The sequence below is a fragment of the Sabethes cyaneus genome, chromosome 1, assembly GCF_943734655.1.
Source record: "Sabethes cyaneus chromosome 1, idSabCyanKW18_F2, whole genome shotgun sequence".
Lineage (NCBI taxonomy): Eukaryota > Metazoa > Arthropoda > Insecta > Diptera > Culicidae > Sabethes > Sabethes cyaneus.
Genome location: NC_071353.1, coordinates 39,844,610 through 39,905,557, shown reverse-complemented (window position 1 = coordinate 39,905,557; position 60,948 = coordinate 39,844,610). Strand labels below are relative to the sequence as shown.

The window sequence follows — 60,948 nt, the reverse complement described above, 5'->3', positions numbered from 1 at the left end:
ATGATAACCTTGAGACCACTTTGTAAGCCACACCCCTTTTCCAATCCAATCGGCAACATCGATGGCTATTGACGGCAACACCGGTCCCAAAGACAAGCGTCGGATAATCATTCGAGCAGCAGCAGCAATTGATCTGGTTTCCCCCACCACCTCACTAGCTTACAAGCAGCAGCGGCAGTGCCAGTGACTATAAAATGGTACTCTTGGTTCGCCGTCTGTTCATTCATCGCACAATCGCACTGACGGACGGTCAGTATTTACCATCGACGGCTATTGGTGGCGAAAGCAACGACATTTGGCGGCAAATACCAGCGATCGGAGCCAACAACGATAGCAATCGGGAGGTAACGATAGCATTTTTGGCGGCTATTGGAGGCAAATCCAAGGACCTTTGCGGCATCTAATGTCATTTTCGATGACAATTCGAGGCACCCAATGGCATTTTGGCGGTTATTTTCGCAAACCAACAGCAAATGGAAGCAAATCGACTGACGGGCAGCAGCAAATTCAGCAGTAGGCCGTTGTGGTCTTAAACAGTTCTTATAAGAACTAGAGTAATTGAAGAAAGAAAAGAATTTTCTTCACTTTTCTAAATGGTTAACGTTTCAACGTTCCATGGAAAATGCTTGCTCATTCAGCGTCGGATAATCATTCGAGCAGCAGCAGCAATTGATCTGGTTTCCCCCACCACCTCACTAGCTTACAAGCAGCAGCGGCAGTGCCAGTGACTATAAAATGGTACTCTTGGTTCGCCGTCTGCTCATTCATCGCACAATCGCACTGACGGACGGTCAGCATTTACCATCGACAGCTATTGGTGGCGAAACCAACGGCATTTAGCGGCAAGACCGGTTATTGGTGGCAACACCGATTGTTGACTGCACTGAAGAGGTTGATGTTACTTGTAACCAATGGCCCTTTTAAGGGCCGCAAACTAATTAAATGAAGCATAATCAGAATTTATCTCAAATGTGCAAAATGGTTTTGATTATTATTTGTAACCAACGGCCAGAAACTATTTGAAGGAAGTTGGTTCAAATATCAAACTACGCATAACATATTTATTACAATGATCTGTGGGCTGGCCATTCATTGCTATTTCAACCTTTGTGAAATACAGTAGTGATTTGTTAAAGAATTCGCTATGTCTAAATGGTTGCAGGCGTTATATTTACGTAACCACCGTAAACGTATTCGTGAACAAGTGGCTGGTGTAGTAACTGAACCAAGGATATCCTTAACAGGAGCAGAGCGTACTAGATTATCACGCAAACGAAAGCGTGAGAGTGCTTCTAGTTCGGCAGGTGAAGTTGCAAGTTTGTCGCACGAAGAGGCATCACCCGCAGATATCAATCCATCGCATACCGTTATAATTCCGTCACATGAAATGACAGGTAAGCATATTTATAGAAAATTATCGCATGCTATTTGAGCTGTTTAGAAAGAAGTTCATAATAAATTTCGTAGCGAAATTACAAAAATACACTACAACTCAGTGCATTGATGGCAACAAATGTTTGTTTATTCGTGAATCTAAAATTGAATCTAAAATTTCAACTTAAATTAGTTGTGAAAATCTGGTGAATACTTAAATTACATAGTGGATCGTGAAACAATGTTCAAACTATCTCTGCTCTCTTTACTCTATTTACTGCTAAATTGCTAGGGAATAGTAGGGAAGTGAACTGCTTGTATCCTCATGACTCAAGAAATGCACCGATTTTATTGTCCAGTCCCAGATATACCTGGCTGAGCTTCTATCAAGCAGTTATTAATAATTGTGTAAGACAGATTATCTAGTTTGGCATATTATTTAGTATCAATGGCAATTTCATTCTTACTATTTATTATTTGTGAAGATATCTTATATCACATTATACTAAGTTTGAAACGGTTGAGTGCTTTAAAGAAAGGGATGAAATTGATTCAAATGTAAATTGGGTAACATGATCATCTAAAAGCGGTATTTTTGTTTTCGGTTCGCTCAGTACATGCTAAATCATTGTCAGTATTATATACCTTCGGGAATCTCTCATCATCGCGTTGCCCCAATGTGAAATATCAAACGCCTAATGAAAATTGCCATAATTTGCATTCCATATCCCACGCAACCACAGAATTGGATATAAATAACCTAAAGGTTAAAGAATTTAAATAACCTTTAACATTTTAGACTCAGTACACTGATCCATCTGTAACAAACTAGTAATAGTATTATTAAATGCGCTGACTTTGACATATTCCTGTATATTCAATCGTCACAGTCTACTTCGTATCAATATTTTGATTTGACATGTATTCTAATTATTCATTTACTTGATGGCGTTTGATGAATTCGACAAGTTTCTACATCGAATTTTGAACGTGCTGACCAGGAATTTGCTAAACGTTTCATACAAAATGAGTTCGGTGCTGTATGCAGTGTCTGTGACAGATTATGGTTTGTTAACGATTTCAAACCTATAACACAAGATTTTGCAACAGTATTGCAAGAGAGTGGATCGTTTGAATCAGTTAATGGATTTCAAGTATGCCAAACTTGTCGCAGCAATCTGAAACAACGAAAAATTCCAACATTATCTAAAACTAATGGGTTTGCCTATCCGCAAGTACCGACGGGTTTACCGCCGCTCGATCCTATTGCAGAAAGGTTAGTGTCACCTCGCTTACCTTTCATGCAAATACGTCGTTTGCGCTTTGCTGCAGGTAAGCTGCAATGCTTTAATAGTTTCATTATTATTCGTCTACACAATCTTTAATCACAGGTAGTTACTCGATTGTTGGTCAAGTAATCAATTGCCCCGTAGATGTAGGTGAGATGTTGCGCTCCCTTCCTCGTCAACTTGACGACGATCAAGCGTTTAATGTATTCATCAAAAAACATGTGATACACAAGTCTTCCTACCTGTCCGGATTCGTTAAGAAATCGGTAGTTAAAGCTTGGCTTACGTATTTAGTTAAAACGCCATTGTACCGCAGATACGGTATCGTTATGGACGGTAATAGAATAGAAGATCTAGATAACAGTGCTCCGGATGATCGGATTGCATTGGAAACCATTGATTTCGATAATGAAACAGAGTTGCTACTGGGTCAACAAGAAACGCTTTTATGGAATGAAGACAAATGCCTAGAAATCGCCCCCGCTCAAAACAAGATCCCCTTGTCTATAATCTATGATGAGCATGGCGAAGAGCTGTCATATCCTGCCATTTATTTCGGCTGTCCGCGTGAATTTAGACCAGGCGTACGCGTGACGTACTTTATGATTGCTTCCAGCGAAACTCGTCGTTGTGATAGACGAGGAGCAAAGCCACAGCACGTATTATACATGGCGATGAAAGTTCTTCGTTTACGAGTTTCGGAAGGATTGCAATGCACCTTTAAGTGTATGGGCACCGCGAATGTTACTCGCGGCGATCTTCAGAATAGGGAATTTATGGAGCAATGCATTAACCGGAATCTATCGTTCCTGAAAACCATTCCGAACTCAGTCCAGTACTGGCAGCAAAGGAAAAGGGATCTTTTTGCCATGATGCGCCAACTTGGTAAGCCTACGATGTTCCTAACACTTAGTGCGAACGAAACAAAGTGGCCTCACCTGCTCAAAACTCTATACCGGTTATCCGAAAGAGAAAATAACACCGAGTTAACAAATCCAATGCAGGAATTGACTGCCTTACAGAGAGCAACATTGGTCAACAATGATCCGGTTACGTGCTGCGCATACTTCAATAAGCTTGTGGACACGATTATGATTCTGTTAACGTCGCCAAAGTACAACATATTTGGAAAATATCAAGTAGTTGATTATTTCAAGCGGATCGAATTCCAACATCGGGGTAGTCCACACGCGCATATCTTGCTATGGTTGAAAAATGACCCACGTGAAGCAGTCGGAGAGAATATGACCGATACCGTGCGGTTGATTGATGAACTCTGTTCCGTCAAGGCCGAGGATTTACCGGATACCTATGGTTATCAGGTAAATCTACTGTCCATGTGTTGTACTTCGGCATATTCAATTTGTTTATTCTAGGTTCATAAACATACATTCACTTGCTATAAGAAGAATGAAAACCGCTGTCGGTTCAACATTCCTTATTGGCCCATGGACCAAACCAGGATACTCGTTCCTATTGCTTCGGATGATAGCCGCCGCGATCAGTTGGTTAGAAAGGCCAAGAAAATGCGCGAAGTACTAGATACAAATGCATTCGACACACTGGAATCGTTTCTTCTTGAATGTAATTGTACAATGGATAAATACCTCGATGTTATCCGTGCAACCATTCGCCGTCCCACTGTTTTGCTCAAACGATCCATGTCTGAACTTTGGACAAACTCGTTTAATCCGTGGATAGCTCGAAATCTGCTCTCGAATATGGACTTGCAGTTTATATTGGATGAATATTCGTGTGCTGCGTATGTTGTCGAATATGTGAACAAAACCAATCGAGGAATAAGTTGCCTTCAACGAGACCTTATCGCACTACAAGAACAATTTCCTGATCAAGACTATACTGAACTTCTGAAGAAACTGAGCATCAAAATGCTCAACTCCGTGGAGATGTCGGCCCAGGAGGCGGCATGGTATCTTTTGCGTCAACCGATGTCAGAAGCAAGTCGAGCGATACAATTCATACCAACGATGTGGCCGCATGAGCGTACGAAATCAAGAAAGCGAAATGCACGAATGGATGAAGAGGGAATCGACGACAGTTCAACTGATGTCTGGACATTAAATATCGTGCAAAAGTATGAAGCGCGGCTCGGTCTAGATGATGTATGTCTAGCCGATTTTGCAGCAAATTACACAAAAGAACGAAATGGTACTAATTCATATAAGATCCGCCGTTTTTCCCGTATACTGCAGTGGTGTGGCTACGAGATGGCAAAGCTCTTTGAGTATAAGCGAGAGATGGTGGTGTTGTTTATACCATTTCGGAATGAAATGTGCGATGTTCTCGACAATAACAAGTTTCTTCAACTCTACGACCAAAACGAAGCAGCAATTCTAGCGAAGCGCAAGCAATATGATTGTGAGCTCAATCTTGAACATATCGTTGACGAGTATTTGCGGTTGTGTATTGAGGATGAATCAGGTGTACAGGAAACGGATGCTAATGTTAAGCGTGCTGAGTGCACGAGAACCATTGCAATGGAACCAAATGACGATGATATTGTACTGCTACCCACTAACGCCTTATCGGCGGTCATTAAACAACGCACCTCGGTAATGACCAGTCAAGAATATTGCAGTTTAATGCGGAAGACAAATCCGGAACAGCGCGCTCTGATTCTTCACGTTATCGACAGCCTCCATTGTTTCGATGAAACCAGAAAACCGCTGCAATTGTTTTTCACCGGGCCGGCCGGGTGCGGCAAAACTTTCACGCTTCGTATTGTGATGGAGACATATAACCGCTTCAGTCAAGCTCATAACTCTCTAAACAACGCCTATGTTGCTTGCGCATCTACCGGAAAGGCAGCGGTAGCTATTGGTGGTACGACGGTGCATTCCGCTTTCCATATAACAATGGATCGGCGGCATCATGGAAAGCTAGGTTTCGAGATGCTCCAATTGTATCGCAATTCATTTGCCAATATTAAGCTAATTATAATCGAAGAGATCAGCATGATTGGTGCAAACATTTTGAACACTGTTCATACGCGACTGCAAAATATTAGTGGCAACTATGATGATGCTTTTGGCGGAAAAGACATTTTACTATGTGGAGATTTTCGTCAGTTACCGCCAGTAAATGCTAGAGCCCCGTTTAAACCTGTGAACAATTCCTTAGGAGGTGCTTCACTCTGGCAGTCTTTGAAATTCTTCCCACTGCGTCAAGTTATGCGACAGAGTGACACTGAATTCTCATCCATACTCACAAAAATCGGAAACGGCGAACAATTATCGGATGACGAGACTAAAGTCATTGAGGGGAGATTCCGTACAGCTGAATGGTGCCAGGAAAATGTACCGAACGCAATTCGCTTATTCCATAGGAACACCGATGTAGAAGCATTCAATCAGAAAACATTGAGTCTTCGGCAAGGATTAGATCATACTGCTGAGGATGTAATAACTGGACATAGAGATGCTACCCAGCTGACGAGTGCCCGCACCAAACTATATCGCATGAGCGTCGCTGAAACCGGATGCCTTCCGTACATGTTACGATTGGTTGTGGGAATGTCGTATATGATAACTACGAACGTGGAAGTAGCAGACGGCATTGTAAATGGTGCGATTGGCGAGCTTATGTTCATTGAGTTCGCAGAAACTGAAGAGCAATCCGCCTGTCGATTGTGGTTCAAGTTTCAGAATGACACAGTTGGCGCTCAACTTCGAATCAAGTCAAGGCCGATAGTGTTTTCGAAGCCCGGTGTACTCAGACAAGACTGGACACCTATCAGTAAGCGATCCGCCAATATCAAACTTAGCAGCGCTATTAAATGTAAACGAGCTCAATTCCCCGTCGTTAGTGCTTGTGCACTCACCATACATAAATCGCAAGGTGGAACATTCTCAGAAGTCGTTGTCGACTACGACAGAAGTCAGGAGCAGCAGTTAGTATATGTTGCGATGTCGAGAGTAAGTTCATTGCAAGGTTTGTACCTAACAAACTCAACGAACTCGTTCAAATTTCACCATGCGAAGGGCAGTAATACTCCCAAAATGAAAGAATTGCGTACAGAGATGAGTCGACTAGAGAACCACAGATTGGTAACAATTCGGGATGAACTGATTGAATTCGTAACCAGCGGCAACCATTCTTTCGTGCTAGTTAGTCTAAATATTCAGAGCTTCAATGCTCATTCTGAAGATGTATCAACTGATCCCGTTCTTAGACTGGCAGATGTCTTTGCGTTCAGCGAAACATGGGCAAACAATAACGCATCGTTAGCAATGGAAGGTTCGTTATATTCATTCTATTTCTTTCAATAATTGTTACGCATTATTTTATCTATTTTTGCAGGGTATACCTGTATCACGCATTTTAAACGAGAAAACCAACGTGCTGGTGGAGTTGCCATTTTCGTGAAAAGTGAATTTGCAACTATGTCATCCCAACACGAAATTATAAAAGCGAGTGAGGTACATGACGCTATGCTTCTAGACGCGGAAAATTTTGGAGATATCTGCGCTGCAGAATTGTTTATTGACGGAAGCAAAACAATCTTATTCGCCGTTTATATCTCACCGAATACGTCACTGAAACTGATACAACTGTTTTTAACTCGACATCTGTTTTACTCGAATTATGAAACCCCAACAATAGTGACAGGTGACTTCAATGTGGATATCTCTAAAGAGGAGAATAGCGATTTGGTAAATTTCATGACGGAATGGATGAAATTTGATCTCGTGACTGATCCCAGACAGGCAACAACCCTGGGAGGTTCATGCATCGATCTTACTTTTTCGAGGAATATTCCGGTATTGTCTACGAAAAGGTACGTGTCGTACTTTTCGTATCATCGTCCTCAGTTCACGTTGCTATCAAGTTAAAATTGATAAAGCCGAGACGATCGTTTTCTACCACAGCCCTAGAGTAAGTAAGGTTTAACAGTATCGACTTACATTGAATTGATTGATTGAATTGATTTGTTCTGTTAACAAATACTAAAACTTAGAAAGTTTTGTAAGTTTCACATCCTACTATTTATTTAAGTCATATATTTCAACAGTGGTCATTCGCCTTTACAGATGCCAACAATCGCTCCCGATGAACCCTTTTCGATTGGCAGCTAAATTTATTTTATCACGATTTACTGTTTCTTGATAACCGAGCCACGGTGCCTGATTTTGAACTCGCGATTTTGGGGCCATTTGTGATGGCATTGAATACTTTAAATTAATCTTTTGTAAGTATCAAATCTGTTAGCAATCATCAAATGTTAATCATAGTCACATAATGCTATGTTCCACATAGTTGACGCTTATATTGAAATCGATTTTCTATCGATTCATCCCTTTGCTGGCATTCTTTAACAGTTTACTCCTACAATCGGTCCCCGAACAACTCATAAATTGCTTATCTTAAATTTAAGCAATAAATAAGTATTGTATTTTTATATTTCTTATTTCTTATATTTTTTGATAAAACTAATTCATTTCTACTTTACAGTGATTTGGTATTTCCTATCACTCCTCTATTAGCGGGCAACCATCATCCTAGAGTCTAAAGGACCGAATAGCGACATCCATCTATTTATTGGCAACAGTAATTATAGTACTGATTTTTAAGATGTGCTATCAGCTCAAACATAGTTCTTTTCAGGGCCACCAAACAATTTCAAACGGTTTTTTTCAAAACCACCATTGATTCAATGAAGAATAAAATCAGAATATTTCGCTCTTCTTTTACAAATAAACACTCAAACAATGATACTCACAAATACTCAAATAGGCATATGCCAGAAATGCAGTTTACATTAGTCTTTGATTTAATGATCAGACATAGTTATACTTCATCGATTAAAACATGTTAACAATATAATGAGTATTATATGACACAGTCCTACGTCACCCTTTCGTACAACCCTTAGGGCTGTATACCTTGTAGTTTTTTGTTTTCTTTAACGGTGTACTATTAGGACATCAAGTTCGTGTAGATTCGTGTAGTTCGTGTAGACTAGTGTATAGTGAAGTGGTGTGAGTAGACGTGATGTTTAAACATCAAATTTAAACACCGATTCTTATAAGAAATAAAGTGCTATTAAAATTTAGTGAAGTGCCTGCGGATAAATTGTCTTCCCAGCGATTAACTGAGCTAAGTATAATTTAGTAATTTATAATATATGTGTATTTAAGATTGAAAATAAAGTGTAATATTGTGGATTATTTCATAGCCTTTATGCCGCGGCGGCTGCGTACTAAGCCAAAGCGAATAAAATGCATGAGTGTACAGAGTGCGAACAGAAAATTGCGAGAGGAAATGAGTATGTGAAGTGCGCGGGAGAATGCAAAAGAGTTTGGCATGTCTCCTGCGCGGGACTAACTAAAAGCGGCATTCATGCCATGAGCGAGAATAGCGTGCTGCTGTATGTATGTTTTAACTGCCGAAAAAACTTTCGGGAAAGCAAACAGAGCAAAGTACCCAAAGCGAGCAATAATGATACGAATGAGAGTGTGACTGGTATACGTATGAGTGATGCGTGCATGTAACAGATGACTGATGCGTGGAAGCAGATCATATGTGAGGAACTTACAGTGATGACCAAAAGTTTTATGACAACAATGGAAAATAAAATGACAGAAATTGTACAACGTGAAATTTCAAGCATGAAAGATAAAATTTGTACTGATGCATGTAATACCCCAATTGTTCAAAGTAGCTGGTCCCAAGTTGTTCGTTCTGGAACAGCTGATAAAATATATAGAAATCAAACACCGAATATGAATAAAAGAATTTCTGAAGATGATGGGGGACTTCTTAGAAGTGGAAAACGTAGGAGAATAGCGAATAGCGGCCAGGATGAAAATCAGCAGATGTCTGCCAAAATGATTGATAACCAAAATAATATTTGTATGACCAAAATTTCTGAAACAGTTTGCTTTAAACCTATAACTAGCCAGTCTGTTGACATGACTAAAAAAGATATTCGTCATTCATTAAACGCGGTTACTTCAGGAGTAAAAACGGTTCGTTATTCTGAATCAACAGGTGAAGCGTTTGTCAAATGCATTACAAAACAAAAATCAATGGAACTACAAACGAATGCACAAGAATTATTAGGAAATAAATATAAAATAGAAATTCGGGAGCCAACTAGACCAAAAATTCGTATTGTAGGATATGAGAAAGATGAAAACGATATTGATGGTAGTAAATTCATTAGAAGCCTAATTGAACAAAACGATATTCATGATAAAGCAGACATCAAAATTGTAAAAACATTCAAGAATGAAAAATGGAAAAATAGTTCAATGATATCGATTTTGGAAGTAGATGCCGTTACGTTTGAAACTATTATAAAGAAAAAGAAGGTAAATATTGGATGGGACAGATGCAAAGTGTTTGAAGAGATTAGCGTAATGCGTTGTTATAAGTGTTGGAATTATGGCCATAAAATAGCAGATTGTAAAGAAAATGTTTGCTGTCCCAAATGTGCAGAAAATCATGATATAAAGGAATGTAAAGTTAGCTTGGAAAAATGCATAAATTGCGACAAATACAACAAAAAAATGAAATTAGAGCCAGATAACCAGTTGGATACTTGCCATCCAGCATGGAGTTATGAATGTGATATGTTCAAAAAAAGACAAAGTAAGGCTAAACGATTTATTGATTACACAAAATAGCAAAGAAAGTTCATAATAATGTATCTCAATTCTGCCGGATTGACTTCAAATTTTGATGAAATTTGTTTAGTTGTAAATGAGAGTAAACCATCTATTATAGTGCTAACAGAGACTCATTTGACTGACGAAGCAAGTGCCGCAATATTTTCAATTCAAGGGTATACTATGTTTAACTGCTGGTCACACTCTAGACATACAGGTGGCGTAACAATATATGTTAAGCGTAAATTGACTACTACAGTAGTATTGAATGTCAAAGATAATGAAAACTGGTTTCTAGGGTTGAAGGTTAAAATTGGTACCCAATATGTTATTGTTGGAGGATTATATCATTCCCCAAATTCAAGTGACTTGGCCTTTCTAAGAAAACTTGAAGATGAGTGGTTGTTGGAAGCACTTGATGATACTATTGATAGCATTATCTGTGGTGATTTTAATATCGACTACAACTTAAGTAATGATAGTAGAGAATTAAGAAGAGTGATGGATGTATATGGACTTAAACAAATTGTGAAAGAAGATACACGTGTTACGCAACAAAGCAGCACAAGGATAGATTTAGTTTTTGTTAATTATGTTAATGAAGCGGAAGCTAGTATTGAGCCAAACTTACGTGTTACTGACCATGAAACGATATGTGTTACAATCGACAATACATCGGCATTAGATGATGAATTCACGAAAGTGAAATGTTGGAGAAGGTACAATCAAACTGATTTATGTTGTCTGCTAAGGCAGAGTCGACTTGACACACAAGCTTCTTCCTGTTGCTTGCAAAGGCGAGACAGGCAAGATAGAGATGAGATATTTGCCATAGATCAGTGCTTGAATTGTAGTACACATAAAACGTTTGAAAATTGTGTCCAAAATTATGACCTAATGCTTAAAAACAATGTAGCCAGATTACCAGACATCAGAATTTTAAACACAAATCGGTGTGATGGTTGGTATACTAATGAATTAGCCCAGATGAAGCGAGAGTGTATTCAGTTAAATAGAGAACACAGAAGACACAAAACACAATATCATTGGAACAAGTATATTATGGCCAGGAACAAATACTCTAGGGCAATTCGAGATGCTAAAAATAAATCTATTCAAGATGAGCTAAACAGAAATAAGCATGATGGTAAAAAGATGTGGAAAACTATAAAAAGACTCACAAATCCGAAAATTGAACATGCGAGTACAATAATATTCGATGGGATAGAGGAATCAGATGAACTCTCAGTTGCTAACAAATTTAATGACTACTTCATAGATAGTATATACGAGATACGAAACAATATTCCAAACACAAACAGTAGTCAACCAGCTATGTCACAGATAACATGCAACCGGTGTATGTATAGATTTGAGGTTATCTCAATGACGAATTTGCGTAATATTGTGAACGAACTGAAACAAACGGCAGGAATTGACAATGTGTCTACCAGAGTGTTCAAGGATGCATTTTTGGAAACCAATGACATACTATTGCGATTTATTAACACTAGTCTATCAACGGGTTTGGTGCCAAGTGCATGGAAGGAATCAACTATAGTCCCAATTCCGAAAGTGAGTAATACAAAGAATGCAACGCAGTATAGACCAATTAATATGTTGGAGCTCCAAGAGAAAACACTGGAAATCGTTGTCAAAGGACAATTAATGAGTTTTATCAATTCTCAGGATATTATAATACCTGAGCAGTCAGGATTTAGAAAAAGTCATTCCTCAGAAACGGCTATAAATCTGATTTTGCATAATTGGAAGACTAATATTGAAAAAGGAAAATTCACTGTAGCTGTTTTTTTGGATTTCAAAAGAGCATTTGAAACAATTGATAGATCGCAGTTGTTAGATCTTTTACATAACGTAGGGATACGGGGAACTGTTTGGAAATGGTTTAACAGTTATCTTTCTAATAGAAGTCAAAGGACTAAATACGGAAACGCTGTTTCGAATTCGCGTAGGAATGATTTGGGAGTACCACAGGGAAGCGTATTAGGACCCTTACTTTTTATTTTATACATCAACGACCTAAAAACTTGCTTGAGACATGGAAACCTGAAACTCTTTGCAGATGATGCCACAATTTATTGGGCCAGTGACAACTTAGACACGGCAATTCGAGAAGCTGAAATTGACCTCAAGCAGATCGCAGAGTATTTGAAACGGAAAAAACTAAGCTTGAATGTATCGAAAACAAAGTGGATGATTATAGGAAATAAAAAATTTGCTCAGAATGTTGAACTCAAAATAGACGAAGAGGTAATAGAAAGAGTGACTGTTTCTAAGTATCTAGGAGTACAAGTGGACGAAAAGCTTAATTTCTCTGAACACGTGGATTACGTTATAAAAAAGATTGCCATAAAGTATGGAGTACTGTGTCGGATAAATAGATATCTAACGTTTTGGTCCAAGCTAACATATGTAAGATCAGTTATATTGCCGCATTTTGATTACTGCGCAACGGTGCTGTTGCTGGCGTCAGATACGCAAGTGCAAAGGCTTCAAAGGTTGCAAAATAAGATAATGAGACTATTGCTCAGATGTGGACGGTTAACATCAACGAATCTTATGTTAGATATGCTCCAATGGATGTCAGTGAAACAAAGAATAATATATAACAGCTTGATGTTTATACATAAAATGAAAATTGGTATATTGCCTGAATATCTTACACAAGAAATACAGTTTGGTAGAGATATACACAGACACAACACTAGAGGTGCTTCTGACTTTAGACTGCCCCGTTTTTTGAAACAGACGACTCAGAGATCGCTTTTCTATAAAGGACTTCAAATATACAATAGTTTGCCACAGGAAGCCAAATGTTCAACGAATTTGACCCAGTTCAAACGCATGGCAATTGAAACAGTGAAAAGCCAATTTTAAATCAACGATTATTGTGAACTTGTCGAGTCATTCACTCTATAGTCTGCTAAGGCAGAACCGTTTTTTACTAGGGAATATCCTGTTGCTTGCGAAGGCGAGACAGGTGAAATTGTAATGGTCCTGTTGCTTGCGAAGGTGAGACAGGTGAAAAGTAATGGTAGCCCAATCTATATGAAATCATAGAAAATACGATTATCAGACTTTAATAGTATTGTGATGGACATACGCGGGAGAGTGATGCAACAAGTAGTATGGCTGATAAATAGATAAGCAACAATATGTGAAATAACTATATTTAAATATCCAAGAGATAAACGTCCCTCCCACTCCAAAGATGCGTATGGGGTGGAGGCAAAGACCATATAGGGTCTAGGGCCATCACAAAAAAAAAAAAAAAAAAAAAAAAAGATTCAATCTTATATATAAAAATGAATTTCTGTCTGTTCGTCGGTATGTTCCTCATAGAATCGAAAACTACTGAACCGATAGGCGTGAAACTTTGCATGTAAGTATTTTTGGGGCAAGGGAAGCTTCTTATGATGGTTAGAGACCCCTCCCCCCACTAAGAAGGGGTCTCCCATACAAATGAAATACAAATTTCTGCATAACTCGAGAACTAATCAAGCAAATGGAACCATATTTGGCATGTGGGTGTTTTTGGAGGCAAGAATTTTTTCTATGATGTATTAGGACCCCTTACATTTTTAGGAGGGGGGGGGGCTGCCATAAAAATGAAATACGAATTTCTCCATAAGGAGCCATATACCACGTACCAATTTCTATGTTGAATTGAGACTCCTCCTCTCTTTAACCGTTATGTGTACGGGAAATTTAACACCCATAAGTGTTCGGATGGGTACCCGGGTACCCACCGAAATGAAATGCTTCTAACTTTATCAATTCTTGACCGATTTTGGATCTTGAACCGTCAAAAGATTGGAAAATTTGTCTATTTTTAGAGCATGAGACTTACCAAGCCTGGGACCACGTCTGGTTCCCGTAAATCCGGATCTCCGGGACCATGTTCCGGATCCAAAACAAATGTGTACAATTGTCAATAAAACCACACAATATTGGTATCAAAATTCATGAAATCACTCCAGGAGTTGATGTTTATCCATTTTGAGTCCATTTAACGAGTTGTCTTCGGAATGGCCATTCCGGAGCAGGTTCCTGTGGGGCCTTATGAGACCATTAACCTGTTTGGACTGAAACCCTAGCAATATGTATATCAAATTTCACCAAATCACTCTAGGAGTTGAGTTTTATCCATTTTGAGTCCATCTGATGATTTGTCCCCGGAATGGCCACTCCAGAGCTTCCTGTGGGGCTCTATGAGACCAGTAACATGTTTGGATAGAAACCCTAGCAATATGTATATCAAAATTCGTGAAATCACTCTAGGAATTGAAATTTATCCTTTTTGAGTTCAGTTGATGACATGTCCTCGGAATGGCCATTCCGCAACAGGTTCATGTGGAGCCTTATGAGACCAGTAACATGTTTGGTTAGAACCCCCAGCAATATGTATGTCAAACTTCATGAAATCACTCCAGGAGTTGATTTTTATTCACTTTGAGTCCATTTGATGAGTGGTTCCCGGAATGGCCACTTCGTAGCAGATTCCCATGGGGCCCTGAGGCCACTAACATGTTTGGGTAGAAACCCTAGCAATATGTATGTCAAAATTCATGAAATCCCTCCAGGAATTGATTTTTGTCCATTTAAGTCGATTTGACGAGTTGTTCTCGGAATGGCAACTCCGGGGACAACTTGTCAGATGGACTCAAAATGGATAAAAATGAACTCCTGGCGTGATTTCACGAATTTTGATATACATATTGCTAGGGTTTCATTCAAACATGTTACTGGTCTCATAGAGCCCCACAGGAACCTACTCCGGAGTGGCCATTCCAGGGACAGCTTATCAAATGAACTTAAAATGGATAAAACTCAACTCCTGGAGTGATTTCGTGAATTTTGATATACATATTGCTAGGGTTTTCTATCCAAATATGTTAGCGGTCTCGTATGGCCCCACAGGAACCTGCTCCGGAGTGGCCATTCCGAAGACTATAAGTTGAATGGACTCAAAATGGATAAACATCAACTCCTGGAGTGATTTCATGAATTTTGATACCAATATTGTGTGGTTTTATTGACAATTGTACACATTTGTTTTGGATCCGGAACATGGTCCCGGAGATCCGGATTTACGGGAACCAGACGTGGTCCCAGGCTTGGTAAGTCTCATGCTCTAAAAATAGACAAATTTTCCAATCTTTTGACGGTTCAAGATTCAAAATCGGTCAAGAATTGATAAAGTTAGAAGCATTTCATTTCGGTGGGTACCCGGGTACCCATCCGAACACTTATGGGGTAAAAAAATTCGAAGGCCCCCCCTTCAACCCCCCCTGCTGCTACAGGCAATCTGTTGATGACAAATGGTTTATTCCCACTAGTTAGGAGCATTCTACGAGTTTTAGCTGGCTGAGTTGTCGTAAACCTTGTTTTTCGAGGCTATAAAGTCTCAAAAGGTACCCGGGTACCCAGCCGAACACATAACGGTTAAAAAGGGAATTATGACCCCTCTCCCCTTTAAGAGGGGGGAGTCCCGAGCAAAGCTTTAGTGCAGAATGAAAACAAAACTTGATATCTTGATGTAACGGATTTTGAATACTCGGTATGATTTCATTTTGGTCGGCTTAGCGGTTAAAATATCAAAATTGATTGCAAAAATTCCACGCCGTGAAATTAGACTAAGTACTACTTTTGCTATCAAAAATATCAAACGGAGTACCAATCTTGCTGTTACACAGTATTAATAGGAAAGCAGAATAAGTTGTAATTTTACTATCACATCATCATCACTTTGCTATCATTATAATTTGAACCAACCATTTTACTAGAAAAAAAAAATTATGTGAAAATAGATTAATTTAAATATTGAATAAATAGAATCTGTCAACAATTTTCTTTCAATAAAAATGAAAACAAAATGATAGCAAAGTCTGATACTTCATAAGTGCAATTTTGAGTTAATAACAAAACATGTTTTCTAGTTGATATCAACAGTAAAATATGTAATAATTTTGATATACTTTTGTTGCCAATCCTTGCTCGAGCTTCCAGACAAATGAAATACAAATTTCCTCATAACTCGAGAACTAATCAAGCAAATGGGACCAAATTTGGCATGTGGAGCTTTTTGGAGGTGAAAATTTTTTCTATGGTGAATTAGGATCCCTCCCCACTTTAGGAGGGGGGACTCCTATACAAAAGAAAAAGGAATTTCCACAGAACTCGAGAACTAATCAAGCAAATGGAACACAATTTGGCATGTGGGTGTTTTTTAAGGCAAGAATATTTTCTATGGTGAATTGAGACCCCTCCCCTCTTTAGAAGAGGAATTATGGCCCTTCTCCCTTTTAGGGGGGGCTTCCATACAAATGAAATACAAATTTCCTCATAACTCGAGAACTAATCAAGCAAATGGAACCAAATTTGGCATGTGAAGGTTTTTGGAGGCAAGAATTTTTTCTATGATGAATTAGGACCCATTATCTTCCTAGGAGGGGGGGCTCCTATACAAATGAAATACGAATTTACTCATAACTCGAGAACTAATCAAGCAAATGGAACCAAATTTGGCATGTGGGTGTTTTTGAAGACAAGAATTTTTTTATGATGAAATGAGACCCCGCCCCTCCTTAGAAGGGGAATTATAACCCTTCTCCCCTTTAAGGGGAAATACAAATTTCCTCATAACTCGAGAACTAATTTGGTATGTGAAGGTTTTTGGAGGCAAGAATTTTTTCTATGGTGAATTAGGACCCCTCCCCGCTTTAGGAGGGGGGGCTCCTATACAAATGAAATACAAATTTCCTCATAACTCGACAACTAATCAATCAAATAGAACCATATATGGCATGTGGGTGTTTTGGAGGCATGAATTTTTACTATGATGAATTAGGACCCCTTACCTTTTCAGGAGGGGGGGGGGCTTCCATTCAAATGAAATACAAATTTCCTCATAACTCCAGAACTAATCAAGCAAATGCAATTAAATTTGGCAAGTAGGGGGTTTTGGAGGCAGGATTTTTTTTATGTTGGTTTGAGACCCCTCACCCCTGTGGTAGGTGGACTCTCATACAAATAAAACAGAAATTTTTGCGTAACTCAAAAACTCATTGAATTCGAGAAAATTTAGAGGCTTTCATAAAACATTAGTCAATAACAAGACCAACAGTAACATTAGATGATTCAGGGCGAGACGGCCACAGGCCGCGAGTGTTGCCGGCGATCTGCCATCGGAAGTGCTAGCCGCTGTGGGGTGGTTTTTCTTGAGTTGGGTCACCCCTGCAAAATGGTGCTTTCCACGCAAAGATTTTCCGTGAAATGGTACATCCCGCGTTAGGTTTTTCGCGGGATGGTATTCTGCGAAACTCTATATTCCGCGTTATGGTCAACCGAGAATTGGTGTTCCGCAAAATGGTATTCGGCGAAATGGTTTGTAATGATGGCGAATATTTAAATGCTATCCGATTTATTTTATCAGGCTAATCAATGGGAGGAGTTGTTTTCTACTTTACTCAGAGGAAAATTTGTATATTACAACACCCATGAATTCCTCAGAAACTTGCAAAACTCGAGATTGTGATAAAGGTCATCCGAGATTCACGGTTTATGCACAACACAGTTTAATTTGTGGCAATACGAAGTTTGTTGGGTCAGCTAGTGTTCAAATAAAATTGATCGAAGAGTGGTGGTACCTTTACGCTTTTACAAGGTTGTTTACCTTCGGGACGTCAAATTGGTCCAGGATTTATCGAGTTAAACGATTCCTGATCTCTAGGGAAGGAAGGATTCTGTTACTTTTTCCTTGAATCGAAGTAAACTAAATCGCAGATATATAAGCTTATCATACCGGGCCTGGGAAGCAAAATCGTGCGTGTGTAGGATTGGCTGAACCGTTCATTCGTGATAGTGCCTGATATTTAAGCTTATTTCAATAGTTAAAAATGTTTGAGTTAGAAGCGTGCAAAACGTGATCACTTTTCGTTACACGTTCGTTTCTGAAGTGCACCTCAATATACACACTTAAATGATTCGGTAAAATTTACCGAAATCTAAACAGCTGAACGTTCGGTAAAATTTTTTATTGCACCAAACATTACTAATGATCTGTAAGCGTCGATTGGCACCATCGAAATTTTTACCGAACGTTCAGCTGTTTAGATTTCGGTAAAATTTTACCGAATTCGGTGCTTTTTGTTAAGTGTGTAGTAAAATAAAACGTACAAAATTTCATATTGTACAAACGTTCTTCAGTCACGTCATATTTGGCTAAAATCAGTAAAAACACTGTTAAAACTATAACTGCGAAAATCTCACACAACAACTATAAATGTTTCCTCCATGGATTTTCTTCAATCCTTCGTTTCATACTGATGGTTGTTTTCACTATGCTATGGGCTGTAAAAAAGCACTTGCAATACCATTTAAATTAATACCAAACAAGCCAAGTTTATAAGACCTTACAAATGTACCCGAAATACAGCTCTAACTATTATCAGTTCCCTAGAAATCTGTTTCCCTAAATACCGTTTCTAATAGCAAAAAAACTCGCGCAAAATTACTTCTCTTTCAGCTAGCGGCAGCTGAAAAACTCTGCCTCCTCTTGCCTGCAGTTCCATCACCTCCCGGCGAGCAAGAGGCCTGCCCTGGATTCAAGTAGCGCAGCTACGCTGCCAGCGACAGGCGAGCAATTAAAACTTTTCTGATTGATACACTTTAAACTTGGCACGTCTCCAGTCGCAGAAAAGGACCCTGGGACCAGCCGGGCGGCGGCGACGACCGACGGTGTCGCCTGCTGCTCGCCAGGTTCGCTCTCGAGTGCGCGTCTCCATTTTATCAAGCACACGTGCACACGCACACGTACACGCACACAGACACCCGGCTGATGATATTCCTCAGGTCGACGACGACAAACGCCATCGGTGCGCCATTCTTAGGATCCAGGTCAATGTTTGGCACTTCATCGTAGCGATGTCGCTTTCTAGCGCCGCCCGGTTGAATAATGACCCAGTTGCGTCTGCCGTTGGTATTTTCCGAACTGCAAATGCTACGAGAATTAATCAAGTTACTGTCTATTTCTACCTTTCCCGTCACGCTTGGCCGACTTAACGGGAGAAGTTTTGTAGGTCAGCAGTGAACAGCAGAATTTTCCAGAATGATCGAAATTAAGTAGAGTATATATACGAGTGTGTTATTGATTCGAATCAATTTGCAGCAATTTTCAGCATTCAATATCAATTTGAACAGTAAATTTAGATGGCGCTGTCTGAAACATGGTTCACGATATGATGCGGCGCGCTACTTCGAACGTAATAAATTTTCATTCGATTTTCATAATGTGCAGAGTGCGACCGCCTGATACCGTGAACACGGATGCCGGAAAGGGGAAGGTATAACCGAATTTATGAGCTCTGTGTTGCTATTCGTTACAGCGTTTTCGTGCTGAGTTTGTTAACGCCATATTCAGTGTGCAAGTCCGTGCCCCGGGAAAGGCGTTCGAACGGATCGGGATAATGGCCACACCGTATCACACCAACGACGGACGAGCTCCGTGTGATTCCGTTATCTTCCAGTGCTTCTTCGGTTAGTTGTGGCAATCGTCAAGCTCGGGTAATGTTTTCCAACTTGCCCGGATTATGGAACCTCCGCCCTTTCGTCGGCGAGAGAGCGAAAAGTTGTCCACCCCGACTCCTTATACAAAGGAATCGCTAGCCCAGAATCAACGCCGCGTATTGAAAGGGTGGCTTCGCCACCTAATGGCAGCCCTCGTTTATAGAAAACGAGAATTTATATCGTAACCAGGGATTATAAAACATATAGATCAACCCGTGTTTCCCGAAGAATGTCTTCCGTTAAACCGGGAATCAGAAGTAGCTGAACCAGCTTCGCTAGTTTGTCCGTATGCAGCCTCTAAATCTGGCACTCTATGAAGCAGAAAGTTCACCAGTCGATCTGGCATATCCTATGAACCAACCTGATGCAGTAACGCCCGGCGATAGGGCGAGTTTGTGCTGGATTGAAACAGCTGCTGCCAATTTGAGAAATGCAAATGATTTCACCTCTACTCAGCAGCCACGGCGAGGAAGAGTGCTGTGTTAACGCGGAGCGTTGATGATGGGATGAAAATATAAAAAAATCCGTGCATAAAATCTCTTCATAATGTGTATCTGCAGTGTTCTAGGTTGCTAAGCTGGAGTAATTCTGGAGAATATCACGAGATTGGCACCACGCGACACCGATTGACCCAGCTGGCGCGGACTATCCCAGGCTCCCAGGAGTGTGCTCCAAATCGCCAATTCAACTAGAGCAAAGAAACATGGAGATCAGCTTAACAGCGTCAACAGCAGCAGTCGACAGCTTATAGAATAATACGATTTTATGCATCAAATGGTGCTTGTGCCGTCCTATTATAGGTTTCCATCGAAGTATAACAGAGTCTTTGGGAACGGTAGGTACGAAAAAAACGTTCGGATCTCGTTCGCCGATACACAGCTGGGCCCCCGGGTACGGAATAGTTCTGACACTATTCGATTTATGTTTTAAACGAGAACTCCAGCTGCTACTGGCTACTGGCTGGCTCCACCTATTAGTAAGATCATTGAAAGTCGGTTCGGCTATCCGGACGAGGTTGCAGCACGACGACGCGACGGGACGAACAATTTCACCTGCTGTGGACTACGATTTTTAATTACGAATGACAGGGGGTGGCTGAGCTACTACGGTTCGGGTGGAATAATTTCGAGGACGGTAGCTGTGCTTCGACGATAACTGGTAGTGCTGACGATGGCTTACCACGGTGAAGTACGAGCGTATAAATTGCTGTGCCAATACTTTTAGGATAATGTCATGCCAACAAGAGTAGTAAATTATGCTGTGTTTTGATTCTTATCGTTAGAATAATTAATTTGAAAATAAATTTAGCTGCACAGTACTGCACTGAATGTGAAAAATTCTGAAAGAGAATTATTACGAGAATGGCCTAGTAATTTAATACCTCAGGAGTACCAATATCATTAAGCCAACGACACCCTTTGATGATAAAGTCTCCAGCAAAACTGTCATCAAAGAGTGTCGTTGATTTACTGGTGACAATTACTCGCGAGCTACTAAGTTTCGTTGGCCACTCTTAATGAGTTTCGCTAACATACACTGCCGTTAGCTTTGAGGTACAATGCTGTTCTAACAAGCCAGTCGTCGTACGTTCGATTCTCGGCTAGGGGGCGCTGATTGTCCTATATAATACCTATAACTGGCTACGAAGTCTGTTGATAAAGAAGGCTTAGAAAGATTTAAACATCTGAAACTTAAACGGCCAAGGTTTTGATTTTTTTAGCACACACTGGACAAAATTGGAATAAATAATGTGAATAGAGTGCTCTAAATGATTTAACCTTGATCAGATCGCATTCTTTTCGCGGTACAATCGGAAGTATGACGGCACAAAAAGTACGGCGGCACAATTCATACCCGGCAAGAATTAGTCGCACGACGTCGGACAGACGCAAGCAAAAGTTTCGCTTTTGTCGGATGCCGTCTGTCCGACAATTTTAACCGGATAGCGTTTGCATTCCAGCACAAAACTAACAAACGGTGCTGGTGCTGACTGGTGTAGACAAACTGGATCAGTAGAAGCCCGGCCAAAATCATTAAAATCGGTTCTATGGTTCAAAAGTTATGAATTTCAAATGTTTGGAAATTTGTTTGCTTGTATGCACATGTATACGTATATGCCTCCCAATTGGCCTCGCGGTAAGATGCTGTCATAATAAGCCAGTCGTCGTATGTTTGAATCTCGGGTGAGAGAGGCTGTTAGAGTCAATAGGATCGTAGCAACTGGCCCTGCAACTGTCCTGCACTCTAACAGCTGGCTGCGAAGTCTGTCGTATAAAAAACAGAAAGTCAAGTTTCGATACCGGAATGTAGCACCTAGGTTTTGCTTTGTTTTTTTTTATACATGTATAACTCCGGATGAGTGTACTCCTTTAGGCATATGGACGACACGCATACGGATGTTGGGCATGCGAACGTTAGGCATAAATATATTAGACATAATGGTCGTTAGGTATAATGGACGATTGGCATAATGGACGGTAGGCATGATAGATGATAGGTATAATGGACGATGGGTATAATGTGCGGAAGACATAATATACGGTAGGAATAATGCAAGTTAACCAATCTGCCGTTAGCTAGCGAAGGCTCCAATCGACTCAGTTTAAAAGGGCTGGTACCGGATGGCCGAAACACAAATAGTCGAATAACAAATAGCTGAGATCTAATTGGCTGAATTTCGACAAGTGTCACCTCGAAATTGTATTCAACCAGTGTTCAATAACTGCGAAGGCCGAAATTGTATTTGACCGAATCACAAAAGGCCGAATCCTTACTTGGCTAAATCTGGCTGAAAACTAATTTCTTGACTAATGTGGATAAAAATAATGTTTTTGAAGTCTATTTATATAAGAGGCTTATGTCTGTACCGAAACCAGGTCTCTGACAGGACGTCATAAGAGGCTTATCGGTAACTAAAAATAGGTCCCTGACAGGACATCATGCGTTCGTAGCAATGGGTTGTATTATCAGTCACCTCACCGGTTGACATCTGTACTGCTCGATTGCTGAACTGGGTGACTAAACTGCTCGACAGGACTGGTCGATTAGACTGCTCGATTTGATTGCTCGACTGGACTGCCTAACTGTACTGCTCGACTGAACTCTTCGATTCGACTGCTCGGCTCAACTGCTTGATTGGACAGCTCGATTTAACTACTCGACTTGACTGCTTGACTGAACAGCTCGATTTAACTACTCGAATGGACTACTCGACTTAACTGCTCGATTCGACTGAATGACACATTTGCTTGACTTACTATTCGACCCGACTGCTCGACTTAACTTCACGATTAAACTGCTTGACTGGACTACTCGACTGAACTACTCGACTTAACTGTTCGACTTAACTGCTCGACTGAACCGCTTGACCCGACTGCTCGACTAGACTGCTTGACTAAAGTGTTCGATTCGAGTGCTCGAGTCAACTGCTCGACTAGACTACTCGATTCAACTGCTCGACTCAGCCTCTCAACTCGACTGCACGAATGAACTGCTCGACTCAACTGTTCGACTTAACCGCTTGACCCGACTGCTTAACTAAACCATTCGGTTCGACTGCTCGACTAGACAACTCGATTTAACTGCTCGATTAAACTGCTCGATTTAACTGCTTGACTTAACTGCTCGATTTAACTGCTCGACTCGACCATTCGATTCAACTGCTTGACTCGATTGCTTGTCGCGATATCATATGGTCGGTGTTAAATCAGACCGGACCAAGTCGCAAAATTTAAAAAAAATAGTTATTAATAGCAAACGATCAAGAATATTCTAAGCAACATTTTACTCTAAACAGGCTACATGAATGTTGCAAACAGCCAGAGTTAGAAGATGATTTCGAAAGCAGCAAACTTTGAATGCGTTTTCTCGAAGTCAGAATTTTACCACTCGGTTCTGTCTGACTTAACACCGATCATATGAATCGGTTTGCGGCAGACAATAGACGGTTCAGAGCCACTCACGCAAAAGAGCCATATTGCCCGCCTATAGAATCAACACAGTGGAGATAATGTTCTTATTCAGTTAAATAAAATCCAATACGACCATCAAAACTGTTTGTTTCAGTTTTCGGCTATAAATCTTTTATGTACAACTAGAGCCATATTATGCAATAAAGGAACTCAAAGAACTAATACAAAGATTAAACATCTCCGCAAACACTGGCCAATGGAATGTATCCGCAGTTTTCTGAATTCTTAACAGACATTTATATTTTCCAGATCGTATGATTCGGGCTCAACTAGTTAAATAATATTTTCGTACGTATCACAAACATCAAATAACGGGTGGCAACTAAAATTTTGGAATTTTTTCGCAGGTCCTATACTCAACAACAAACGAACTCAGAGAAAAATGAGAGTATGTATGTGTTAGCTCTAGCTCTCCTCTTTTTGTCAATATTTTTTATTTTGTTCATGCTTCCTCAGTTTTGCTTAAAATGGCGTCGAAACAATTAGCATATCGGCCGAGCGTTGTACATTTCTACGAACTGCAACCGAAATCTCGGCAAAAAGTATACGGTACAACATTTAAAAAGGAAATATGTTGCGGCTTCGATTGTTTACCATATCCTAAGATGCCCAACAACTATTCGCAAGCAAGGTAGTGGAAGGCGAGCCAAAATTATGGACGCAGAAGGACATCGTTCTATTTCTCCTTTTGTCAACAACAAGTCCTCTGGTTTGGCTATCAATTAAGATGCACCAGACGAATGTTTGAAGAAATTTTTGATCCCGTTTCTACAAAAACATCATGCAGATGGACAATACGTGTTTTGGCTGGATAGACCATCATCGCATTACGCCAAAAAAACACAATCGTTCCTGAATACCCATTCGATCCCATTTTTATCCAAAAACCACGAAACGAAAAATCTGTCTCAGTGCCCCCAATCAAAGATTTCTTCTGGATTTTGAGTTCCTTGGTGTACAAAAATAACTGAAGAGCCACGAATTGCAAACAGTTGATTGGTAGAATCAAGAGCTGCATTCGCAAATGACGGACATGACGGCCGTACAACGCTCCTGTTTCGACGTCAAACGAAAGTTTCGCCAAACTGCCGATTACGGACCGCTTTCAAATGTACACTAATTTTTTTCAACAATGGATAATGTATCATTAATTTCGGTAAATCAGATCTGCTTCATGTATCTTTGTCTTTTTTGACAGGTTGAGAGAAAAATTCCAAAATTTTAGTTGCCACCCGTTAATGAAGGAAAACAAGCATTTCGTAAATTATGGCCCCGCTGTCTTCGAAAAACAAGATACACGCACTCAGCAAACAATAGAGTATAGATGATTGATACTTTTTTCATGGTGCTACGGCACGGTATCTATTTCTATTTGTGATTTGGCCATCTGTGTTTCGGCCATTTGCGATTCGGCTATTAGATCTATGATGCCATTTGTTGTTTCGTCCATTTGTATTTCATCTATTCGTGATTCGGCCATTTATGTTTCGATCATTGGTAGGTAAACGGTTTAAAAAAGCAATGGCCGAATCACGAATGGTCGGAATGGTATGTCATTGGCCATAATGACAAACGGCATAATAGATCTAATGGAATCACAAATGTCCGAAAGGCGAATGGTTGAATTCCAAATGGCCGAAACACACGTTTTTGACCCGCTCAAATGTTGGTCATATATTATCGTTACTCGATGTCGCTCGTTCGGACTTAACTAAGGGATAACCCCTGCTAGTCAGGAAACTTAGGAAAATAGAGGTGATTTCTGCGGGGCGACTGCCCCGCTATTTGGCTTTCCGTGATTCGGTCAAATAAAAGTTTGCTCTTTTGTGAATTAGCTAAATACAATTCCGTCCTTTTGAGACTGTTGCTGAAATTCGGCCATTTGGATTTCGGCTATTTGTTTTTCGACTTTCCGGTATCAACTCGGTGAGTCGATGCGATGGCTAGGGAAAACTACAACAATAAAAAAAACGTCGAGACCGTCGACACGTCGAGACCGAAATACGTATTTATCAATAAAACACAGTAGTAGAATTAAAGGATATAAATAACTTTTTGTTTTCTTTTTTATTGTTTCAGGTATTCTACTAAGACGCTCAAATAAACATTAGTTAATTAGGGAAAACTAATGAGAGTCGGTAGGTATAGGAAAGCAAATAAACCGATGTGATTTTTGCGGGATGCATCGCTCCCTGCAGCGGCCAATACTTTTGACGGCGGATCGCCGGCAATGCTCACGGCCTGCGGCCGTCTTACCCTGAATCATCTCATAAGCCAAAAAAATAATTTTACAGAATTAGTCCAAGTTGCAGATGATTCACACTTAAAAAACTCAGCAAAATTTGCCGAGATTTGGACAGCCGAGCGTTCGGTAAAAATTTCAGTTTTGCAAATCGACGTTTATGGATCTTTACTAACGTTTGGCGTCATAAAAAATTTTACCTAACGCTCGGCTGTCCAAATCTCGGCAAAATTTTGCTGACTTCGGCACTTTTTTTAAGTGTGTTCATTATGTTCATGCCAATGTTTTTATGACAAATGGCGTTAAGCTAGACAGCATTATGTGAAATGAATTCATGGTAAATAGGCGGCCCCGGTTCTGGTTGCATTGTTAATTGGCTCAAGGGCATATTCATAGAACAGCGAAGTTTTGTAAATTTAGCTTCACGTCTATTATGCCTATCGTCCGTTATGCCTATCATCCATTATGCCAAATATCTGTATGCCTAACATCGAGCACCTACTCCGAAACTTCTACATCAAACTAGACATAAAGACATACATTTTAGCATAGAAGAGGTGGGGGGCGGGGAGTAGGAAAATGAGAGAGAGGAAAAGAGAGAGAAATCATGCCTTTACGAGAAATAAGCCATTCTATCCAGCGCATGTAGCTAATCGGTTTTTCTCGACGTTTTTTGATTGGAATGAAATTTTGCTCATATTTTGGATACCACGCAAAAATTAAAAAATCATAAACGATGTTCACAGGAAAATGGCAACACATAAACTTAATTTGCAAAACGCGACTTTTCATCCGTTTGCCATCAAATATTCGGGGTATTAAAGGATATGAAACAGTTAAACTTGGCCTTTACCCCATCCATGATGTTTTTGCAGGACAGTTGTGAGACTTCAAAAAAGGAATAAGTCGCTTTTGAAGATACTCTTTCAGATACACCTGTCCATTCATGATATCTGTGGTCACGAAAAGTGAAGTTCAAGTTCAAGTCCAAGTCCAAGTCCAAGTCCAAGTCCAAGTCCAAGTCCAAGTCCAAGTCCAAGTCCAAGTCCAAGTCCAAGTCCAAGTCCAAGTCCAAGTCCAAGTCCAAGTCCATGTCCATGTCCAAATCCAAGTCCAAGTCCAAGTCCAAGTCCAAGTCCAAGTCCAAGTCCAAGTCCAAGTCCAAGTCCAAGTCCAAGTCCAAGTCCAAGTCCAAGTCCAAGTCCAAGTCCAAGTCCAAGTCCAAGTCCAAGTCCAAGTCCAAGTCCAAGTCCAAGTCCAAGTCCAAGTCCAAGTCCAAGTCCAAGTCCAAGTCCAAGTCCAAGTCCAAGTCCAAGTCCAAGTCCAAGTCCAAGTCCAAGTCCAAGTCCAAATCCAAGTCCAAGTCCAAATTCAAGTTCAAATTCAAGTCCAAGTCCAAGTCCAAGTCCAAGTCCAAGTCCAAGTCCAAGTCCAAGTCCAAGTCCAAGTCCAAGTCCAAGTCCAAGTCCAAGTCCAAGTCCAAGTCCAAGTCCAAGTCCAAGTCCAAGTCCAAGTCCAAGTCCAAGTCCAAGTCCAAGTCCAAGTCCAAGTCCAAGTCCAAGTCCAAGTCCAAGTCCAAGTCCAAGTCCAAGTCCAAGTCCAAGTCCAAGTCCAAGTCCAAGTCCAAGTCCAAGTCCAAGTCCAAGTCCAAGTCCAAGTCCAAGTCCAAGTCCAAGTCCAAGTCCAAGTCCAAGTCCAAGCCCAAGTCCAATTCCAAGTCCAAGTCCAAGTCCAAGGCCAAGTCCAAGTCCAAGGCTAAGTCCAAGTATTAGTCCAAGTCCAAGTCCAAGTCTAGATCTAAGTTCAAGCCCAAGTCGAAGTCCAAATTCAAGTCCAGGTCCCAATTCTAGTCCAAATTCTAGTCCAAACTCTAGTCCAAATTCTAGTCCAAATCTAAGTCCAAATTCAAGTCCAAGTCCAACTCTAATTATAAGTCCAAATCTAAGCCCAAATCGAAGACGAAGTCCAAGTATACGTCTAAGTCCATAACAATTGTCACTACACACGCTGTAAATCTCGACGACTGTGGTTATGATTAGAGAGCATCGAAAGTAAATTTAGTTTTACTTTTGCTGCCGAAATTTTTTCCTCGTAATCTTCAACCGTGTAATAGAATTAGCCGCATAAAGGGAAAACTTAACCAAATGTTAAAAGAGAACATAAACTGATTATATCTATTGATTGCACTCAAACACGCCGTTTTCTGTTTTAGAAAAAAGAACCTAATCGAAATTCTTGTCTCACATACGCCCACACACATACGTAGGTACGAGAAGACTAAGCGAAAACATTTGCTTTGTCGAAATTGAGAAACCATGCACATCCGGAGGCATAGAAAAAGCTTTGTTCTAAACTTTTAGCTCCCAATTCAATTTTGTTGGCTGAGGAACCGGCTCGGTTGCTAGCTCGACCGGTAGGTACCTAGCGAAGATTAAGCTTGCGGGCCGCCGTCTGCCATAAAATCGTAGCGAGTTCACGTACATACACACGCACCCGGACACGGACTCATTCGAATTCACGTGGCGGAAGTAAAAAGCTGAAAATTCAATCCGCCCGCCCGCGTAGGAAAGGCTTTTGATGTTGGAATCAGAGGGAAGAGCCCGAAGTTATTCTGTGGCACTACCGGCTTGTTAGTGCGCGCGCGGTTGTGAAAGTTTTATATTTTAACCATTCCTCCGGTAAAGCTCGCTTCATGACGATAGACCCATATTTTTTTCTGAACAACGTTTTTTTTGTTGTCCACTGATTTATTTGCTACTGTCTGGAGAGGTACGTTCAGGGAAATTGTCCGCTGCTGAATTAATTGGGAGTTTCCGTGGAAACTGCTGACGCAAAAAATCAGCTTCAATTCTTTCGGTATAATGAAATTGAAAAATGATTCATCGATCTGCGTTGCAAATGTTTCACAAGTTGTGTGGTTCGAAGAAACCGCCGCCGTTTTCATTTGCTGCTTTTGCCATCATCGATGCCAAGAAAGGTCGGCAATCGGCGCCTTATTGACAATTAGTAAATTGTTGGGCTGGAACTTCTCAAACCACCGGCACAAGACGAGTCCTTAAATAGCCACGTATTAGCCAAGTGGGCCGCATTCAATATATTTGGCGAAGAATTTAACACGAAGAAAGCGTAGGTGCGACGTTGCTCTGCAATTTGCACAGTGAGCGTTTGAAAAATTTCCAGCAAGAACTCTAAACTGCATAAGAATTATAATTGGTTTGCATATGATTTGCGTTAATCGAGATAAAAACAATCCGATTTATTCATCATGGTTGATTGAATTTACTTTAATTTTAATTTATCGAATGGAATGTTAAAAAAATCAATCTTAAGTTGAACTAATGGCAAACTCTCGTATACGAAATTTTCATTTTTCTAAGCTACTGGATTTTTGATTTTGTGGCCAGCCCCTCTTACTGAAGTGAAAGGTAATCCTTCGTCCAAATGAAATGTAAATGAATTTTCTTGTGTAAATATCTCATTAACGTCAAATTTTCTGCCGCGGCACAAAAAAATTGAACTTGCTAGTTCATATCTTATGCATAAAAGTATCTTTATAAACACCATCTTTGCGTAGTCCGGCGTAAATAATGCGGTCGTGTCTTGGATGACTCTTTTCCCCCTGCTTGACAGCCATATTTTCCACCGACGTGAATTTTAAACCTCGCGCAACATAAACAGCGTTCATTTCGGTTACAGTCACGCCCTGCGGACAAGCGGACCCACGCAGCTGGATGGACAGTATTTCGTTCGTAATTCTTACGTACCTAACCGTAAATTTAAGAGCTGCTATCCCTCGCACTCGCTGCTAACGCGCACCCACCGTCTACCGTGACAGTCATAAAACAAAAGGACATTAGAAACCTCAAAACCCCCGGCCCATCACTCATCCATATTCATTACTTTCGAGGACTAACTGCTCAGCGAACGGACGGACGGAATGAGTTCTCTCTGCAGTTGGCTGACGACGCGAAAATCAGCGGCAAATGATACCCCGGCCGGCGTTGGCCCTTTGACTTTTACGAGGATTTTTTACTGACTGTCCCCATAGTGCCATCCTGGCTGAAAGGCGACTCTGCAAAGCGGAACGAACGTACAGCGATCATAATTGCCAGGGATCCTTCAATAATGATGAAAACTGCTCGCGCCAGAAGGTTGGCCGGCTTTTATGGCAAACTTCAGCGCAGGATGAGACGTAAAGCAGTACCTACTAGTCCATTAATGCAAAGGTTGTGGTTACAGGAATTAGCGCTGCTGCTGCTGCATCGATTCAACTACTGGCCTGTCCATGTCCAAAAAGTTCGGCTGCGTTTACGTTTGATGTTGAGGAGATCAGCCTTGCCAACGCGAGCAACGCAAAGAATGCAAGGTTGCTTTGAAGTTTTCCATCTGCTTCGCTACGCTGCTGTGGAATGTTTTCCACACAGGTCGAAGTGATCCGAAAGTAAAGTGAATTTCAATCCATCATCATGTCGAAGATACAGCCATGGCAACGGAAACGATTTACAAACAAGGTAGGAAAAGCGATTTGATAAGGCAATTTTCGAAGTTTTTCCTATAGCTAAACGTTCTGCTAATGCTTTTTCGCATTTTTTTATTTGCTTCTAGAGATTAGCTTCTGGGCGAGTTAGCCGATTTGGTGGACATCAAAGGAGGTAAAATTGGTAAAAACAGAAAAGTGAACGTTCGAGGTTGTGACGACGAAAGGATGCTGTCCATTTTCTTTGTGATTTGGTATGAAACGAACACTCAAGAGAGGCTACAAATTTGCTTTAATTTAATTTCTGCCCAGAGTTAGTCAACATTATTGGTTGCTTGCTGATTGCTCTACGAAAGTCTCTAGTGTCTAGTGAAAATGTCTAGTAAAATTTCTCTATCAATTAGCCGAGAAGTGCAGGATAGTTGTTGATGTTTGTAATTTTAACTACACAACCATAAAAAGTGATTCTAAGTGGTACTAAAATTATCTGATCATTTCCTAAATTAGCTTTGTTATATATTGAGGTAAAACAAACTTCATAATTTGAATATGTACTAGTTGAATACAATTCAAATAACTATGTCATTATTGGTGAATGCTCAAAACGTATAGCTGTTTGGTAGAATTTCGATGCACCTAGCATCCTGCGGTTTAAACTCAATTCTATTGCTTGCCAGCTGAATGCACGCAGCACACCAATATAATTAAGATCAAATTAATATCCCAATAACGGAACGAATTTCCACCGGTGCGACGCAGGTAATCTTGCGATTATTATTAATTCGCCCGTTTGGCAATAAAATCAAGCATTCCCACCAACAAAGACAGCCGTCATCCGGATCACAGCTCATACGTAATCTTGTAAATTGGGCCGTAAATTATTATCGTACCGGTTGATGTGCGAAGCAAGGCATGTGGGCAGCAATAAAAAACATTTCGGTATTATTCTCCACCATGTAGCTATGGCAACGGGAAAATTTCCATTTTCTCGCTACCACTGGGTGTACCTCCTGCCCACAGAGTAAAAACGTAAAATTTCTTCCACAGTCATAATATTTGTTTATTGTTATGCATTTGTGTTTCATTGCAGAGTAGAATGGAGTCGCAACATTTGGGAAATTTTCCTTCCTCGAAATTAGCATGGTAGCTTCCGGTTCGTGCCGTGCCGTGCCGTACCTTTTTCGGTGGCTATGATGAGCTGTTTCCTTACAACTGGTGGTAGAAAACATTCGATATGATTGTGTGATGGAGGGGTGAGAATCCTGATGACAAACGAATGCTTCGAGAAAGTGTACCCACAAAATTAGAACAACCTCGTTAATGGTTTAAATGAATCGTTTGTTTGAGAAACCCCACAAGTCCACTCGACACTATTGTTGGAAAACAACAAAAAACTGATTTTCTCAATATTTTGAACCAATCCTTATATTTTGTGGTATGAGGTTCTATGATAGTATCTAAAATACATTATTTAGACTTATCTTTTGATCAAAATAATGATTCTAGCTGAAATTACAAGGCTTTAAAGTTGATGGATATTTGGGGTTTCTCAAACAAACGAGAAATTGACAGTGCACTTAAGTAGTTTTAGGCTGTTTCTATCCAACTTGTGATCTTTCCATGCTCATAATATGTAATTTGCTACCATATATCATTGAGGATGTTAAAAAAGTACGTACCGCTAAGAAGAAGAAGAGGGGAGGGGCGCTAAATATTATTTATTAAAAATTTTGAAGTAGAATAATACAAGTTTTAGAAAAAGTTTTGTACTTTTTTAATCCAAATTTTTATCATGGTTTGCATTTACCTATTAAAAAATAAAAGGTAAATGGAATAACGGCGGTTTTGAATTGCATAAATGGACCACAGTAACACGAATTCACATCGAATAGAATACCTTGATACTTTGCTAGTAGTAATTAAAGATATTTATTACCAGAAAATAAACATTTTAAATCTTGGATAACAACCGTACTTTGATTATGGAACAGAATCTGAGAATAAGGGCCTGTTCTCAAATTACGTTATACCTAAAGGAAATGGAGATACGTAAACAGCACCTTAAATACTTCGAAATGATAAACTATTGATTTTACAGTTACTCGGGAGAGCTCGACGGATTACTTACATTAGGAAAAGCAACGAGTTAACAAAAAAGATAAATAGAAGATTAAACCTTTTATTTATATATTGTGCTATTATTAACATTGTATAGTAAATGGTAGGTTACTGCTTTTGTGAGAAACGAAAGGAACGAGATTGCTTCAGTTTTCACTGTATCTAGATTACAGGTTCGGTTTATTTACGTTTATCTTGTTGACTAACTGATCCAAGCTTATCTGCATTTGCAATCAGCTCGAACTTTTTCAGCTAAAACATCCTTTTCTTTTCAATTTTATACGCCGTTCTTTTAATTTTAATAGCTTCCGCCTTGTATTCTGTAGTCCGCCGAACACTATGTTTCTTCTTTTTGACTGTGTCCAACTCGTAATTTTTCGATTCCGAAGACATTTTTATACTATTGAATTGTTTTGCGAATGCTGCTTACAACGCTGCACGTAAATATTGAATGATAATTTTGTACCGATCGCAGCGCCGCTCTAGGTGATTATCGGAAACATGGATATTTGGGGTTTCTCAAACAAACGGATATTTGCAACCCCAATTAAAAGGGGTTCGTGGAACTAACTTTTTCTGGAATTTTGAGGGAAGGTGTGGATCTCCTCAAGGATTCGAAAACTGTTAAAAAGTCAATTTTCTTAAAAATGGCGTTTGTGGGGTTTCTCAAACAAACGATTCAAATAGTCTTTAACATCTTTTTAAAGAGGAACTCCAAAATAACATGTAAATTAGAAAGTCCGTCATCGTCTTTAATTGTGCTTAACCCGGAACATCGCAGTAAACTATCAGGCAATATATTAGTCAAAATTAATTTGAAAATCACAAGGGCTGTATTCCAGACACGACCGGTTGACGTAGAACTACGTTATGCGGGTTTTGTAATGAAAGCTTGATTGTAAACACTTTTTTCTCTTGCAGTAAGTCCAGTGGTGGGCACCGCTCCGAAAATTTAGCATCGCTAATCGCTAATCCGCTAACCGAAAAAGTTAGCTCGCCAATCGCTAAACGCTAATCGATAAACTCAGATTAGCGAAAAGTTCGCTAATCGCTAAATCTAAACTAAATCTAAAACTTGGACGTAGTTTCTCTTTTCACAAACGTGCCTGTGGACTTCGCGCTAGAATTGGTTGATCAACGATGGAATGAAAGCGAGCAGAATACTTATATCGAAAAATGTAGTTTTATGGAAATGCTAAAAATGTTACTGGAATCAACCTTTTTCCAGTACAATGGTGGGTTTTTCCGGCAAAAATTTGGAATTCCAATGGGCTCGCCTCTTTCTCCGATAGTTGCTAACATTGTGCTGGAACGTATAGAACAGGCGGCCTTGGAAAAACTAGAACAACGTGGAGTAAACCCTGTTTTCTATATGCGCTATGTAGATGACTGTATAATGGGCGCCGAAGCTGAACATGTGGACGAGATCCTTGGCGTCTTCAATAGTTTCCACCAGAGAATGCAGTTCACCGTCGAGTTGGAGATGAATGAACAATTAAAATTCCTAGACACCATCCTACGAAGACATGAAGGGAAAATAACAACAGAGTGGTCTCCGAAAGATCCGAATAGTAGATATTTGGATTATAACTCAGTCAGTCCGTTTTGTCATAAGAAAAATACTGCAGTTGCTTTAGTTGACAGAGTTAACAAACAGTTAAATCTATGTTATATAAAAATAATTATCCTAGATATTTTGTACAAGAGGTTATAAAACGAAGATTGCATAGAATGTACAACACGCTAGAGGTACCGACCAAAGAAAGAACTAAACAATTTGTTAATATTTTTTGAAACGATGGTTCTACAATTGATGAAGGGACGGTAGGGGAAAGAAATGAAAATTTTTTGGTGAAGGAGGGGAAGAGGGGAAAGGAAAGGAGGGGGTGGGGATATTGGTAGCTACGCTTGACAAGTAATCATTTTGACTCCTACCTTTTGTCCAATGCTGAAAGGTGCATGAGTCGAACCAAGCTATAATCTGAGATCATAACCGGATTCGAACCCACACATGTGGTTCGCTGGTACTTGTACCTTTGAACCATAGAGGCGCTGGACAAAAGGAGACTGCAAAATCCACTTGTCAAGATGGCGACGCGTTTGGTTGGGTTATCGACACATATTGTGCCTCTTCCTACATCTATTGCAGATTACCACCGAGCGAGAAGTTTAAATCTAACTGGTTTTTACTGGCAGGACGACGACACTATGCCGGCCCTTACGACTTGCAAGGTACTGCATCCCCAGCAAACCACAAATCGTATAATAATGTATGAAAATCATCTAAATATCGTCAAACAAACTCGAAATCGTACATAAAGCTTAATAAAGCGCACACTAGTTTACATTTATTCGTATAAAATGATAGTAACTGATTCACATACGATTTTCGTCACAGAATTGTATAGCATTATGGAACTAATCATGTTGAGTCGGATTTCATCGTATACAAATACTTATGAATGTGAATTGTTTTCATATAATTTTCAGTATGCATATCGCCTCCAAAACAGTACGCATATGCTGGTTTCGTGCATCGAATGCGATTTTTCTAGATATATATCGGTACATATATCATATTTGTTACTTTGATATACGTACGAAAATGTTTGCTGGGTCGTACCATCGTTTCAAAAAATATTAATATATATGTAAGACCGCATTTCAAGGTCAAGACTAAAAACTTGAAATTAGTCTAAACAATTTGTAACAATTCCCTATGTTACCGGTTTGGGTGAAAAGTTATGCAGGTATTTGAAGCAATTCAATATTGACGTATCTCACAAAGCAACTGATAAAGTAAAAGACGTTTTATTTACAAAACTGAAAGATAAAATCACAAAGGACAAAAACACAAATGTCGTGTACGAAATCAGTTGCGGCCAATGTCAAAAGTCATACATAGGAGAAACTAGTCTATTTTTGCACAAAGGAATTGAACAGCATAAATATACGATAAAATCTAAAACAGTTGGTGGTACAGGTTTAACGCAACAGTTTTACGAAACAGGACGTAAATTTAATTTTGACGAGGCTAACATAGTAGAAAACATTTCCAAACATAACACCAGGCTGATTGCTGAAACCTTTTATATTAAGATTAGAGGTGAGGATAACATTATAAAAAGACAAATTGACTCTGTAACTTTCAAAACCGCCTACAACCCTGTGATACAAAAACTTGGGACAGAGCAAAACAGAAGATAGATCATGTATTATGTGTTTGTAAAGAGATACCCAGCTAGCATTTTCATATGTATAAAAAAGATAAAAATCAGCATTACGTACAGATATACATGCTAAATAAATCGTATTTCATTCACAAAATAGGCATATCCGTACTATTTTGGAGGCGATATACGTGATTACGAATAATTTTGAGCGTTACGACTGTATAAGTATTTATATACGATAATATCCGATTAAGCGCGAGTCGCTCCGTACTACTCTACGATTTTGTGCTGAAAATCGTATGTATGTCAGTCATAATCATTATATACGACAGAAAATCAACTTGATCCCACTTTATCCAGCTTTAGTTACGATTTCGAGTTTGTTAGGAGATATTTACGATAGTTTTCGTACATTGATATACGAGTTGGTGCTAGCTGGGTAGAGTGTGTAGTGTAAAGACGCAAAATGTGTAAGTCTGATTTTAATTTTAATTTGTAATATGTGTAGTTTGTTAAATACATCGTTTTAGTGTCCGCAGATGATGAGTGAAAGCCAGTAAGTAGCTCGAAACGTACGGACAGACTGGCATTTGAATTTGAATTTATTTTCGCCGAAAACCGCCGATCACAAGAAGCAAACAATTTGAATTGCGGCAATCAACTGTACGCTTAATTACTTAAAAATTAAGTTGAATAGAGTTCTATTCATGATCATCTTGTTGGTTGATTAAGTCAAAAATCCCCTTTTATCGGACCTTTTGGTTACTTGGGGACGAGACCTACTTGATGTTAGACGGCAAGGACACTGAAAAATATATAATATATAGCGCAAATACTTGTCGACAATTCATAATTTTTGGACATAGCGCATGCAAAAAAATTAACTGGTTTTAGCAATTTTTCATGCGATTACCCAACAGAGGGGCAAGACACTGTTGAAAATATAATACATTATTTAACCTTAATATATTTATACCGTTCCCACCCGAATATAGCCTTAAGCCGTATAAAGATGTACATTTATAGGGCTTTAATTGGGCCTAATACATTAATATATGATAGTATTATGAAGTGTCTTACCCCTCGTATCCAACCAACTGGTGATGAACTCACCGCTAATTGTAGGAATTGATTGTGTACATAAATAATTTGACAGCGTTATCAAATGATTTATAGCAGTTATGACGAAAACAGACTAGCAACTACATTCGATGCTTTGTTCGTACTACCAGATACAGCCCAGAGTGAACAAGTCGAACTTCGTGTCCACCGGATATAGCCGATCCGGCACATACAACATCCTCTCCATTCTAGAGAATGGTTAAGTGTAGTAGAAGCTGACAAGGGACACCGAGAGCAAGATGCCCTCAACCTTCCGCGCCTTGGGAGGGGGGGTTGGAACTAAACAGTAAAGAATTACCTCGCTAAAATGGACATTTTAATGTGGATGCGTCAGTCAAGGCTGGTTGAAGGCTGAAGGTACTGGTGAAAAACATCTTTCTGGCGCAGGATATCCCACGCAACCAAAAGTTCGAATTTCACTTAAGGAGCGAACTTGGAAGTTCATATTTGGTTCAAATTTAGTTGCGCAGAACATTCTTGCTGAACAACCAGACACTGCATTTGTAAATCGAACTTCATTCTCAATAAAGTGCCGTTAATATCAGTAGCAACTTGAAAGTTCATCACGCAGCTTCAAAGTTCAAGATGCAACTTGAAAGTAACTAAGAGTTCGGATAATGGTATCTAAGGAAGGTTAACAAGCTTTATGTCTACGGATCTAAAGCTTGCTAAGCAGGTTTACCTGTAATTAACCGAACTTCAAAGTTGCCTTGAGTTCATTGCATAGAGCGCTTAGCATCTTCTAAAGAAACTTTGCCAAAAATTTATAAAATGGCACTTTAAGTTCTATTTCTATACTTTTCTATTTTATAACTCTGCCTCCTTCTAACTTCTGTAAAATTAGTTCATGCAAATAAGATAGACCAGTTAAAAAACTCTTCCACCTACCGCTGCTGGATTTGTACCCGAGCGTTCCGCGTTGCAAGCATTGCGCCATCTCTGACGTTACTAGTGACATGATTTGTGCCGATGAGTTGTTCTTTAGTGTAAGCTCGTTTCGGGGCTGTGGCAAATGAGAAATAGCATATCGAGTGAAATGGATGCAAATCGCATATTCCAGTAACGGAGCAGTGGTATGCATCTAAGTCACCGAAAGGGAGTACTTGAGTTCAAATCCCCGAGGCTTAGTTGGTGGTGTGTGGTTAGTTACAATAAATTAATATTTTAAAAAAACAGCCGATTATTGTTCTGTTCTTTCATTAAATAAAATAATTGATATTAGTTATCACTATTAACCGAAATTAAACACCTTAGTTTAAATGGGAGAAATGATATGAATCTACAAAACAGGAAGAAATGGGAGAATTCCCCCAATCTTTATTGGAGTTTCCTTCTGAGCTGAACAGTGTTCTATACAGCGACTTAAGTGAATTTTTTGCGAACTTCCTAGTTCTGTTAGAAGTTGCTTTGTGTTCCCTTCGAAGTTTAATCATCAAATACGAACTTGAAAGTACGGTTAATTACTTAAAAATTAAGTTGGATAGAGTTCTATTCATGATCATCTTGTTGGTTGATTAAGTAAAAAAAAACCCTTTTATCGGAACTTTTGGTTACTTTGGGACGAGACCTACTTGATGTTAGACGGCAAGGACACTGAAAAATTATTCTCCACCAAGAAGGTAAGCGATCCCATACAAAATTCGCCAAGAAAGTCCTTCTAACGATCAGCGAGAAGCGAATGTCCAAGCTGCTGTTCCTTCCTTCGGGGTTTGTTATGAACGGGGATATATGCAGTATGAAGTGCTTGCTGGAAGTTACTAGATTACTTGCTAGGTGTGCTAGATTACTTATGTAGTGGTGCAGTTGTCAAAAGCAGCTGCTTAAAAAAGGAAACAACATTTGGCATCACCCAAATGGGCAACAATTGGGTCTTTAGACTGTTGGAGAAAACTTCAAATAGCATAATATATGCAATGTTTCAGGCTATAAACTATATCAAATGTTTTACTGAAAGTTAAATCTGTTTACAGGGCAAATATTAATATAAATAACGTAATATTTTCCCTGCTAGATAAGAAAAACTGAAATTGCCTGCATTAGGTGTGCGATAATTGGCAAATTACCCTACTTGGCACACCTTCACCTAGCACCGGATCTCCATTGATGCATGATCGTATCCTACCCCAACATTGATGTCTTTATGAGGTTTCGCTTCAGGTTTCGTTTGACGATGGCCTAATATTTCTTGAAAATTTAGGCGTATTGTCCGGCATTCTTGTCCTTTGCATTGCACTGCATGGCCTCTGGTCCACGACGAAAAAATGCTAAATCCGACCAAAACTGTACGAATCAACTATGTTGCTACACAACCAGCAGCAAACGTTTTATCCTGCCTCCGAAAACCCCCACATGTCAAATTTTGTTCCATTTACTTGATCAGCCCCCCTCCTAAAGCAGAGAGCGGTGCTAATTCACCATAGAAAACCCGCTCCAAAAACCCGCTCATGCCAAATTTGGTTCCAATTGCATGATTACTTCTCGAGTTACGCAGAAATTTACGTTTCATTTGTATGGCAGCCCCCCCTCTTAGTGGGGAGAGTGGTCTCTAACCATCATAAGAACCTTCCCCGGCCCCAAAAACCCCTACATGCAAATTTTCACGCCGATCGGTTCAGTAGTTTTTGAATCTATAAGTAATGCTCTACGGCAGCCATTCCAGTAGCAGCATTGTAGAACCGTAAATACAAAAGATATAGCAAAACTTTATTCAGTAATATTTTAGTTAATAACTAGTACTACAAGTGTGCCATCAATTTTTGCATGGCTAAGACGGTACTATCAAATGAATCAATTATGAGTCAAAGTGATATAACCATTCCTAAGCCCAAGGCTCGAGAAGATAAATCCATTTACTTTGAACCGAACAGACAGTCCAGGTTGGCTAGACTTGTAACAAAGATCATACAAGCGAATAACGTTAAAAAGCAATTATCAAAAAGCTTGATAAAGGTGACGATTTAGAAGTTAACCAATTCAGGAACGTCCTTAAAATATGAACACCACTTTCCATATTATATAGGTTTATTAAAAGATGTGGCTTTTCGGTCTCGGGTTTCTTACGAAAACTTTATTTTACGTTCAGCTGACGTTTCGAAGAACTATGCCTTCATCATCGGAGCAAAACGTTGATAAATGTTTTCTTCAACGTTTCAACGTTTTGCTCCGATAATGAAGGCATAGTTCTTCGAAACGTCAGCTGAACGTAAAATAACGATTTCAACGTTTTGCTCCGTTGATGAAGGCATAGTTCTTCGAAACGTCAGCTGAACGTAAAATAAAGTTTTCGTAAGAAACCCGAGACCGAAAAGCCACATCTTTTAATAAAAATTCAACGGTCTATTATAATCATCATATTATATAGGGTAAAGAATCAGTTTTAATCAATCTAAGCGGGTCACTGATTATTTTACCTTATTACAAGGTTGACTAAGTGGGGGATATCAGCATACCAATCTTCTTGCTGCCTTTAGTTCTTCAAGCTGCTACCATTGGAAGACACTATTGTTGAGGTAAATTTTTGATTTTTCGCTTTAAAAGTTGGAGTGATGGAACTAATTTTGATCAGACCGAACATATTTTCACCCTCAAGGTGTCCTGAAATCTGAATTTTTATACGCTCCCATAAAAAATCCCTTGAACTTTTCCCCCTATTCAGAAAGTTCGCGTTTCTATCCGCGACCTACTAATCGGCATATGCATTAATAGATTTGATATTTTTGGTTGGTAGATGCATAAAGTGCCATCTGTCAAAATTGTTTATTGGGGCATACACTCACACTTTCGGCACACCGTTCGGTATTCGTCGTCCCTTTTATTCTCTAGTATTCTTATGAGAAACCGCGAGTTTGACGTCTCACTCGCTGTTCTTAAGGATGGTGGGAGAACAAAAGAGGCAAACATAGTAGTGCACACGGTTGCGATTGCCTTCAGCAGCTGAAAAATGTACGTTTTTGGACAACAATTTTTAATTCATCATATTTCTTGTCGGAAACCCAGTAAATTGTGTTTGTATCAATGGTTAAGTGATTTGTGAAGATGTTCCTATCAAAAGATTTTGAAAATATGAATAAAAAAGTGCATTTCCGGCTCATTTATTTTCAAGTGATTAGAATAGGTGATACTGCTTAACTCGTTCCTTACCCTATCTTCCGTAGCATATATCTTTCAATCTGGCCGAAAATTTAACGCACGTAATTATCGCCGTATTGCCATTTTGTCTTAGCCTTCTAACGGGCAACATCGTAAAAACGATGCGATCAAGCAAATGCCTCTTTTTTCTTGAAGTACACACAAAAGAAGCTCACATTTTGATTTTCATGCAAAACTAATTATCTGGAGGAGCGCTGGGTAAGAAATAGTCCAATTTCCCTTTTTCGTTTTTCATATCTAGCGCTTTACCCAGATAATTTTCCAATTCAGATATATAACAGAATTGAAATAAAGCATAAAAATTACCGACAGAAAAAAATTGGGATTTTTTCGGTTTTTTTTCCTGTATGGACTCATCACTGCGACCAGTATCGTTGATCTATTGTGATATGGCCCAGGTGTTTTTTGTATGGCTCGCACTGCGTTTCTTCGCTATAATCGCTAATGAGTGAGTAATACGCTTATTGAATTTTATGCGTGCTGGTGTGTAATTGGGTTTTACCCTTCCTTCAATGTTTTCTCTTCTTTACCCACCTCGTTCCACATGACAGCGCTGTCCCCAATTATAGCCATTCCTAGCACAGCTAACCAGTGCATTTAACAATAAGGGTCATTTTTGCACTGTTAATAGACCTTTTCAGGATAATATAGAATTCAGCATGAAGGAAGGGTGATGAGGGGCCTGAGAATAAACCCACGCTAAAGTCACTGAGACATCGAATGGCGTGATTCTATTAAGATTCGAACCCACGACCATTCGCTTGTCAAAGCAGTTTTGGTAGGCTTGCGGATACAGAGCCCCCTTTTTTTGGAATTTTCCTGAATTCTTGATTTTGAAAGATGATAACTTCATAACGCATGGTCAGAATGTTGTGATATTGATATCGAAAACGAGACAAGAAATCTATCCTGAATACATTTTTTATATTTTAAATCCAAAACAAATTTCATATGTGGCTCTGAAGCTTCAATCTCCAACATATCTGTCTTTGTACCGCTGCACAATAATTCACGAAATGAATAACATCCCAGTTTTTATCGCATTGTTATAACTTTCAGGACTGTTATACTATCAAAACACTACATATTTCCTGCGTGAAGTCAATACTGAAACACGGCCGCATAACACTAGTAATCACGCACATGTGGGTTATTTACGGCGTACATTGCTGGACCGCAAGATTTTACACTCGAAAACTTCGACTTCGTAGACCATCACAGGAAATTTATCGTTTTATATAATTTAAATGGTGCTCAACACATATTCCCCGTTGTATTGAATTATCATAAAGGATGCCTAAACTGGTTTTACGATAAAACGGCTCACGGCAATGTTGGTTATAAATATGGTCGATAATCGCTTCGAGATGGATTTAGTTCAGGTCTAGAGTTTGGCAACTAATCGAACAGAACTAGTGACCATATAGCGGAAATGCATTGGTAAACCGGATCGTTCAGATCTATAAAAGGAACCAATTAATCTCTGCGGGATGCAAAGCTGGCCGAATGGTACCGAAAGTGTGATTCAATCGACCGAGTTCATGTGTGCTATGCTAATGGACTGCGGATTCGTGGTCAATTTGTGTGGAAAAGTGCCGCTGCTCGGCACTGGTTAGGGAAATTTGGTGCAAAATTGCTTCCACATTTTGTTTATTTTTGTAAAATGAATAGGATGGTGTATAAACATTTGATAATTAATATTAATAATTAATTTGAATGAGCGAAATGAAAAACATAAAAAACGTTTTCATTAAATCAACAACTTTTTTATTTTAATTAATCAGTACATCCGTCTTCAGCAAATTTAAAACGAGTTGAATAAATCAACACGTAATCAAAATGCTTACAGAGATATAATACATTAAACCACTCTAAACCACCCGCTCAACTTACAGCGCGCAGGGAAGTTTCGCGAACCACTCATTCGATTTTATAATCGAAAGCTACGTGAATGCCATTAACACGGCTTTTCCACACGATGCTGCATTTAATGCGCGCCACTCTCTCCTCTCTCCCGTCCCCGGGTTTCCGGCGTCCCGATGGGTTCACCGTTCTTTTGCACTCCTGCACAATCGATTCAGTTCGATTTCCGCCTGCTATCATTCCGCCGTTCGTTGGCTGCTGCTAAATTCACACGAATGCAATTATTTAAGCCCGGTGCACGACCCGATAAAATGTTCATCAGTTTCAGCTGTCTCCCGAAATCCTCCTGCCGCCATTAGAGAGTCATCGGTTCGGTAGCAGAATCGCCATCCGGGTGGAAATTTTATTATATTGCCCTTTCGCTAACTCAATAAAAATCAATAGTCGAACGCATTTTAGTCTAGCAACTGTCGCTCCCCTCCCCCACACCTCTTGACACATTTGCCATAAAACCGCGATTTAACTATAGCGGTGTCGTCGTCGTCGCCGACGGACGGTTGGCGTCGTCCTTCCGTTCAAGATGATGGCGCTGATGCTGTGGGTAGTTGGCAGCCGGGATGAAATGAAATTTATTGGAAGCTTTCCACCCGCGTGAGCTTTCGGGGGCTCCGACGTTCGAACGCTAGGGTGCGAGTAAGAGTTCGAAATCGGGTAAAATAATTGTTTTCTTACCGGGTATCGAAGAAAGAGCGATTCGGAGAGGGGGTTGTGAATCGGACAACGAAACGAGAAAGCAGGATTAATCGGGTCAGCACTGGTACAGGAGGAAATTAGAATGAATGAGCATTGGCAAAATGCTGATCGGGCAGAAGAAGAAAAAAACGGAGGAAGTTACTAACTTATCGGAAAGCGAAAAACATCCTTCGTACGCGCTCCGGAGCTCACCAGTCCGCCAGGGATGGAATGATTTTTTCTTGTCGTATTTTTGGCTCTTCTTCTCATAAGTAGTTCAATGTAACAGCAAGCAATTTTATCCATCTGGACTTAGATGCTGTAGATTAACCCATCAATAGTTTCAAATAGAAGAAAAGATTATTTCGAAACAGTTTAAAACAGTCAATTAATAGTTACTCGTACTATAACTAATTTTCTCAAGACTTTTGGAGTAAATTTTTAGGAATCGGTTAGGCAAATACAAATTTACTGGGATGTTGAGCCTTGGTGAGCTATGCTACTACCAGACAAGCGATTTTTTTAATTCGTATGGCAAAAAGTTATAGAATGACTCCTATTTAATGAGCACCGCAAAATATTTAAAAATTATAATCTCGCATGGCTTCGAATGTGAGCACACCTCCCCCCTCCCCCTTCCGACAACATCCTCATTAATCAGCGTAATAATTCACCCACCGTGACCCGGGAAACCCGGTGGTTGCGGTCGATCCGGTCTATCTCAGCGCATTAATCTAGCACCCGAAATGAACCCGAAACAGTTGCGCGTATCGATTGAAAACCTTTTGGGCCGCTCAGCAAGCCATACCGAAAGAGCAATAACTCAGCGTCACGTTCGACTGACCCGGTCTGCAATGCGGTACCAGTTTACAAAACCGAACCGATAATGGTGTGCGAATGTTTGTATATCGGCCTTATTGTCCTTAGCCTGTTCCATTTTCTCCGGTCCGTCCCCGACCCGGTCGGCGACACTTTCCCGTGGAACGTGAACGAGACGATGAAATTAACCGTGGACGGACTGGCCACTGCCAGAGTGGCCAACGATTCATGACGGCTTCAACAATAATGCGACAACGATTGCAATGCAGTGTAGCGACTCAAGGAGCCAACGGATTGGAATGGCGAAAGCAGAAAATGGAGCAAAATTTACAATTTCCGTACAAAACGACACAAACCGGGAGGAACGGCTGAGGGCTGAGGGCTGAGGGCTGTGTGCGATTGCTGTGTTTTTATGACGAATGGACGCCCAGGCAGGAGTACATTTTCCACCTTGTGAAACATGGTTTTCGTTTTATTTGCCAGGTTTCCGGTTCGATAACATAAAAACGACTTCCAGAAGCTGCCTGTGCTAATTTTACTAAGAAGCGAAGGGAATTATTATATTTTATTTCTAGCACAGGCAACATCCAGTGGTTTGAGGTAGAGTTTTCTAATTTCGTTCGCGAGTGGGTAGGCAGTATCGCATATTTTATTTCATATGGCTAACGTACTAAATTTATTCTAGCAATTTTACTCTTGATACAAGATTTATTCACTTCACCAGATGCACTATTCCGGTAGACCCTGGCGGCAATTGGTCGCGTTCCAAATAAACGACTGTGACAACAGTAGTGGGGAAGCGAATTGGAATTTTCACCTTCGCCAAGCGTACGAATCGGTGGGTGGCTAACAAGCTGGATGGAAACGGGCCGGGTTAAACATTTGCGTTGTCTATAAATATAAATTTCATGCCTCTTCGTCCCAACCAGGTCCGCCGGCTAAAGGATTCGTTGCTGTCTTATGTCTTTTCTGGCCAGATATGATTCTCGTGTAAAAACGCAATTTCAGCTCTGCAGTACGAAAGAACAGGGTAATCATTTCCACTGCAAAGCTACTTTTCATTGCCGGTAGCAAATATAGGAAGGTTATGGTTCAAAAAGCAGCACAAACAAACGCAAGTGTAACAAAAAACGGATGGTTGGTAAGATGAAAAATAAGAACCCCGCCTAAGAGCAGTGGAAAGTTAGCCTTGTTATCAATACCTGGGGTGCGAGACTGAGATATTTCAAATTTAATTTATCTGCGTGAAATATGACCCCTGGTCGCAGTAACTCTGATACTTGGCATCTTTTTACAATTTGCCATTTTCCCGTAATTTCAAGTTTTCGTTTTTATAAGATTTGCTTAACTACATCGATATTACCCGATTCAAAATAGTATGAACTTCTTGAACTAACTCTTCAGGAATCGGGATCAAATAGTTCAGTTAAATGTACCTGATTGGTTGGAAACGAGTGAAAATGATAGTTTCATTTAAACCACTATTGGAAAGCTGATAAAAAATGCTATGAAATGCATTTATGAAATCAGGTGTAAATGAAACAATCAATTATCACTTATCAGTACAGATACAGACAAACGTGTGCTTGATTGAAAAGTTTATATATTTTCGCATTTTAGAAAATTTGGCTTGAATCTTTGGATTTACTTGAATTTCTCAATTTCCCAAGCAACATGGTTTGTGCCACTAGTATCTTACTTTCAAAACTTGAAAGTCCTATAGATTTTTGGTAGAGTTCACATTTGCATTATATATTAACTGACCGAACCGCTCTGTCCCAACCGCCCTCCATATGTGGTGCTGAAACTTTGTAAATCTTTTTTACGGCAATCTGTCGATAACATCTTTATACCCATGGTAGCGCATTCGACAAAAAATCAATTTACTCCGAGCTGTGAGCTAGGGTTCGCGGTTTCGCGCTACTGATTGAAATAGACGAAACAAAAAAGTGCAACTGAATGTTATGATCCTATAACCTAGAAAAAATGTATGAATGTTGTGATTTTGTCAGCCCCATATTGAATTTCGGGTTGACAAAATGGGGAAATTGACCTTGCAATATCGAAGACTTCTTCTAAAAATTAAAAATTCAACCCTCAATTGGTCCACCGAAAGCTCAATGAATCGGGCACAGCACACTGGTCCAGAACCTGTTTTGGTGCTCATTAGCTTTGAGCGGGAAAGCTTGGTTTTAGGTTTATGGAACCTTTGGAAGAGTTTCTTAAAATTAGAAGTTCTATCGTCCAGCGCAATTCGAATTTTATTATTAATCTCCCTAAAAGTGCAATAAAAAAATTATTTTTCTTCAGTTTCAATATAACACATTGGTGTGTTCTGCAAAGTTTTACAACATATTATTTCAAGAAATTCTGCTGAAGACAGTAACCTTCTATCTCCTCAGCAAAGATAGAAAAATCCTGTTCGCATATATGAAAAATCGTTAAATCAGCTTTTCTATTTTAGCTGTTTTTGTAGTTATTGTATGACTTTTTCCAGTTTTACAAAGTTGTGCAAATAGTAAAAACACACAACATTGCTGAATATAGTATACCTCTATCTTTGCTTGTTTAGGAACTATAGAACTTTTATTATGAAAATACCTTAATTTTGACCCTGAATTACTCGCAAGAAGGCATCATTTTATTCGAAAACTCTCCCCAGAGAATCAGAATAGTTTCAAGTAGGCTGAAAAGTTTTATAAATCATCTTTAAAAGCACAAAAGTTACACAAAATTTATAGGCTGATAAAATCGGGACAAAAAGTTGATAAAATCTGGGGTAGACAAAATCGGGAACTGACAAAATCAAAGCATTACTGTGTTTAGAGCACATAAACGCACTGACTTCTCCTATTACCTTTCAACGAAGCAAGAAATAAACCTTTTTATCGGTAACCCAGCGGAGGAGAAAATATATCAATCAGCAAGTGTTCACGTCTTCCAAACTCGCTGTATACAGCTTAGTAGTATCAGTTTATATCTATCACGGTGTTCAAAATACCGTTATTAAAAAATAAAATAGGCCATTTAAACGGAAAATGTCAGTTGGTTTGTATTGCCATCCTACACCTCTGAGCCAATTTTAAAAAAAAAATCGATCGACGAATTTTTGAGTTACGCCCTTTTGAAGTTTTGAAGGGCAGATTGCTCATATAAAGTAAATAAAAATCTTTAATGACACTTCCAAAATGAACGTAAATCACAGCCGGTATTGATTTTTTATGCGGCATATGCCCATTGCCGACCATTTTAGGAGTTTTACGCTGTATTGGGACTAATCGGAAGTGTTTTGGGATTAAGTTATCGCTGTGGGAAATAGCCAGTATCGAACATGAACAAATACTTATCATGCGACACCCCAAATTACGCCAGAATTTAAAAACTAGATCACTGACAGTCAGATCAACAACCTAGCGCCACGTTGGTTATATAAGGACAAGTTATAGGGACTTCCGGGAACACCCAGACCAGTGGCCAGTTTTGTCCATGATCAAAAACTTATCGTGCGGCACCTTAAATCACACTAGATCAATGAAAGCCAAATTTACTATCTAGCCTCAGGTTTGGTCATATCTGGACATGTTTGGGGGACTCCGGAAAACTCTAGGAAATGACCAATTTTGAACATGAACAAAAACTCATCATACGACACCTTAAATCACACTAAAACTTTTAAAATATATCCAAGTAAGCCAAATTGAGTACCAAGAACCACAATGGCCAATTCCGAACATGTTTTTATCATCAAAAATGTTCCACATTGTGTTATTGATTTCCCAGGGGTTTCCGGGGTCCCCCAAATATGTCCAGATATGACCAAATCTAACCCTAGATAGCAGATTTGGCTTCAATTGATCTAGTTATTGAATTCTAGTGTCATTTAAGGTATCGCACGATAGGTTTTTGTTCATTGACGAAATTGGCCACTTGTCTGGGTGTTCCCGGAAGTCTTCGGAACTTGTCCAGATTAAACCAACGTGGTGCTAGGTAGTTGATCTGATTGTCAGTGATCTAGTTTTTAAATTCTGGCGTAATTTGAGGTGTCGCATGATAAGTATTTGTTCATGTTCGATACTGGCTATTTTCCACAGCGATAACTTAATCCAGAACATTTCCGGTTAGTCCCAATACAGCGTAAAACTCCTAAAATGGTCGGCAATGGGCATATGCTGCATAAAGAATCACTACCGGCTGTGATTTACGTTCGTTTTGGAAGGGTTATTGAAGATTTTTGTTTACTTTATATGAGCAATCTGCCCTTTAAAACTTCAAAAGGGCGTAACTCAAAAATACGTCGATCTATTTTTTTTTAAATTGGCTCAAAGGTATAGGACAGCAATACAAACCAACTGTCATTTTCCGTTTAAATGGCCTATTTTATTTTAGAATAACGGTATTTTGAACACCGTGCTATATGTATTTAGAAACAATTTAACTAAATCAAGAACACAAACGATTGCTTTTCTATTACCTTACAGAAATTAAGGATTGTTTTTATTACCAATCATTCCCCCACGTTGAAGGGATTTCACCAATTCGATCCAATTTTATCAGCAGCACATCTTTTCACAACACTTTCAATGAAACGGCAAATATTCGCATTCTAGGGATCAATCCCGGTTAGGGTTGGGAGTACCGATACTATTTTTGAAAACCGGTATTTCGGTACTGGGAGCATCAGTACCGGTAATACCGATTCCAGTACCGGTACCCATATGTATTGAAGAATTATAAACTTTATTTATAGCAAGAACCGAAAAAACTCATTTATTTATTTTAACACTGATTTGTTTTTGTGCTACTAGATAGAGGTAGTAGGATCGTAGCACTAGCCCCGTAATTGTCCTGTACTCTAACAACCGGCTGTGAAGTCTGTCGATAAAGAAGGGCCAAGTCTTAGAGAGACGTTTGAGCCCAAAACTTTTTGTTTCGTCTTCAAGATTCGACTTTAAGATGCACAGAATCCATTACAAATTTGAGGGTATAACTTTGCTTATGGAAGATATACGAGCACTTGCCTCATCTGAATGAAAGGTATTTCGTACTATTATAAGCGGAAAACAGAAAATGGCGTTGGCTCAAGCAAGTGCTGCAGGTATTACTTAGAGAGGTTTCCATCGTACACCTGGCGAATATCAGGAAGCTACGGAATTCCCCTGGCACCATGAATAGAGGAGTCCAACGCGCTAGACTCAATGGCCTATTAGCTCGACTAGGTTGAAACTAGAAATGGTTGGGCAGCAGAAAATTTGCCCGAAACCCGCACCCGTACCCGTACCCGCCGGGTTCGGGTATTGAAAAAAAAAAATTTGCGAGTTCGGGTCGGGTGCGGGTTCTTAATTTTTGTTCTTGAAACCGGGTACGGGTCGGGTCGGGTATCTCTATTGACCACATTTAACACTAAAGATGGTCGGGTACCCAGACCCGTCCCGTACCCGACGGGTTTCGGTCGGGTTCGGGTATCAAAAATAATAAACTTGCGGATTCGGGTCGGGTACGGGTTTTTAATTTTTTTTTCTTAATCGGGTACGGGTCGGGTTCGGGTATTCAAATTTTCTCTAGTTGCAGCCGACTTGAGAATTTGTTCATACGCTCAATGAATTAGCGACAAATTCTTGCTACAGCATGAGCCACCCTGGCTAAATGAGAACCCGCTTGATGAGAAAGAGAAGGATGCACAGGACATTCAATGCATTGTCTTCCATGCCAAAACGAATCTTAGTATTATAATTGCCAGGCCCTCTTGGAATCTACCGACTTCACGTGAAAGGTACTCAAGGCATCGAAAAACATAACCAAAGCTTTGCCTGTCAAGGGAAAATTGAAGGAAACCGATTTATTTCAAAGATTTCTTTGGTATCTTGGCGTAATCGAATTCGTTGACGCTGGAACTGCCTAGAAGTACTGAATTTAATCTATTTATCACTCTTTGTCTTTTTACTAATGAATGGTTTCTGTTTATGATAGTTAATGGTAATAATGATGAACATTTTGGAATGAAATTTCCTTGATAAACCAAACTACTGGGCTGATTCTTTTGTTGTGTAGTCGGTCAGTAAACTTCGTAGAAGGCAATCTAGGTGTAGTGGTTAGCATTTATGCCGAGGGCCTGGGTACAAATCCCAACCTTGTAGAAGTCAAGAGTGACTATTATCGAAACAAAAAACTTCGTTGTTTATTACAAAGTTAACAGGGATGATTATCAGTTTTATTTCTGCTACAACGGATATCAATTTCAACACCAGCGCATGGTATCGAAATTACCGGAATTCTCGCATGCCAGTACCGGTATTTCGGTGCCGGTAAATCGGTCGGTAATACCGGTATTACCGATTCCGGTACTCCTGGTATCCCAACCCTAATCTCCAACCCTCACGCCGAGGACCCGGGAATAAATCCCAACCCCGCTGAAGTCACGAATAGCCCAGGCTGTTGAAGTGACTATAAAAAAAATATGCGCATCCATAAAAAAAGCCTAGGTGCTACATCCCGTTATCAAAACTTGACCTTCTGTTTTTATACGACAGACTTCGCAGCCAGCTGTTAGAGTACAGGACAATTGCAGGGCCAGTTGCTACGATCCTATTGACTTTAACAGCCTTTCTCAGCCGAGGTTCGAACATACGACGGCTGGCTTATTAGGCCAGCGTTATACCTCGAAGCCAACTGGGAGGCTAATGCGTGTCCATACAGAATTATATTATAACCGAACACTACAGCTGTAGCCCACTTTTCCAACGCAGATATCAAATTCAAATCATTTTGAATAATTAAAGTTTTGTTGGAACGAAATGGATTTGTCACTCTTTCAGCCGTATTTCCCAAGCAAAGACATTAAAATGGTCTAGGTTTAATTGCGATGCTAAGAAATTTTGATGAGACGAGGCGACTTTGTCACTTGTTTTAGTTTACTTTCTAAGCACAGATATCAAATTAGCCTAGGTTCAATTGTCGCAAATAATCTTCGACCTGTGGGGGCGGGGAGATTTTGTTACTTTTTTCTAAAAAGACGTTGAAACTATGATGGCATCTTTACCAACCAATCACGAAGTGATAGTGCAACTTCAATTATCGATATTTTTCTTTGCTTGGGTCGACGCATAGCAGATTTTTTGATCGATTGTAGTAAAAATATTGAAAATCGATTAGGAAACCACTAAGCTATTTGCGTTCAAAACATGACCACTTCTCGATAAAGATTTTTTGGAATGACACCCTATCTAGCCGAACCTTACCTTCTTCTATCTGTTGGGAGAAGGGGTTTTGTCACTTTTTCTAGCGTTCTTCCCAAGCAGAGACATCAAATTGGTCTAGGTTTTATCGTCGTGAAGAATCTTTGACCTGTTGGGAGGAGGAGATTCTGTCCCTTTTTTTAATTTTTTGTTTTTTCAAAAAATACGTGAAAATTTTAAAAGACGTCTTTTCCAACCAATCACGAGGCAAGGATTTCCTGAAGAACGAATATTTTTCTTCATTTGCGTCGACGCGTAGAAATCGCGTTTTCCGATCGATTGGTGCCAAAATATTTCAAATCGATTTGGAAACCGCTTAGCTATTAGCGTACAAACCCTGACCACTTTTCGAGATAGATTTTTTGGAATGAGCCCCTATACCAGCTACCTTACGGAAAGACTTAGTGTTACGTCAAAAGCTAGCATACGCAACGTGCGTAATGAAAAATTCATGAAGAATTAACAAATCGTCACAGCAGTGCTAGAATCAGTTTTGACTGCTATCGAATTACTGTGCCAGTAGAATTACAAACGAAGTTGACTCTGTGACACTAGAACTGCCCCCAGAAAAAATGCACTTTGAATTTTGTAGTAGAAACAATGCGTTTACTACAGTTTTTACTGTGGACATTGAAACTTATGGTAAATTTATTGTAAAAGAGTCCTAAATTCAAATTTTATTCATATTTTTGTTTCTTGGACTAGAATTGGCCATGTATCATCACAAATTTACTGCCTTCTTTAATTATATTTTTTCGCTTAAAAAAATTTGTATTTAAATAAAAAGAAAACTTATCCAATTTAATTCTACTATGTATATTTATCTAGTAAGCAGATAAAAGTCTATCTTCTCGGTGGTAGAAACAAAGCACAATAATATAAAAATAGTATCGTCGCATGGGTAGGTTTGTGACGCGTGTACAGTGTAATAAAAAAAATGCAACACTTTCTTTTGTGTACAACTTTTTATGACGAAATTTTAGGTAAAACTGGTTTAGAGTGTAATGTTTACATTTGTAAAATTTCGTCACAATCTGTCAAGATGTTACTGAGATGGCTTTCAAGCAAGAAAAGTTCCGACAAAAAAATATGGGCTTGGTCGTAGAACATCCAGGCCAGTACCACAAGTGTATCGCGAAACATCGAAAATTCAACCATATGTCCCGTGTGGTAAAATCATTCAAGGAGATCTAGGCGGCCCTTCCACGAAGGTGACACTTTGTTTTGGCCGGATATGGCATTCTGCGATTAGGCGAAACCGGTGATGGAGTGGTACGAAATCATTTTTGTGCCGAACGAGGCACATTCGCCTAACTGGCCAGAACGCCCAATAGAAAAATTCTGTGCACCCCTCTTTTCTACCAATAGAAAAATGGGCACCCCTCTTTTCTACCAATAGAAAAATGGGCACCCCTCTTTTCTACGAAAGTACGCAATTTGTAACATCAAATGGCATGCGAAACATTGCTGTAGGTACTACAGTATCTATTTATCAACAAATGAGTGATCTCTACTTTTAAAACACGGAGTTATATTAAAAAAGTCAACTTGGTTCTCAGACGCTGAAAAAATTATAATTTTGGTGCACTGCCAAATAAGCTTTTGCGACCATTTAAATATCTTAAACTATCAAGTGCACACTGCAACATGTTGTATACATTGTATCTCAAATTTCACCTTCATTGAAGTTTTGATTTTATTCTATAACTAGCTGACCCGACAAACTTCGTATTGCCACAAATTAACCTGTGTTGTACATAAATCATGAATCTCGGATGATCTTTATCACAATCTCGAGTTTTGCAAGCCCCCCAGTGGGCTGCGCATCCGACGGCGGGTCACCGGCAACACTCGCGACCGTCTCGTCCTGAATGATCTAGTGTTACTATAGATAGTTTTGTGGTCTTGTATTGACTAATGCTTTATGGAAGAGTCTCGAATTTCTCGAGTTTGATTAGTTTTTGAGTTTCGCAAAAATTTATGTTTTATTTGTATGAGAGTCCATATCCCCCTACCACAGGGGTGATATGTCTCTAACTATCGTAAAATAAATTCAAGACTCCAAAATCTCCCACATGCCAAATTTGGTTCCATTTGTTTGATTAGTTCTCAAGTTATAAGGAAATTTGAATTTCATTTGTATGGGAGCTCCCCTCTTAAAAGGGGAAGGGGTCGTAATTCACCATAGAAAAAATTTCTGCCATCTAAAACTCCCACATGCCAAATTTGGTTCCATTTGATTGATTAGTTCTCGAGATAAGAGGAAATTTGCATTTCATTTGTATGGAAGCCCACCCTCTTAAAGGGGAGATGGGCCATAACTCGCTTTCTAAAGAAGAGAGGGGTCTCAATTCACCATAGAAAAAAATCTTGCGTCCAAAACCACTTACATGTCAAATTTGGTTCCATTTGCTTGATTAGTTCTCGAGTTATGAGGAAATTTGTTTTTCATTTGTATAGGAGCCCCCCCCCCCTTTAAAGTGGGGTAATCCATAGAAAATATACCATAGAAAATATTCTTGCCTACAAAAACACCCACATGATAAATTTGGTTCCATTTGCTTGATTAGTTCTAGAGTTATGAGGAAATTTGTATTTCGTTTGTATGAGAGCCCCCCCTCTTAAAAAATTAAGGGGTCCTAATTCATCATAGAAAAAATGGTTGCCTCCAAAAACACCCACATGCCAAATATGGTTCCATTTGCTTGATTAGTTCTCGAACTATGAGGAAATTTGTATTTCATTTGTGTAGAAGCACCCCCTCTTAAAGTTGGGAGGAGTCCTAATTCACCATAGAAAATATTTTTGCCTCCAGAAACCTCCACATGCCAAATTTGGTTCTATTTGCTTGATTAGTTCTCGAGTTATGAGGAAATTTGAATTTCATTTGTATAGGAGCCCCCCCTCCTAAAGTGGGTAGGGGTCCCAATTCATCATAGAAAAAATTTTTGTCTCCAAACACACCCACGTACCAAATTTGGTTCCATTTGCTTGATTAGTTCTCGAGTTATGAGGAAATTTGTATTTCGTTTGTATAGGAGCCCCCCCTCTTAAAGTGGGGAGGGGTTCTAATTCACCATAGAAAATATTCATGCCCTAGAAAACTTTCACACGCCAAATTTGGTCCCATTTGCTTGATTAATTCTCGAGTTATGAGGAAATTTGTATTTCATTTGTAAAGGAGCCCCCCTTCCTAAAGTGGGGAGGGGTCCCAATTCATCATAGAAAAAATTTTTGTCTCCAAAAATACCCCCATGCCAAGTTTTGTTCCATTTGCTTGATTAGTTCTCGAGTTATGAGGAAATTTGTATTTCGTTTGTATAGGAGCCCCCCCTCTTAAAGTGGGGAGGGGTCCTTATTCACCATAGAAAATATTTTTGCCCTCGAAAACTTTCACATGCCAAATTTTGTTCCATTTGCTTGATTAGTTCTTCAGTTATGAGGAAATTTGTATTTCATGTGTATAGGATCCCCCCCTCCTAAAACGGGGAGGGGTCCCAATTCATCATATAAACAATTTTTGTTTCCAAAAACACCCACATGCTAAATGTGGTTCCATTTGCTTAATTACTTCTCGAGTTATGAGGAAAATTGTGTTTCTTTGGTACAGGAGCCCCCCCTCTTAAAGTAGGGAGGGGTCCCAATTTACTATAGAAAATATTCTTGCCCTCTAAAACCTTCACATGCCAAATTTGGTTCCATTTGCTTGATTAGTTCTCGAGTTATGAGGAAATTTGTATGGAAGCCCCCCCTTTTAAAGAGGAGAGGAGTTATAATTCCCCTTATAAAGAGGGGAGGGGTCTCAATTTACCATAGAATAAATTCTTGTCACCGAAAGCACCCACATGCCAAATTTTGTTCTATTTGCTTGATTAGTTGTCGAGTTATACAGAAATTTGTGTTTCATTTGTATGGGAGCCCCCCCTCTTAGTGGAAGGAGGGGTTTCTAACCATCACTAAAACCTTTCCTGGCCCCAAAAAACCTCTACATGCATATTTTCATGCCGATTGGTTCAGTAGTTTTCGATTCTATAAGGAACATACGGACAGACAGACAGACAGACAGACAGACAGACAGACAGACAGACAGACAGACAGACAGACAGAAATCCTTCTTTAGAGGTATAGATTAGTGTAAAACCCATTTTTCTTTTAACTACTTGACTGGGGGCGATATGGGCACCCTTAGGTGGGGTGAAACGAGCACTATTTCGCATTAACTAACCTGTCAGTTTCTTTGTGTATCGCGTCATTGCTTGTTTACAGTGATGGTATGAATATGCCAAGAGAATCCGGAAGACATAATTGGTCAAAAAAGGCCTTGCAAGCGGCCTTGACCATTATAAGGCGAGACGGAATATCTACAAAACAAGTCGCCAAGTACTACAGCATTCTGCGGTACAAGTTAACTCGGTATGTGAGGCCATACGAAAGGGCAATCTCCGGGCAGGAGGTGGACCAAATTGGTTCCTTCAAAACTGTTTTCGCTCCCGCTGCAGAACAAGAGCTGGTGGTCCATATTTTGTATATGGAGGTTCGATGCGACGGTATTACTACCCGTAAAATCAGAACCCTCGTATACCAGCTGGCAGAGGGAAACGGAAAAGCATATGTCTTCAACACTAAAACACAGCTTAAGCGTCATCCGAAACTTTCCTTGTGTGCTCCAGAGGTAACCTCCGCGGTTCAATTGACTTTAAGCGGCTTGCGGTCAATAGTATTTTCGATGTTTTGACACGTTTTATGTTTGTGTATGTGTATATGCATGTGTTTCAATGTGAGTGTATGTGTGTGTAAGTGTGTGTGTGGTTGTTGTACTTATATACACCCTCCAAGCACGTGTTTACAAGGATGCTCATTATGCCCCAGGGGGTACTCATAGTGCCCCACACACTAACCGAGTTTTAGTTTTTGAAGCATAAGTTTAAATTGCAATTTTCGTCATCATATCAATTATTTTTCAATTTGTTAACAGTATGCCTTTAATTATCGTTAGTGAATGTATGTTTTGCAATGACGACACTTTAAAAATTCAGTCATTTTGGGTGCTTAAATCAGCTAACAAGTTAGGGTGCTCATTATGCCCCTAATACCCCTAGATGAAAGTGTGTAAGAAAAATGGCACAAGTGTTGCACAGGATTTGATGGGTAGCGTTAAGTTCAAGGAGGGTATTTTGCCTAGAAGAGGAGGTTGAATAAACCAACTTTGCAAAAAGAATAGCTAATATGTGTTTATTTATTCCCTGCGAGTTTCGTCCCACGCTGTTGAAATACGTAATGATCTTTCCCGTAGAGGTTACGAAGTGCCGGGGCCACAACCTTTTCCAGAACCTCGGTCTTATAGTACGCGACGTTGATTTTCACGTTTTTCTCGATAAACACCAGTGGAAGCTTCCCACGCTTGGATACGGCTCCCCAAACCATCACCGACGTGGCGCTCTGGAACCGCGGGATGTTTATGTGGAACGGGGGGATGCTGGATAACGTCGGCGCCCATAGGCGACCATTTTGGACATTGTGCGGTTGTTGCAAGATGAAGAGTTTCTCATCAGAAAACACGAACTCCTGACCAGCGTGCCGCGAAAGTATCAGTTTTGCTCTGTCCAGCCTCTTCTCCGTTGTAGCCTCCGTTACCCCGTGAACCTTGCGTTTCTTGTACGGCTTGCATCCCAGGTTCTTCGCCATGATGGTGTGGACAGTCCCGATCGACACATCCAGGTTAACAGCGGTCTTCCGGATCGAGCGGATTATATTTCGACGAGCCCGCTCCCTCACCACCTTGATGGTTGCTGGCGTCCTCACCGAACGCGGTCGTCCGGATGTAGCACGGTTATTGGCCGAGCCCGGCTTCCGGTACCGGCGAATGGTGTTATAGATGAAATTCCGCTTCAACCCGTGGGATTTCAACCGCCGGAATATGTCGCTGGGTCGCTCACCTCTCGCAAACAACTTTACTACGACGTTGCGGTACTCCTTCATCGCGCGCCGTAAACAAATAACAAATGACATCAAGTTAACACCTTGCGCGTCGGTTAGCCTATATATAAATAAGGCTAAAGCTGACACCAATACCAATACACAGAATGTACATGATGCGCACTTATACACCGATGAAGAATTGTATGCGAACTTATTGAACACCCTGTAGTCCATTGGTAACATAACTTGTTATAATTTTGTTAGCTCCTCCTGATCGAGTATGGTTCTGATCCATTATGGCAATCATACGCCAACGTTCGTATGACTACCCAATTTAGGGTTGTCGTCCGGCCGTCCTCTTCGGAACTATAAATCTGCGGAATCGCCTATAGAAACTTCGGACCCTGTATCTAGGGGTAGCTCCATTCCATTGTGGAACCCACCGCCATTACTCCATTATTTCACTCACATTCCTCAATGTTTCACTCACAAGGAATGCTACAAATGAACGGTAGCGTTGTAAGTCTCACTTTGCCTATAGTAGCGAAAACTGTTTGCTTACGTCCACAAAGTTATGCAGGCTTTATCTATGAGAATGAGAGATTCTCTTCGTGTCTCCTCGCTTACGCTTAGTACCGCGGAATGAAAGCAATGAATGCAACTTTTCTTAGTGATTAGCTAGCTTATAATGCCAGCAACCTTTTCATGTTAAAAAAGATGCGTTCAAGTGCATTTGCATCGTCGTGATAAGCGTAAGAGAAGAAACTCGAAGAGAATCTCTCATTTGCAAATAGGACCTAGTCAAAAATCAGGTCACCTTTTGTTCACTTAACAACTTCCTCAACGTCGTTTCGCACGCTTATTGTACAACTTGGAAATAGTAGTTAAAAGTTTGGTAACCAAACCAAAAGAAGCAGTTGAAATCCAATAATAAGGTATTGTTAAAAAGGTGCGAAACGAAAGTTTTCTTATCCTAGTCTTCATATAGCACACTTCCCACTCCAGCTTGAAAGTGCGACTAGCATAGAAGTGCGTCAAAAGTGCTAGATAGTAAAACTACTATGATAAGAAAAAGAAAGCTCGACAAGGACAATTAGGGAAAATAATAATTAATTAATTCAAAATAGTTGTTGAAAGATAAACTCTTTAAATCTATTTAAGTTTTATGTGTTTTATATCAAATACCATTTTACTCGATGAGTCTAAGTGAAGATTAAACCCATTATTTTGTATACCCCGGGCGTGCTACGTCAACAGTCACTATTTACAAGTTCTCACAACAGTAAAAGCAGATTAATCAAGTAGATTCTCCCTCGATTACTATACCCTAAATAGTTAACGAAAACCACTAGCAGGTGTTGTCAGCTCTAGCTAATCTAGTGCTTTAATTTAAACTGCTTTGTCAGCAATGCAGAATCTCAGTTTCCGTTGGTTTAAATTTTTGATTACATCATCTAAAATTTACGCACCAGTCGGTATTTATTTTAGATGTGCCTGCAGCAATTCAGAGATTATTGTAGGAGCATTCTTGATGAAACTGCTGCAAATTGTAAGTAGCCCCAATGCGATTATCGTCCAGGCTTTTCGTTGGCATTCCGGTAGGTAGCAAACCAGATCGTGTATTCAACGCGTAAAGGCTTTGCTCGATGGGTCGCTCCCAGGACGACGCATGCTGTTCTGGCCAACCTTGGCACCGACGCAAAGATTTGCTTTCTGTTCTCCCATAAAACCATTCAGCATTCTGTCCGCTTAGGGTGACCAAAAATTGTACACCAATTTATTTATGGTACAAAATAATATTTCGATTGTTTCATACACTTCCAGCAGTAAAGGATAACGGTTTTTCAGTTAGACAACCTATCTACACTGTCGACCACACGCATCTGCAACCAGTGGACCTACATTACGAATGCAACGATTTATGATTGCCGGTGCGTACCATTTCACCGAGAGAAAGGCATAAGACTACCGCCGTAACCAGACCGTAAGCTTACCATATCGGAGCTCATACGTGCAGTAATCTTCAAATTACGTTTGTACACACCTGGCAGGGCTGGTGGGCACGCACCAGCGTCCGACCTACAGAGCCAACCCTAATGCGAAACCGCAAAAATTAAGCAACTTAATGAGACCTGATGGGAAATAATACACCGAACCAAATCCGGACTGGTTGTAGATACACGCTAAGTAACACGATCGTTCAGAAGGGCCTCCAAGGAGGTTGGAAAATTGCTGCGTGATATTGTGAGCGAAATAGTCTCGTTTCGGAATCGAATGTATAGGTAGGAAGAGAAGCAGAATAGCCAGAATTGGTTGTTTGGACAAGGAACAACATCCATTGTTCTGTTTGAATACTCGGTGGTGTGGTGTGGGAGGGTTGGAACGCAGACTTGCAACGAAATAAGCTCCATTCTCGGCTCTCCGAAATAGTGGTAAATTATTTATCAAACTTTGTACAGAAGGTCGGATAACATTGGGTATGAGAATCCTCTTCGAAAATTAACTGATAAATAAATTATACGACCGGTAAGGGGATAACAATAAACGGGAAAACAATTTGCATCGGTTGATTATTCTTTTTTCGCTGTATGAAAGTTTATTCCTGAAACAATACCTACAGTTTACAAATTATTGAACTGTCCAGTGAACCCAATCGAAACAAATGTTCTCAAAACAAATTCCATTTCGTTTGATGCAAATCATTTAAATGCAGGTTTTTGGTTCATGCATTTAATGCAGAACACTGCATAATAAAACTCAAATTCAGTTCAGCCACATAAATCAAACGCCTTACTGGAATACTTACTGTTCTTCTGGAACTGTTCGGTATCATCGCACCCACTTCTGGGGAAGAATCCGGCCAGCAGATACAGCAGCAACACCGCAAGGAAGACGTTTGAAGGACCTCTCCAGCTGCGAATCCTCCTGCTGCCGGTATTGTCGGTGCCAGCGGAAAAGCCGCCGCCCACCGACTCGCCCGCACCGATGTGTAACAACTTTTGCTCACTTATCCCACTGAAGCCGCTAGCGTCACCACCCCGACTGAAAGCTTGCGGAAGCAACGTTCTACGGTAGGATTTGCACTTGTGATGCTGCTGCTGAAGGTCGATTCGCTTCTGAAATCGATATATTTTTCCCCTTCCCGCACTGCGTTGTAAACTATAACTGTCGTCACTAGAGCAGTCAAAGGCGCCTTCCGTCACCGCTGGTGTTATCGACGAAGGCGACACCGATGCTGCTGTTGCTACT

General features: G+C 39.9%; 1 protein-coding gene across 1 annotated transcript; it reads left to right on the top strand.

Annotated features, from left to right (window-relative positions):
• Nucleotides 1-2,589: 2,589 nt before the first annotated feature.
• Nucleotides 2,590-50,984, top strand: LOC128745602 (uncharacterized). The gene is made up of 7 exons (XM_053842680.1): nucleotides 2,590-2,650; nucleotides 2,766-3,985; nucleotides 4,040-6,598; nucleotides 6,665-6,920; nucleotides 6,984-7,336; nucleotides 19,702-19,852; nucleotides 50,794-50,984. Exons 1-7 carry the CDS (start codon nucleotides 2,590-2,592, stop codon nucleotides 50,982-50,984), a joined length of 4,791 nt encoding a protein of 1,596 aa, XP_053698655.1.
• The last annotated feature ends 9,964 nt before the right edge of the window (nucleotides 50,985-60,948 follow it).

Bases quoted from the DNA above. Each gene is read 5' to 3' on its own strand.
- LOC128745602 (XM_053842680.1), top strand. From the start codon at position 2,590: ATGGGTTTGCCTATCCGCAAGTACCGACGGGTTTACCGCCGCTCGATC. The intron at 2,651-2,765 runs GTTAGTGTCACC...CTTTAATCACAG, and splicing joins CTCGATCCTATTGCAGAAAG to GTAGTTACTCGATTGTTGGT. The intron at 6,921-6,983 runs GTTCGTTATATT...CTATTTTTGCAG, and splicing joins CGCATCGTTAGCAATGGAAG to GGTATACCTGTATCACGCAT.